At 38.8% G+C, this 72,089-nt stretch overlaps 1 protein-coding gene across 2 annotated transcripts; it reads right to left on the bottom strand.

Moving 5' to 3' along the window:
- Positions 1 to 25,343: 25,343 nt before the first annotated feature.
- ppil3 (peptidylprolyl isomerase (cyclophilin)-like 3) lies at positions 25,344 to 66,964 on the bottom strand. Of its 2 annotated transcripts, none has more exons than XM_035380087.1 (6): positions 66,860 to 66,964; positions 65,312 to 65,386; positions 65,146 to 65,239; positions 45,678 to 45,745; positions 25,824 to 25,942; positions 25,344 to 25,590 (listed from the first exon to the last, which is right to left on the bottom strand). In XM_035380087.1, the coding sequence occupies exons 1-6, from the start codon at positions 66,860 to 66,862 to the stop codon at positions 25,464 to 25,466; spliced, it is 486 nt and encodes a 161-aa protein (XP_035235978.1). In that variant the 5' UTR covers positions 66,863 to 66,964; the 3' UTR covers positions 25,344 to 25,463. The 2 variants fall into 2 exon arrangements, with proteins under 2 accessions (XP_035235978.1, XP_035235977.1); XM_035380086.1 differs by lacking the exon at positions 66,860 to 66,964 and adding an exon at positions 65,711 to 65,827.
- Between the last annotated feature and the right edge of the window lie 5,125 nt (positions 66,965 to 72,089).

Raw genomic sequence — 72,089 nt, 5'->3', positions numbered from 1 at the left:
TTTGACCAAATCCTAAGAATTGAGATTACAGTAGGGCATGATGAGTATTGTTTAAGAGACAGAGGGAGCTTGGCAGTAACTAGTGCAGGGAGTGATGATGATATGCAGGTATTCACTTCTAATTGGCACCAGTTAGCATTTGGGGTCTGAATCCAATAAACTCTTTTTTGTAGGTTTGCCACCCAGTAATAGTACATCAAATTGGGTAGGGCCAATCCCCCCTCTGCCTTATGCCTCTGAAGCCTGGGATTCTTGTTACCCCATAAAAATGAGGATATCAATTTGACAACAAACCTAAAAAAGGATTTTGAGAGGAAAACGGGGATGCTCTGAAACAAATACAAAAATCTAGGTAGTATGTTCATTTTAACACATGCAATTTTGCCTGCAAGGGATAAATTTAGTATACTCCACATCTGGAGGTCAATTTTAAGATTATTAACCCTCTGGGGTCGGGAGCTTCGCTGGCGGAGCTCGACAAGATGAAATCTGAGGATCAACTTCATGAGTAAGTATATTTCTTATGATCATATTGGTAAATATGTGTACTGTATTGCAACGTATCTCTGTGTTTGTAGGAATATCCAGCAATATGCGCGTTTGTAAATTCCCACACTACGAACGATTCAAACTATTGCATCTCAAAATTATAGGCTATAGGCTGTCTGCGTCTGGTTGTGTTACAAGTAGCAGGTAGACTATATTTTTTTTCGATCATATTGGTAATAAATAGCCCATGCCTGGAGTGTAGTGGCGTGGCTAGGATTCTAAAACTGATGTCCTCGCACAATCAATATTAGCATACTCTAAGTAAGTTTGGGAAATAGCAATAAAATAACCACTTAGCTAAACAGATCTAGCCTACTTCAGATTGAGGCATTGATGAGTTGCGTGTAGTTGAGTTGGAATATCAATGTTTATTTAGTTTAGCTAATGTTGTTTCGTTGATAGCTTGTATTATCGTAAATGTGTATTACATTCTCTGTGTGTTTGTAGGAATATTCACTAATATGCGTGCTTGTAAATTCTCACATGACGAACGATTCTAACCATTGCTTCTCAAAATTATAGGCTACCTCTTTGCGTCTGGTTGTGTTTGTTTGGTCGTTTGTTTGTATATGATGTAACCATGTCACATTTCCTAAGTTTTGTTTTCATTAGTTAGTGGTTTGTCCCTTTTTTGTGAAGCACACAATTTTCACCAGTTGAAGGAAATGTGCTATATAAATAAAGTTTGATTTGATGTCACATTTCCTAACAATTTTGTTTTTATTGTATTTACAGAGATGCTGATCAGGAAACACGGCCTAGTTCAGCACTAGCTAAGAGGCCACGCAGGCGTTGAAAGAGTACACCAGTCTCATCTCATCTTCCATGCATATAGTTTACTTCAATAAATGTTCTAAAATCAAAAGATGTCTTTGTTTCTGTCTTCTGAATGGCTCACTGAATCTTTGTCTTAGTGGTGGGGAGGCATGTGGCCAGGTGTGAATAGCCTACTTAGCTGGCAGGTCCTCCTACCCAATGCATATTCATTAGAGAAAGGCCATTGCCCTACCGTTCTCACCTGGTGTTGAAAAATATTAGTCACAACACTAACTTTTAGCAATTTATTTTATATTTCTAATTGGAATTGCTAAAATATTTTGTCATCTTTTGATACCCAAGACCCGGATGAACACATTTTAGTGATCCAAAAACTTTGATACTATTGTTCAGTGTGTTTTATTACAACATTCCTGTGCATGTTCAAAACTACTGTTTACAGTTTGTGTGTTTTTAAGGCAATTTACAATCCACATATGATTATGACCTACTTACTGCTGCCATATTATTGTAGCTGAGTTTGTGCTGAAAACAGAGATATGAAACACTTTGGAATCACTACATACAAAGTTGATGAAATTTACACAAATGTCAGAGCATGGCACAATCACCAGTGTGCCTCATTTTACCCTCAGACCCCAGAGGGTTAATCAAGGGTATATAATTTTTGTCATGAAGACCAGATAGCGTATGGGTAACATTAATTCCCAAATATTTAAATCCTGACCTAGAAAGACCAAAAGGCAAGTCTGTTTCTGCGATTTGAAGAGTTGAGTTGTTAACCGGGAAACATTCACTTTTTGAAAAATGTTATTTACATCCTGAAAAACTGCCAAATCGATGTTACATATTTACAATGTCAAGGGCACACGGCACGGGGTCTGAAATGTATAGCAATAGGTCATCGGCATATAAGGACACTCTGTGCTCTATATTTTTCCTGTAAATTCCATTGAAGTGTTGTGAGGTTTTCAGCATGACAGAGAGTGGTTCGATGGCCAAAGCAAAAAGGAGTGGACTGAGAGGACAACCCTGCCACGTAGCCCTCGACAGTGGAAAGGGCTTGGAACACAGTTTATTAGTTATTATTGATGCTTTAAGTGAGGCATATAATAAGCGAATCCATGATATAAGTTTTGGTCCAAATCCGAATTTTTCCAATACTGCAAACAAATAAGGCCACTCAACTCAGTCGAATGCCTTCTCCGCATCCAAGGAGACCACCACCTCAGGAGCCTCAGAGGATACAGAGGAGTACACGACACTAAGGAGCTTGCGTATATTAGTAAAAGACTGACGACCCCTGATGAAGCCAGTTTGATCTGTGGAAATTATGTCCGTCAAAACAGTGTCTAATCTAGTAGCAAGAAGCTTGGCTAATATATTTACATCTCCATTCAGAAGTTATATCGGCCAATACGAACCACATTCTTTTGCATCCTTGCCAGGTTTTAATAGAAGTATAATAGTAGCTTCTGTGAGTGTTTGTGGCAAGGCCCCCTGATCCAGAGAATGCTTAAACATTTCAAGCAGAAGAGGAGCTAATTCGGATGAGAATTGTTTGTAGAATTCAACTGGGTAGCCATCTGGTCCGGGAGCCTTGCCACTTTGCATTGCTATGATTGAGTTGATGACTTCCTCTAGTGTAAGGGGCTCATCCAAATCTTTCGTTTTATCAGGATCTATGGACGGAGCATCTAAGTTATTTAAAAATTTGATCATATCTGAATCATCCTCTGGGAATTCAGATGTATATAAATTCAAATAGAATGTTTTGAAAGTGTTATTTATTTCAACAGGGTCAATTGTTAGCTCATCAAGGGTCTTCTGTATCTGTGGTATAAATTGAGCAACAGATCTACATTTCAGCTGGTGGGACAAAAGTCAACCCGCCTTTTCACCATGCTCATATATAAAACCTCGGGATCGAAGTAGATGTTGTTCAGTTTTGTCCGTTGATAGTAGGTTATATTGCATTTGTAAACCCAGTCTCTCTTTATACAGTTCAGGGGAAGGTGATATGGAGTATCTATAGTCTAAATCAAGTATTGAATCTATGAGTTGCTCCTGTCTTAGCTTTCTGGTTTTGTTGCGTGTTGCAGTATATGATATCTCACAAAAAAACACATTTTCAATGTACAAAAATGCCAAGTTACTCAAAAGTATTGATATCAAAATGATGCCAAGTTATGGTACTACAAACAATATAGGCTATCTTGCCTCACCGAAATTACATAAGATGTATTTCAAAGCAATGCTACCCAAAATTTCCTCAATTCTTTCAAGTCACTTGGCCCTGTGTTTTGTAATCTTACCATTTTACAATATCATGCAATTTGGCTTGATTGACAATTCATTTATTCCGTAGGTGAGAGTATAAGCTTTCTAACGATGTATAACATGTCTGATTTTGCTTTTGGAATAGCGTTTTATAGGTCAGCGTAACCAAAATTTTTCTTATCTGCCAATGTCTAAATAAATAAAAGGGTAGGCTACTTTGCGCGCAGCACGCAGATCTGCGAGTTGATATTACGTCTTTTTTTCGTTTTTTCTCAATGTCGTATTTATTATCTCATAAAAAACACGTTTTCAACGTACAAAAATGCCAAGTTACTCAAAAGTATTGATATCAAAATGACGCCAAGTTACGGTACTACAAACAATATAGGCTATCTTGCCTCACCGAAATTAAATAAGATGTATTTCAAAGCAATGCTACCCAATATTTCCTCAATTCTTTCAAGTCACTTGGCCCTGTGTGTATAAGCATGCACTACATGGGCAGGCCAAACATATGTGTGGATGGCTTTCTCACAGTCAAGATTGATTGAACAGGCGTGTATATGTCCAATTTGTATTGGTATGTATGTATTTCGCTGCCCAGCCTTTCTGTTGCGTGAATGATAGTATGTTTCTTGGTATAAGTGTGTGTTCGTAAATGTGAATGTAACATGCTGCGAGGGAAATGTCCCCATAGGGATAAAGAAGTTCTCTATGCATGTATGTACAATATGTATTTTGCATGCAGTATTTATTGTACGTAGCAAATATACAATAACTTGTACATGTACTCAAATTCAGTTCAGAAGCAAGTATAAACATGTTTTCTGGAGAAATATGCTTCCTGTAGTTACTCAGCAGCAGTTTTGTACATGAATTTCAATGTGTTCCATGAGGCACTTCGAAATATTTGACTCTTTGATCTGACACAAAGTTTGCATGACATTATAAAATGGTAAGATTACAAAACACAGAAAGAATTGAGGAAATTTTGGGTAGCATTGCTTTGAAATACATCTTATGTAATTTCGGTGAGGCAAGATAGCCTATATTGTTTGTAGTACCATAACTTGGCATCATTTTGATATCAATACTTTTGAGTAACTTGGCATTTTTGTACGTTGAAAATGTGTTTTTTTATGAGATATCATTTCTTTTTGCAAAGCGTTTTATTATGAGAGTGAGAAATGACCCTGTAAGAAACGGTTGTGGATTATGGCTATCCTTGTGTGAATTTGTACAGTCTGATGAGCGTATACTGTTTAGCAGTTTCGGTTTGCTATATATGTAAAACAGTGGCTGTGACAAAAGGTGCGGTGGCGTAAGTGTAAACGCATCAGAAGCGCAGGTGAAATATGGCTAGTGTATGTACTCACGGATTAGACGGCCATCAACGAGCCTTCATTGACAAAATAATCAGCAAGCCCGTAGAATTAGAGCTCCCCAGGTCGCAACTTGTGTACCCTTCTGTCCTGCTCCGTTGTCTGTTATTTCGTGGAGATGCACTTTTAGTGTTTGTAAGGTTTATAAGGCATTTTGATAGGCTTATCTGCAGGTAGGAATCCTCTTCGCTGTTTTGCTAAGCTAGAACCCAAAAACTTGATAGTGGAGAATAAGAGCAGACGCATATGTCCCAGCAGGCTTTGCATATGAGAAAATGACAACAGTATGAGATAAATTAGGAGAAATGATGAAATTGCGTAGTTGAAACAATATGTTTTTAGCAGAATGGGCATATAGGTGAAGGTTGACATGATCACAGACTATAGTATGAAGTAAATGAAGTGACCATGAGCGAGCTTAGTTTCCTTATCGAACGGTATATGTAACAGTCTGTACAATATATTACTAGTTAAAGTGGAGAGTTAAGTAACGTGTGAAATCTATTACACTGATATGCTTTTGTCATGTTCAGTACTAGTAGTTATAATTATGAGTGAGTCATTATTTTAAATGTAATGTTTTAATGGGGAGTTGCAGAACATACATACGTAGTAATTGTTTGTATGTGGCTAGATAGAGAACAGGGCGAGGTAACATGAATGTAGAAACGTGGCGTTTGCTGATAAGAAGGTTTTGTACGGTAGCAAAGTGAAGAAATATAGTTAGTAGAAATGGCACAGTGGTGAACTGGTGTAACTTTTTAATAAAACGAATACATTTGCCGTCATGGAATGCATATGGGTGGCCGTGAGTGAGTTTTGGCAAATATAAGCGAAAGAAAACGTAAGTGTAAAGGAGGAAACTGTCTGCCTAAGGGCGAGGCGGGATTCAATCCTTCAACCGGAGGTTTACCAGTGTGTGACTTTGTTAGTGCAGCACCGTGACATAGCTATGCAATGCGTGAAATATCATTAGCAAACCTGTCCGTGGTTTTAAAGAAGAACACAGGCCAGTAAGCACAGAAGAGCTCCCGTTGAATCCATATGGCTTTGCAATATTGTAGCCGGTTAATAAATGAACGTGCAGACGGTACGTCATAATGCAGTGTATACGTTCTGTGAACAGTGGGTAGATATGGTGCAAAAGCAATAATTGAGAAGTAGTAGACAATTATTAGTGAGGGTAACAGCAGGTGAAAGAAACATGTTCCTAGCTGGGCTTGAACCCAGAACCCCATGTTCCCAAGACTGTAACCTTGCCCACTAGGCCACAGGCAGGCTAGCTGTTTAAACAGGAAATGTTTCAGAGTAAAAAGGTATTTTGCGTGTGTATGCGAGTTTTTGATTGGGTCGTGTAGGTGAAGATTTGGCTGGTGTCGGTAAAATGTCCAATGGGGAGACATGTTAGTGCGATAGGCGGCAGGAAAAATAAAAATGAGAAGAAGAAGAAAGAGAAGAAGAAGAAGGAGAAAACGCAAAATCCCCTTAGTTTGGGGCTTTATTGTGTGGACATGTAAATTTGTTTATGAAATCTGTCTGTTGAAATGGGGTCAGAATGTACAGAATTTAATGTTTTTAAGGGCTGAGTGTCTGTGGCTGTTGTGGTTATTTCTGTGGGGAACCCTGAAAAGTGCCAAACTCTCGGTGCTGTATAGGTATGGGGCATGCCCCCGCCAAGGCGTAACTTGGCGGGATGGCATACCTGCCATACCAATTATTTCTCCCCTAATTACAACCTTGAGCGTCTCCCATAAGATAGATGGTGATGTTGAGTCGGATTTATTTGTTTGTAAGAAATTATCTATAGTGGTGGATATTAATCTACAGAAATCTTCATCTGCCAATAAGGTTGAATCCAATCTCCAATTGGGGCATTCTGTACGGTCAAGGGAAAAACATAAGTTAAATAATACTGGTGAATGGTCCGATTCCACAATGTCTGAATATTCAGTTTTCTTAACAGCGAGTAGCAGGGTTTTATCTATAAAAAAAAAAATCAATTCTTGAATATGAGTGATGTACGTGTGAAAAATATGAAAATTCTTTGTTGTGTGGATAAAGAAAACGCCAAGGATCTATGCAACCCGCTTCGTTCATAAATGTAGACAGAGTACGATCCATTTTGGATGGAAATACTGATTTGGGGCTTGAACGATCTAAGGCCGAATTTATAACACAGTTTAAGTCACCACCAAAAATCAGATGATGCGAATTCCTATTGGGTAATACAGAGATGAGCCTATTTATAAAACTGGCATCATCCCAGTTTGGAGCATATACACAAGCGAAGATAACTTGAGTATTAAAAAGGGAGCCAGTCACTATGATGAATCGGCCTTGTGGATCCGATATTGACTCGTTAAGGGTAAACTGTACTTTTTTATGGATTAATCTCGCTGTTCCCCTTGCCTTAGTATTAAAGTGCGAATGATAAACTTGTCCCACCCATGGTTTTTTAAGTTTGATACGGTCTGCTGTTGTCAGATGCGTTTCTTGTAGAAATGCTATTTCCGTTTTTAATTTTTTAAGGTGAGCAAATATTTTAGCCCGTTTCACTGGTCCCCTCAAGCCTTTTACGTTCCAGCTAGTAAAGCGGACTGCAGATCCTCCTATCCTTGCATTACTATTTGACGCATCAGTCATTATCTTTCAGGATTGTGATGAAATATGCAGTTAGATTAACTCTTATTTTCCAGTAACATAGCTTATTAAATGACAGAATGTTGTTTTATCCACAAGATTAAATACTGTTAAACAAAAAACCAAACATATTATATCATCCCTTATGGCAGTAATCATCCTAAAACCCATTAAAACCCACCCTTTCCATATGTTTGCCTCCCCAGCTGAGGCAAACTGCTGTCTCGTATTCAAATCGCAGGTCTCCCGATAGACCATTCTCTCATTAACAAACCTCCCGATTAACTTTGTATATAGGAATTTTACTAAAAACCCAACAGAATTTAACATTAAGTACAAATGAACAAGTGGCATGTGTGCATATATACTAATATAAAGAGAGAAAAAAAGAAAACATGATAACAATGATACCATCATCATTATTATTATCACCCTTATAATAGTGTCCATTGACCCTAAATCAATTCACGCAGTACCTGGCCTAAGTTTAACCTTACAACCTAATAAATGACCTTTCAAGCTGAAAACTATGTTACTTTATGTCTGAGTATTGAATCAAACAGCAAAAATAAAAGAGTGCAGTGATGATCAAGGCAATATAACATAACATTTTACTTGTTTTCTGTAGCCTAGCCAGGATTGGATGAATATGAACTAATAGCCAAACGGATGTTTATCCCCACCTACCAACTGCTGTATATTAGATCAAACTGAAAAAATTCCATTATAGCCAAACTCTGTTTCAGTAAAGTACTTTTTTTTTTTTTTTGCACGTATTACATGACAGTATTATTAACTCAATATATAGCTTACCCACTATGTCCCGGGAATTGAAACTCAGTCCTCTCCAGAAAACATAATACATTTTTTTTTTAAATCAAACTATTCAGTTGTCCGTCTGGTATTTGGAGATAGTAAGCAATCCATGAACATAAAGAATATTGTCGTCACAGTATATAGACCCCGGCTACTGTACCGTGTGATGATGATCCCTTGTTAAGGCTGTCCGGTTGTAAAGTAAACATCTAAGTAGACAGTATAAACTTTGGGAAGGGGGAAAAATAAAAAGAAAAAAGGCGCACACACATACGCCTATCATGCTCAATCTGGGCTTTGAGCTGTGGCCAGTCAGTCAACAGTTAGCTCTCCCATATGTAAACAAAGTGAAGAGTTTATGAAGAAAAAGGAGAGAGAAAGAAAAAAAAAAGCAATAACAAAGGATAGTAGATTTGTGCGCGTACAGCTACACCTCCAGGCTCTAATGAAAATAACTCCGGTAGGCGACAGTTTACTTCACAACACGGTGATCATAAAAAGCTTGGGCCTCTTCTGGTGTCTCAAATAAGAGACTTTCTCCTCCGAATGTGACTCTGAGACGGGCTGGATAAAGCAGACGGAATTATACTCCCTTTTGGTAGACAGCCTGTTTAACCCCATTAAATGCGGATCGTTTCTTTGAGAGGATGGTACTGAGGTCTGGATATATTCTCAGTGTAGTTCCATTATATTTCACTTCATACTTGTCTGGACCATTTCAAAGCGAGGTCTATCTCCCGGTACCGATGGAAGCATAGGATGAAAGGTCTTGGGGGTCGTCCTTCTGCGGGCTTTGGACCTACTGAGCGGTGTGCTCTGTCGAGTTCTGGGGGGGTCGCAAATACGTCCGGTCCCATTGCTTCTCTCAGCAGCTCGGATACAAACGTAGTGGGATCCCGGCCATCTTCGCTTCCTTCAGGTATATTTAAGATGCACAGGTTAGCTCTGCGAGACCTATTTTCCAGATTTTCAAGACGGCCCGACAGAGACGAGTTCTGGGCCTGAAGGGATTTTATGGTGGCTTCAGCTCTAAAGAGCCTTTGGAAGTTTTCACCCGCTAGGATTTCTGTTGAGGTAAGATGTCCTTGAAAAGAGCTGACTGTATCACGTAGCCCATCCACTGAAGCTTGCAAAGGTTTGATTGATTCTTGGATTAGTATGGCCATGTCTTCCATAAGGCTGGTACTTTGTTTAGCTAGTTCTGTAACCAGTAGAGACATGGAGAGAGAATCACCGGGTGTGCCATCATCAGTTTTGTCTGTGGTAACAGCTGCCGCCATAGTTGCTAGTTTGCCAGCTAAGCTAGTATTACAACGCGTAGCTGGAGGTTGTGTGTTCGTCTGTTTCTGCGGCTTAGAATGGCTCATTTCGTTGTCCCAAGAGTTCAAAAACTCCACTTTCTTCAATTCGACAATCTCTTGGTGAAAAGTTATCAGTTATTCGGGTAATTAAGATAATTATTCGGGAGCCCCTCTGCTCTACGTCTCTCTCCTACATGGCCAAACCGGAAGCCCAACTACAATTCTTGACCAAATGGATTCACCCAACCTAACATGACACTCTTGGATTATAATAAAACAATCTCATTGTAAAGAAATCACAATATCTGACTTACCATTCATCAGCTCATTCAAATACCATAATTGCTTCAAAAACGTATCGATTGCAACAACTCTGACAGCTTGGCGGAAAGCCCAAAAAATCACAAACTGTACACTGACACCATGCAAATACACCCCAATATGGAATAACCTGGACTTTAAACTCAACAAAAAACCACTGCATTTTACTACCTGGACACAAAAAAGCATCACACAACTTCAGCATATCGTCCAAAATTCCTCTTTTATACCTTTCAAAGACTTGGTCCAGAAATAAGGCATTGGGAAGGAATCATTTCTCCAATTCCACCAACCGAAAGCCATTATTACTTCTAAAATTAGTATGACACAAAACAATCTACAACCCCCCAATATAATAGAGGAAGTCCTTAAAATGACAACTAGTAAAAAGATCCTATCTAAACTTTACAAATTACTCAACTACTCCGATTCCTAAATATCCCTTCCTAACATCAAATGGGAAAAAGATCTATCACTCACGCCCAATACTGACTTCTGGACTCAAATCTGAAAGAACACCTTTTCTATGACTAACAACACTAACCTGCAACTTATTCAATACAAGACAATCCACAGGGTACACTTCACACAGAAAAGAATGCACCAAATGGGTCTCACTCAATCAGATACCTGCTCACAATGTACATAAAACACACAAGATGACTACCTTCACGCCACATGGTGCTGCCCACCCGTTCAACGCTTCTGGCAGGAAATAACCAACAAAATGTCCCTCTTTCTCGGCTGCCGAATTCCACTAACCCCGTCTCTGTGTCTACTCGGTGACCTATCAACAGTTTCCCATCCCACCCATATCAACAGAACTATACTCATCCCCATAACTATCGCCAAGAAAACCATCCTCTTAATTGGAAATCAAGGAAAAAACTAAACATTGGACCAACCTGCTCACAGAATACCTATCAATGGAAAAAACGACCGCCTCTGCCAATAATCAAATAGTAAACTTGGAGCAAACATGGACCCCACTCATCAATTCTCAGGGGTGGAAAGAGTACTAAAATATTCTACTCATGTAAAAGTACTGTTACTTTGATGAAATTTTACAAGTACAAGTAAAATTACTGGTCTAAAAATCTACCTAAGTAAAAGTAAAAAGTAGCTCATTTAAAATTTATTTATTTAAAAAGTAAGATATGATCTCCTGTGTAGTGCAAAGGACAAGAGGATAGAAATCTCAAACTAGGTTCTTTTTAATTAAAGGAACACCTTCACAAATTTAAGTGCAATAACAATAAAATGTGGCGATCAACACAACATTTAAAACATTTAGGGAGGTAATAGTAGTCATTTTAGTGCAGACCATCCCATAAAACATTTTCAAACAACACAACCATTCAGGGTGGCATTAATTGTGGTTTCTGTACAGACCATCCTTCTTTTCTTCACCAACAAACTAACAGTGTTTTCCGCTTCCGTGTTGCAACATGGCCATTGAAGGCCTTCAGCTTTGATGGATGTTTCCTCTGTGAACAAAATGTTTTCATCAGTTGTGAATAATCAATGTTGTGTTCATTAACCTCTTAAGGCACAAGCCAAATCTTGCCAATCCTTGCCTATTTAGGGGGTACCCTATTTAAAGCTTTATAACTCCAGATGTGAACACCACAAAGACTTGAAAAATGGCTTAAAAGAAGCAAGACATTTCTTGTACCATTTACAATACTAACTTAGATTAGTTTATATTCATAATTTTTGAAGAAATAAAGTGCCGCAAATGCAACTGTCTAGGCAAAAAATCTAAAATGAATTTGCTCTTTTTTAGTTTTCAGCTCCCAACCCCAGAGGGTTAAATAATAAACACAAGCAAAAGCGTCAAGAATGGGAAAACAATACATGAAGACAGATTTTTCAAAGGTGTTATGGACGGATGAGATGAGAATGACACTGGATGGACCTGAAGGGTGGGCCCGTGGCTGGATTGCTGACCGACATCGCACACCACAAGGTGGGGGAAGGATAATGATATAGGTTGGTATTATCGACAGTGAATTAGTCGGACCATTTCAAGTGGAAGATGGATTGAGAATGAACTCCAAAAACTACTGCCAGTTTCTGGAGGCCACCTTCCTCAAGCAGTGGTACCAGATGAAGCCAGCATCATTCAAAAGGTCCATGATACTGATGCAAGGCAATGCTCCATCCCACGCATCCCAGTACACTAGAGATTTGCTAGCCAGCAAAGGGTTCAAAGATGGTAAAATGATGACTTGGCCCCCTTGCTCACCTGATTTGAACCCAATTTAAAACCTGTGAGCCCTCCTAAAGAGGGAGTTTTACAGCCAAGGAAAGCAGTACACATCTCTGAACAGCCTGTGGGCATCTCTCTTGGCTGCTTCAGCTAAAATTGTGCGCGATCCCATTAAAAAACTGACAGAATCCATGGATATGAGACTAATACAAGTGTTAGAAAAGTGGAAACTTATTTCCAAAAGTAAAAATGTCAGCTGTTAAACTACTGAATTTGTTGCTTTATTTCATAATTATTTTTAATCATTGTAAAAAGACTTTTTTGTTGTTTGTTTATGAAATAAATTGAAAAAACAATTTTTTTCCCAGCTGCATAATAATTGTGCACAAAAATCATTATATTTTCCCCTTGTAACATATAAATCTGTATTTTTCTTTATATAACATTTACTTTTCCGGCAAGGAATGAATTGGGATCACTAATAATGTTGTGTCTATTAATATATTTTAAAAATCTGCCAAAAACACATTCGCATAATAATTAAGTACACAGTGTAGTTCTATCCGCTTCTGTCTTACACCAGAAAACAATGTCAGCTAGGTCTATAAGCAAACATATGGCTTAGCTATGTCCAGAAGTCCTCAATAATAATAGTATTTTCCAAGAAATTACGAAAAATCGTTGACAACGTTTCCTTAGGTGCAGCGTCTTTTACTGCTACCACAGAGTGAATGCGATGATAACAAAACTTTAGATTACGCTGATCTATAAAACGCTATTCCCAAAGCAGAATTAGACATGTTCTACATCGTTAGAAAGCTTATACTCTCACCTACTGAATAAATGAATTGTCAATCAAGCCAGACTGTACTAAAAAGGGCGACGACACCGTAAACAACAGGTGTGGTATTACCCACAGCTATTTTGGAATGTACCCAGGCATCACAAATGTGCGTATATTTCCCAAACGGATTGTCCAAGACAATATATGACCACGTAGTCTCAAAAGGGACATCTCTACACGTAAAACCAACAGTAAAGTTGTATATTTATTCAATATTTAGTCCCAGATATTGACTGTAGAATGACATGGTATCATTTTTAAAAACTTTTTCTCGTTTCGTTCACTCGTTTATTTCGTTATTCAGTGAGCAGCGTTTTCACTGCTGTATAGGCATATCTTAGGGCTATTGTCGGGTTTATCTTGTTGCTATGACGGAATACGATTTTTTAGTGGTGAAATAATATTTTTATGAATGCCAAGATAGACAATATTGTCCATTATGTCATGGGTGGGGGTGTTTTGTAGTTGAGACTGTAGGGAGGGGGTCCGTGTTACATGAACAACCAGAGCGACAATTGTGGCGCTGCGAAACTCCGTTTTCGGCATAGTTGTCGTGTATCGTCTACTAATGAAACTAAAACAACGCATTTCTGTTTTTAACTCTAACTTTAATGTCTGAGTTTAGTAATCTCGGCGCGCCGGCGTGCCGACCACTAGGGGCTTTTGCGTTAATGTAATAAATCAAACTATCCACCTATTAACCTTCTAACTACACCCAACACGCACATGCACGCGCACACACACATACACATCACGCACATATATACATATATTTTTTTTGTTTTGATTGCTTGTTCATTTACTTGTTTATTTATTTTCCATTTCATTATTATCATTATTGTTATTTTCTTTTTAGTTTTTGCCTTTCATTTTGAATTTGCATTGCAATTTGTATTTCCATCAGTCTGAATTTGCCCTCTAACAAATGACACGCATGCTTGCGCACACACGCACACACACACACCCTCCTAATCTCACTACTACTCTACCCACATACACACACACACGATTGATTTTTTAAATTTATTTATTTAAAAAAAAATCTACTTATTTATTACTATTTTTCTCCATTATTATTATTGTTTCTATTGTTATCACCATCAGCAACGGTCAAAACACATCCACAGAAATACTTATACCCCTCAATAACTTGATTTATTTTATCCATCTCCCAACAACTAGTGTCACTACATTACATTACATTACAGGCATTTAGCAGACGCTCTTATCCAGAGCGACTTACACAACTTTTTACATAGCATTTTTTACATTGTATCCATTTATACAGCTGGATATATACTGAAGCAATTTCGGTTAAGTACCTTGCTCAAGGGTACAACGGCAGTGTCCTACCCGGGAATCGAACCTGCAACCTTTCGGTAACAAGCCCAGTTCCTTACCCACTGTGCTACACTACGTCCTTATTATTATTGCTATTGCTATGTGTCATTATTATTATTGCTGTTATTACTATTCTCATTATTATTATGATTACTATTATTATTGTTATTATTTTTGATGTTATTATTATTATTTTGTTTCTGTTCTCTTTTCTTCTCTCCTCTATTGCACTACCTAATTCTCAGTCTATTGATTACCTGTCTGTCTGTCTGTCTGTCTGTCTCTGTGTCAATTTGTTAGTCTGCCTGCCTGCCTGTCTGTCTGTTGGTCGATCCATTGTTTATTATTGTTATTGTTATTGTTATTATTACTTTATTGTTTTTTTTTTTTTTGGGTGTGGGGGGGGGGGGGGGGGGGGGGGTTAGCAGGGGTGGGGAGGAGGGAGGGGAAGCCAGGGGTTTTTATTAAAGGGGGAGGGGATTTGGTGGAGGGATTTGAAGCGGCTTCACCCTGTATTGTAATAACTACAGAATGGAAATTATATATATATATATATATATAAAATTAAAAAAAACATAGTGGTAACTTCTAAAATAAAAGTGAACGTTTTTACAAAAATTAAAAAAAAGAAATAAGGGTAGCCAAAAGGCTTGATGAAAGGCAAATTGCAGAAGATGCTAAAAGTAATCCTAAGCGTTTATTTCAATACTGTAGTAGGAAAAGAACAGTTAAAGAGGAAGTTAAGGGCATTAAAAATAATGACAGAGCACTGCTTTATAAGAGTAAGGATTTTGCTAATGGCTACTTTGTTGAGAGTTTCACCAGAAAAGAGGTTACTAATAGGCTGGATGGCATATTCAATACTCAGAATGTCTTGGCAGATATTGAGGTAGGGGATATAGAAGTATTAGATAAATTACATCAACTAAAGACAAATAAAGCAGCAGGCCCTGATGGCATATACCCAAGGGTACTAAAGGAGTTAAGTGAGATCATTTTTAAACCACTGGCAAGTATTTTTAGACAGTCTTTAGAAAACATATGGCTTAGCTATGCCCAGAAGTCCTCAATAATAATGGTATTTTCCAAGGAATTACAAAAAATCGTTGACAACGTTTCGTTAGGTGCAACGTCTTTTAATGCTACCATATATAGAGCGAATGCCATGGTAAGAAAATGTTCGGCTACGCTAACCTATAAAACGCTATTCCAAAAGCAAAATTAAACATGTTATACATCGTTAGAAAGCTTATACTCTCACCTACTGATTGAGCGTCCGCCATTGTAGGAACCTCACACAGTAAACAAACATAGGCTACTACCACACGGCTTTATTTATGGGCGGTGGCTTGACTGAAACAAAGTGACAATAGCCAACGAAATCAAACATGCTAATTAAACTGCACCCCCATCACGCCTCCAAAACCCGGCTGTAAGAATCACTAAAACAAGCCGACTTTGCTGACAAATTATAAGTATTTAGTGACCCTAAAAATGTTGTTTATTCTATTGAGTGACTTCTTCAACACTTTAACTTTCGTAATATGAAAAAAAGGAAAACGGTAAAAAAAAAAAATTAAAAAACCTTTTTTGCCTCCTAGCGCGATTTCAAGATTTGCGACTTGCGGACATTTTCTCCAGCACCCGTCACATTTTCCCCCTCTACAATTTGTAAAAGAAGTTACAGAGGAGGCCCCCACATTAGGGCATGTACACACACACTGCCCGGCATTTTTTTTTTTAGGGAAGGTGGGTGATGCGCTGCCTTTTTAGAGTGGCTGCTTTTTTTCCACTATGCGGTCGCGTCACATAGGTTTACATGTAAAAAATCACGGAGGCAGCTCAGAAAAAGGCGGATAGTGTGTACACGCCCTTACCCCTCGACGCCTGCTAAACAAGTAAAACTATGAGATTTCAGCACCACCCCATGCATAACCATTGCTGCTGTTCTCTAATGCAGCCATCAAGTTGTAAAAAGGCTTTAACCAACACTCCTGGGCAAAAAAAATGGCAAAATATTAAGCTTTTAAAGGTCTTAACAACAAATCATTGGTCAGAAAATTAGCAAGAATTAAATGCACTCCTGAGACCTCCTGCTCGTTTACTTTTGCTGCAGTGAACTGTTTGGGGAAAAGCTAGAAACAGGGAAATTCACTTATACAGTAGACACATTAACATAATGTCAAATAAAAGAGTCATGTTTTGGATTTGGTTGCATATCATTTGCATGCCATGACTTCCTGATGTCTGTGACCTAGCAACATCATCAGAGTCTGGATATCTTATTTTAAGGTTGAAAGCCTACATGAATATTTGCGTTTGGGTCAGGTCTGTTCACCTTTCAAATAGCCTACGTTCTACATCTCACGGGTTTATACAGCAGCCAGGCTCACGGTGTCCGAATAGCCTATATAACACTAGAACTGCGGCGAAGTTAATCGGCGGATTACCTGGAGAGTGTGTCAAAGTGACACTTTTGTTTTTAAATGGGAAAAAGAAATTTTTTTTTTGTGGATTCAGCAAATGTGGGACATCAGCAGAAGTGGGACACTTAAGCTTTGCATTACTCTGCCATGTAAGAATCAACAGCCGATTAAAAAAAACATAAAAAAAAAAAAAAAACACTGCCGTCTTTACAGTGGGCGTGGTCAGCCATCAAACTAAGACTGATCATTGCGAGTGAGCGGTAAGTGGACCGGCATGTGAAATGACACTTAGGAATGATAAGGTTACTAGGTTAATAAAAACGAGTCAAAAACGTCCTCTTTTGATCTGCAATACAGTGGCTAAGACACTGGTCAAAATACAAATGTTTTTTGTCATATTGTCTTGAGTTTTTATGATTAAGGGGGGGTTTTGCACTATCCCGATTCTGCTGAACATGTTAGGTAAAGTGGGACAGTGTTTTTCAGGTGAAGTGGGACAATGTTGTCCTGTTGTAATAAACATACAATTTACCACAGTTTTATACACTTAAACCATACTGATGATTATTTGGTGTCTGTCAGTAGCCTACTTCATATCTTACTGTTTTTATAGTAACAAGTACATTTTTTTTTACACAAAAAGTATGATAAAATCATAAATCTTATTGATATTTTTTCCTAATTTCAGGAAAACTGTGCCACCCAGTGATAGAACACAGTTGTGTGTAAGTAGTAGTGTAAGTCCAGTAGGAGAGAAGAGACAAATGATGAACTGTTCAGCATTCCTTGCCTCTATGTGATTTTACTTCAGGTTAAATTGTCTGCAATTCAAGTACAGCTTTTCAAACGTTTTTCAAATGCAATCTAAATGCAGTGTAGTTTACAAACTTAACATTAAATATACTACTTTTGTGCTTAAAGCTTTATTTTTAGTTTATACAGAAATTAATTTAAAATGTATCATATGATGATGAGAACATCATAATAAAGACATTGAGGTTACATAAAATTACATGCATCAGAGTTTGTGTGTGTGTGGGAGAGAGAGAGAGAGAGAGAGACAGCAACAAATTTTCAGTGAAAAAGAACTTCTTTAAAATGGAAAGAAATCACTAATGCTACAAGTCCCATAGGAATTCTATATACATGGTTTTGAAGTATGTGCATGCCTGTATATTTTCCTGGCTATACAATGAATAAGTAAAATATTATCATATTTCTTTTTGCACTTTAACAGTAAGAGTCTGGACTCTGTGTACCAAAAATGATAAAGATCTGACACTCCTAACTTATGTTTCTAGAGATTATTTCATGGATAATCAAAAAACTAGAAACCCTTTTGACTAAATACTAAAAATAGTATGTTAAGAAAAACGAGCAATAGTGCCTTATACATTGGCAGATTTAAAAAAACAGATTTGTGATCAGCTCAACTAGCTTGAGAAGTGTACCAAAGGAATTTCAAAACTTCCACTAAGGACATTTATGGGTTAAGTTTGAAATGACTGTCCCACTTCACCATATATGCTGTCCCACTTCACCTGAATACTCCGACTGAGTGAAAGAAGGTGCCATGCTATGTTTAAGGGAGTTTATCTTCTATACAAAAACACATTTTAAAAAAAATTCCACACATAGATGTTAAGAAGACTTAAAACAATTCATAGAAACATCACTGGTACAAGTAAAAAAGTTTTTGATAGTCTCCTACTGAATTTACCAAACAAGTGTCACATTTGCTGAATCCACTCTATAGCCTATATCATGGATGTGTATTTAATTTTGAAAATCGGCATGAGGTTAATTTAAAGCAGGTCTTTATAATCATAGGGATACTTGAACTTTGTGTTTTCATTAGTATAATAATGTGTTTTCAACTTATTTTGCATGACAGTGCCACGAATAGGACGCCCTCACAGGCAAAGTGCTAGGGATGTGTGCGCATGCAGGTGAACACGGCATTTGGGCTCATCTAATTGCAAACTGTCAGGATTCTTAGCTGCTGGAATAAACTTTCCTTGTGGATTATTCTCGGTCAGAAGATGTGGGTGGTTGCAAAAGGATTGCTTTCTTCTCGTTCGTCGGAGTGGTGAGATTGCCTTTTTGAACCGCGGCTTCTTGCTCCTTCTTTGTCACAAACTTTGACTTTGATTGCAATCATGATTAACTTTATTCGTATTTGAACTATTTCTATTGCTTTCTGGACATTAATACTCTCGTAATTTGGGGGTTTTGGGGTATTTTGTCACGTTTATAAATGTATATTTTGGTGTTAATCTAATGTCGGCTTGTGCGCAGACTAAAGTCGAATGTGCGTCTGCCGAGAAGTGATTAATTGATTAGCCTGCTTCAGTACACCGTGGGGCTATATTATCGTCTCCGATTGTTTCGTTATTATACATATTGTTATATTGTCAAGAAAGGAAGTGTATGATTTTCAGTTTGTGGCTTTAATTAGTAGCCTCTGTCCAGTCTTCCAGCAGCGTCAGTAGGCTAGCCCGGTGCTACCAGGTTGTACCTATTAAAGTGGCCGGTGAGTGTATATAATTACCGACATCCAAGTAGATTGTATGCCTATACAAATCAGCTACCTATCACCTGGTAGTGTGATTCCTAAGTTCCGTAACACCCCCTTCCCCTCGCTTTTTTTCCCCCTTCGGATATACAATGATCTCATACATCAGTCCCTTTTCCACCACAGGGCCGAACGGTTCTGAGCACGGAGAGGAATGGTTCCAATGGTGTTTCCACCTGGAAAGGTTTGGCGGGGAACGATTACAAAACGTGCCCAGCACAATATTTTCGGCACGGTTAGACAACCGTGCTTAGTGCAGCAGAACCATTTGGGTGGGCAGGATTAATGACGTATTCACTGATTGGTTTCACATTACGTCAGTTTTGTGACTCCGCATACGGTCTCTTCACATCCTCTTCCGTAAGCTAGGTCGGTGGAGAAGTTAATATAAATAAAAATGCCAATCAAAAATCGTATTCCGTCACAGCAACAAGATAAACCCGACAATACCCCTAAGATATGCCAATGCAGCAGTGAAAACGCTGCTCACTGAATAACGAAATAAATTGAAAATATTGAATAAATATACAACCTTATTATTGGTTTGATGCGTAGAGATGTCCCTTTTGAGACTGTGGTCATATATTGTCTTGGACAATCTGTTTATGAGATATACGCGCATTTGTGATGCTTGGGTACCTTCCAAAATAGCTGTGCATAATACTACACATGTCGTTTACGGCATTGTCGCCCTTTTTAGTACAGTCTGGCTTGATTGACAATTCATTTATTCAGTAGGTGTGAGTATAAGCTTTCTAACGATGTATAACATGTTTAATTTTGCTTTTGGAATAGTGTTTTACAGGTCAGCGTAACCGAAACTTTTCTTATCACATTCACTTACGCATTCACTCTGTGGTAGCAGTAACGAAACGTTAACGATTTTTCATAATTTCTTGGAAAATACTATTATTATTGAGGACTTCTGGGCATAGCTAAGCCATATATTTACTGATAGACCTATCTGACATCATTTTCTGGAGAAAAACAAGCGGATTGAATTGTATCATTGATTTACTGTCTCTGCCTCCATCTACTGAACACAGATAAAATTTCATAATTTCTATGTAAGTATTACTGCTCAAAATATTTCGGTTATACATGTTATTTTTGAATTGAGTGTCTTTAAATAGGTTAGTGGTATCGTATAATGTGGATATTTCACACTGTAATGTAAGTGTTAGTTAGTAGTGTAATAGTTTTTGTGATGCATGCAACAGTGATGGTCAGTGGAGGATACGCTAAAAAGAAAAACCAAAAACAGACCAAAATACACAGAATCCTCATCCATATCATCAGCCAATGAAACTTAACATAACAAAAACAAAACAGAATGGGGAGCGACCTCGACGACAACAACTGGCGCATATTTATTACATACACAACGGGACGCCGTCGCTGATCCACCGCGTCACTTGCTGTCGTCACTAGTTTTTCTTATGCCGCTTCTCCATTGACTAGCACGGCATGGTACAGGACTGCAAGCATTCGTATCCTACCCGTGCCGTGTTGCCTGTTGCGCTTCTCCATTACACAACAGACCCGTGAAGGTAGGAGGAGTCATGGTAGGAGTAAAGCGGAGTAAAGCTTCCTAAATGTGTAATAATTAACTTTTGTATGTATTTCTATACTCTGCACTCTCTTATGTTTTCTTGTACGGGGATGGGACGATATGAAAACAATTTTCACCGTGCACCACATTTTCGCAATGTTCCAACACTCTCGTCATCATTGTTGCATGCATCACAAAAACTATTACACTACTAACACTAACATTACAGTGTGAAATATCCACATTATATTATACCACTAACCTATTTAAAGACACTCAATTTAAAAAATAACGTATATAACTGAAATATTTAAGCAGAAATACTTACATTATGTCTTATGTCTTTTACTGCTATCACAGAGAGAATGCGTAAGTGAATGCGATAAGAAAATGTTCGGTTACGCTGACCTATAAAATGCTATTTTTCCGGCACGGCACGGTGGTGGAGAAGCACCTTTAGATACTTCCTAGTCCTGGTTTTAGCAGCCCGACAGATGGAAACAGAAACGGTAACCATTCCAACAAACTCATTATCAAAATGAGGACAGTAGGAATTACAGGAGGCATTTCAGAGTGGGTTCGGAACTGGTTACGGGATGGGACTCCCTGAAAACTTGGTTTTTCACCCGGGGGCTGTGCCTTACATCCTGCGTCACACGGAGTGTTGTGTGCCTGATGCGCATTCTCGATGGCTCGCATTGGGTCGTCTCATCACTTTTTGGATAAGCTAGCAAAACCGTAACCTAAAAAGTTGTTTATTAACCTAATCTTTGCCTTAACCCCAAGGATAAACCTACATGAGACCTCACGCCTAATTATAACTTCAAACAGAGATGATTTTTTTGTGATCATCGTGATCATCGACTTCCCTGCAGATTTTCAAATGACTTTTACCTGACTGTTGATATATTCTCAAATTGACCATCATAACGTTATACTGGAAAATATGTACAACTAAAACGTTAACCCAAAGAGCAAAGATTACCGTTAGCCTACTGTCCGACTCAGATCACACTGTGATTTTACTTGACTTACTCTCACAATGAGACACACATAACTCAACTCTCATGCACTCACTCGCCAATTGTAAATCAAACAGCTAATGATAAGGTGAGATTTACTTTAAATTTGTTGACAAACTGGTGACGTTAGGGTTATATAATTTAACATTAGGGTTAACCAATTTAATATTAACAATAGACTAGGGTGACTTTATTTTTTATAGCTCCATGGGGCAAACGTTACCAAGCTCCGCACGTGAGGCTTGTTTAACGTACAAAGGAAACCTGCTAGCATGAAGTTAGCTTGTTAACAGTTAGCTAACGTTAGCTAGCCAATATTTTCATGGCACATGAATGAGGCACATGTTATGACATTCTAATGTGCACTCAGAGCACGGGCTGAGATGGTTACGGAGCTCGCCGAAGCGTGCACTGCTACGTCCTGCAAAACCACGCCCATCCGGGTGAAATACCAAGTTTTCAGGGAGTCCTGTTACAGGATAGAACACAAAGGGTAGGAGTAGTATCTTATCTGAGCAGGGTATTGTGGGAAGTGGAGTTCCACAGGGATCGGTGCTGGGTCCACTGCTCTTCCTCATTTACATAAATGACCTTGACACGGACATTGAAAGTACACTAGTTAAATCTGCAGATGATACAAAACTGGGAGGTTTAGCCACCAGTTTGGAATCTACTAAAGTAATCCAAGAAGATTTAAACAGAATCCAGAAGTGGGCAGAAACCTGGCAAATGAAATTCAAGAAACTAAACGTAAAGTTCTAAATGTAGGTAATTAAAACATAGGGCAGGATTGCTTCATGGGTGGTACAAAATTAGAATGTGCACATGTGTACTTGGGAGTAATAGTTGATCAAAGACTATCAGGGTCTGGTCAAAAAAAAAAAAGCCAACAGGATGCTGGGATACATAGCAGGGAGTATTGAGTATAAATCTAAGGAGATCATACTCACCCTATACCCTTGTCAGACCACACTTAGAGTATTGTGTGCAGTTCTGGGGACTGTACTACAAGAAAGATATAGAGGTGCTGGAAAAGGTCCAAAGGCAGGCAACCAGATTGATTCCAGGTATAAAAGATAAGTGTTATGAGGAAAGGCTTGAGATGCTTGGACTTTTCAAGCTTAGTAAAAGGTGACATAGGGGAGATTTGATTGAGGCTTTTAAATTTATTAAAGGGATTAACAAAGTGAACTACAGAAAATTAATCAAGTTAAGTTCGGTTAGCAGAACGAGGAGGCATAAATGGAAACTGGCAAAGGGTAAATTTCACAGACATTCGGAAATATTTTTTCACACAGAGAGTGGTCAATGCATGGAATAGCTTGCCTGGACATGTAGTGGAGGCAGAAACACTGGGGGTACTCAAGGCCCGGCTTGATACAGTGTTAGATACTATCTAGCTTTTAGGTAAACTAAGCATTAAGTACAGTTTAGTGCTAGGAATAGACGAGCAGCATTGGGCTGAATGGCCTGTTCTGGTCTTACGTTATGTTATGTTATGTTATAATGACAATGTGAAAACAGGTTTTTAGAAATTTTTGCTAACTTATTAAAAATTCAAAACTGAAATATCACATTTACATAAGTACTCAACCCCGTTGCTATGACAATCAAAATTCAGCGTAGGTGCATCCTGTTTCCATTGATCATACTTGAGATGTTTCTACAACTTAATTAGAGTCCACCTGTGGTAAATTCAATTGATTGGACATGATTTAAGAAGGCACACACCTGTCTATACAAGGTCCCACAGTTGACAGTGCATGTCAGAGCAAAAACCAAGCTATAAAGTTGAAGGAATTGTCCGTAGATCTCTGAGACAGGATTGTGTTGAGGTACAGATCTGGGGTACAAAAAAATTTCTGCAGCATTGAAAGTCTTGAAGAACACAGAGGCCTCCATCATTCTTAAATGGAAGTGGCCAAACGAAAGCCACTCCTCAGTAAAAAGCACATGACAGCCTGCTTGGAGTTTGCCAAAAGGCACCTAAAGGACTCTCAGACCATGAGAAACAAGATATGTTGTCGCTTTGACATTATGGGGTTTTGTGTGTAGATTGATGAGAATAAAACTTAATTTAATCAATTTTAGAATAAGGCTGTAATGTAACAAAATGTGGAAAAAGGGAAGGGGTCTGAATACTTTCTGAAGACAGTGTGTGTGTATATATATATATTTTTTTTTAAATCAAATTAATTTTTTTTTTTTTGGTGACTCCTGTGGAACAAACACCCAAAAGGGTTACATTTCAGAAGAGACCAGAATTACGCCTATAGACAAAAGAATCGTAACCATTTGATTTTGGGTATGTCATTTTCAGGCTTGAGTTTAAAAAACAGGGTTGAAATACAAATGATTAGACAAGACTGTCTACTATCTAATAGCTTGGGTCAGTAACATTGGCTAATTTTATTGACTACGTTATAAATGTGACTAAAATTTTAAGAATGAAGTGACCACCATTTAACTCGCATTATTAGTCTCCTCAGCACCCCATTTCCTGCAGCTATGCACTTCTCACATGCTGAGAAGTCTCGGTTTTGCATCATGGGAATGACAACTTGGGACCGGTAAAATTAAAGATCACTGATTACTTTAGCATGAGTATCGCTATTGGCTTGCATCGGCGGTCGATCCATCGGAGCATCCCTAACTTCTACCCCACTACATCACCCACCCACTGTCACACACTCCACACCTCACACCTGATGAAATGCACTCTCCTACTCAACTGCTCAATCAGCTGATTGATATTATATTGCAGACTATTGTTTAATGGAAATAACATTTTTATGAAATCAGGTCAATTGTACACCATCATTTAAACACTTTATCGTACCTTCCCACCTTCTTTTTATCACCACCCGTTTATCACCAACTATAGTGCTTGGTTTTTAACTGATGGTGTAAAATATTTGATTGATTACTGCGGTGAATTCGTAGAACAGTATACAAATATCATTGTTGTTCCAAGTGTCCAAGGTGATTAATTACCATACTTAATCCATACTAGATGTTCATAACCTCTGTTCGAGTACATGTAGGGAGCATGTGTTGTACTAAAAAAAAAGCAGGATAATAGAGATGAATGATGCAACCAGTGTGCAGACACACCTTCCCAACACCATCAATTCAATACAAGAACTTCCATGTGACGTGCACCATGTGATTGTGCTGTTAAAATAGCACAGTAAAATACTGCATACATGCCACCTTTTCAAAGTTAGGCACATATTTCCAGGTCTCCCTTGTTAAAGAGATTCTGTCTCAATGGGACTCTACTGGTAAAATAAAGGTTAAATAAATATAATTTTAATCTTTTATTAAAATATGCATTTTTACAAAAATGATTAATTTTTGCATTATATTGTGCCATTTCTTCACTCCCAATGCTGGGCCTTCCTCGCAGAAATATTTCTTCTAGTCTAGCCAGCAAATGGGTTGGCATGGAGGGTCACGTCCTTTATGTGAACATCATTCAAAGGCCGAAACGTCTTCTCGTTAATAGGAAGTTTCTCCAGTTCGTCAAGTGTCTCCAATCCATCTATAATTCTAAAAGGACATATTAATGTCATTTTTCAGATTTACACATATAATATAAGCAATACATATTAACAACTTAAGCAGTCACAAATATGTTTGATTGGACTAAACCAGAGGAGAAAAACAACAGTTACTCTCATTGTAGACATGAGTGCTTTTACACTTGTTTACTGATAGGAAAAGCAAAATATGAAGTTGTAGCTATAATCACATACATTGCACATACAATCTTGATTACTTACTTTCCAAAAACAGTGTATTTCATGTCAAGATGGGGCTGCTTGCCGTAAGTGAAGAAAAATTGGGAAGCATTGGTGTTGGGGCCATTGTTTGCCATGGAAACCACACCTCGAACATTATGCTGTAGTAACACAAAGCATGATAATCAACTGAAGCAATGTAGCTTAATTCCCATTAATAATGTTATGAAACACAACACCGAGGGACAAAAAACTGTTGTTCATACCAAAACAAGTCTTCTGATTTAGCAATATAATTAATCTTCCATCAAGTGTTTCACCAAAGCCACTGCAGACTTAACCACAACGGCTGAAGGTAAAGGAGGCTTATCCTTGCTTTCAATTCAGGAATAGGAACATTTGTATTTTTTTTCTGTCCACACCCACACAGTATTGTGGGCTAAACCCACTATAAACCCAGGTTATTTTAGAATTTATACTGTTAAACCAATGTCCTAATTTGTAAAATAATTGGGAGCACATTTTTTGTTATTTTATCATGCTGAAGTTGAACACATTCATTTTCCCTCGTTGCTACTAGTGCGCAATTCTAATCAACTGATCAGAGGTAGCCACTTCTTGGACACACACATACACAAGTGCCCAGGAGACAGTCGTCTGTATATGCACATACATACAAAATGTGCATGTACATTCATTTAGCTAATGACCTAGCAGTCTAATGGATGTTACCTTAGAAAAATGGATAGTTACTCATCCACCATTTTTATTACTAGTATGTTGTGGCCCAATGTCTTTTTTGGAGTATTTAACTACAGAACTAAAGCTGCAGCATTTTTTACTTATCTGGCATGGAGGTAAGTGACAGTTGCACAAAATACAATGGTACCAGTCAAGGCATGATTAGTACGGCTGGGTGTCTGTCATAGTGGCTAAAGTCACAGAGCAGTCATGGAAATGTTATTGAAAATCAAGAAAAACTGAAAAGCAACAGAAACCAACCTAAAAAAAACATGCATTTACTAGAATAGATAGATCTCATGTGCAGCAATGATCTACAATAGCAGCAGCAACAGTGCTTGAAGTTAAAAAACATTTTTTAAATTTTTTTTTTTTTTTAAGTCAACAGTCGCCGCTAGGAACAATTACGAGTAAAATGTATTGACAGACTGATGCATTTAATCACTTCGATCTATCACCTAAAGAAGGAGCGTGCTTTTTGCCTTCAATAACAGAATTAAACACAGCATGCTCAAATTGCATTACTAAAATTGAAAAATTGGGATACACTGTGTCCGTTTTTGTTTTCTTTCAAGTTTGTTTTTGGTACAATTTTGCACTTCACAAGTTTTGAGTCTTTGAAGGAGCCCTGGTTTTCCCTGACAACATTACCATAATGCAGGGGTTCCCAAACTCGGTCCTGAGGCCCCCTGTGTATGCTGGTTTTCGTTCCAACCAGTCGCAATCCTAGAATTTTAACAAGCTGTTATTTTTCTTAATGAGGTACTTTTCACATTTAGAGGGACTATGTAACCCCTTAAGCCACATAACAGTGGTTTAGGGTTTCATTTTGTGCTGCCACCGTGAGAGATCTTTCCGGCAGAGGCAAATTTGCATATATTGATTTGTTTTTCCACAGGACTACTTGTTTTTCCACAGGACTACTTGTTTTTCACACAGCCATCACCAGGTAAGCACACAAATCCACTCACAAATCTCAAATCTTACTTAACGCTTCAACCACTGGACTCACAAACAAACAGCGGCTTGCAGTCAAATTACCGCTGCTATTATTTTAAAGATAAGGGCAGCGGTAATTTGGGAAAGGACAGGAAAATACATTTTAATGATGAGATGTAAATAGGGGCAACCTATTCTTGTTGCCCATATTTTTCTGTGTGTATTTGGGTGAAATTTACGTTTATAAACAGTTATTCATAGAACTTCATGGTCAGACAGTGAAACTTGAAAATAGTTTTGAGCAGTCTATGGCTAATAGCATGTTAGTTTCACTTAGGACATATAACTTTTTGTACACTGCTGCTACAGTAGCCATTTCAGGACTGTACACATGTTCAATCCGCTACCAAATTATTAATGGAAAAGAAACAGCCACCTGGTCACATTCATTTATATTAAGCACACACCAGACTGGTCTGTATAGGCTATTTACCTTTGCTATTCGTTTTTGTTTGTTTTTAATGCGGCTATGACCAAATTAATTTATCTTTTCATTTATTTCATGCAAGATAGCCTAATCTTGTTGGAAATTAAATAGGCTGAGGATGCAGGCAGCTGCCTCACTGCCTGCATCCTCAGAAGTAAGCTCCCTTTGAAGGCAGAATTCTAACGGTAAAGGAACCTCAAAGACAACAAATTGAAGGCAGAATGATGCCACACAGAGTTTATGAAACCAATACGAGATCAGTGTTTACTTGTTACAGCTGACGGCTTTTACTTGCCAAATGACAGACCCAACGCAAATAAATAAATACGGATTATGATGTTGTAGCCGCAATTGTCCTAATTCGCTATATAAGGGAAAACAAAATTAGTTTTATGTTCAGCTAACTACATAACTAGCCACTAGTTCAGCTATGTTATTTTTGTTGTTGTTTTAATCAGATTATCATGATTTTCACTACATGTAAAGTCAAGTTAAGGCTAGCTACGTAGCCCTATGGGAAGTATCATGATTACTAGCAAGCTGGCTAGTTCAGGGTAAACTGACCAAGGCTTAAAAACATTAGATACATTATTACAGTGTATTAAAGGGCATCTTTTAGGTTAGCATGTCCAGTGAATTAATGTGAGAAAATGATGCAGCAATGGGATTTTAAAATAAAAAATACACATAGAATTACACCTGTGGTTATTTTTGTAACATGATCGGCACCGCCCACCTGGGGAAATCAAATGTGACGTGACATAGGGGAGTCAGAACACAGCGAGATCTACGATCAATGGGAAAGTAAGCAACATTAACAGGAACATGAATCCCAATCTCGACATCATGGAGACCGATGAAGTAGAAAATCCTCTCGCCAATACTTAGGATGGGCCACAGGCTTATAATTGCTAGACGCCAAAGGTACTGGGAACAGGCAAGGATGAGGGAAAAAAAACAACAGGGAACACCAAGAGATTAAGTCGTGGTGTGTGAAGAATCTGTGCCGAATCGGACAGGTGTCTTGGTGAGTACTAGTACTGAGAGCTACTTTACTATGACAAAGTTTCTTTGACTTAACATTATCTGTTAATACATATGAAGCAGTAGTTAAAATGAACAGGTATCAGGTAGAGGCTGCATTTGAAAGTTTGTTTAGCCAGAAATAGCCCAGTTAACTAGCTGGAGAGATAGCTAACATTAGTTAAGGTAACATAGACATGATAATAGGTCAATTACCCCTGGTTTTCACATTAGGCTGTTTGTACAGATTTGGTCCCCACCAGACAATGATTTACCATTAATTTGTAATGAACTCACGTGCCAGTTACCCCGTTGTCTGCGACACGGATTTTGCTAGCTAGCTACTACCAATCAACTGGTTATTCTGCAACGTGATACAGTAAATATATACAGGTTCACTCGGTGGCTATCATCAGGACCGTTTGCTATAAAACAACTAACATTATATGACAAGACAGTTAGGCTACCTGACAAGCGATCTAAAGGCTTCAGGTTACACTGAGAGCCACAATGCAGGACAGACGCTGTGACAGAGGAGTGACAAACTCTTGCCCTGGCTCTGTAACTACAGGGCTGCTAGGCGCATATGTCCCTGAACTGCTCGCATTATCTCCCAGGAAATGACATTGCACAAAAAAAAGTCACTAATCCCAAAAACATTTGTAATTGTGAAATCATAACAATTGCTAGGTCATCTCACTTACAATGCCTTGACTAACGGTAGTTGATGCCTGATCAATCGGTCGGTTGAGATAGCTACTTAGGCTAACAGCAAACTAAACATTATCCACTAAATATTACTCCTTTATTTGATAGTTATCTAGCTAGTACCAATAACTTGCCATACACATTTAACGTTTTCTTCAAGCTGGATGTGTTGGCTCTGCAAGAAATTTTCCCACAGGCGACAGTGGCAGAGGCTGCTGTTGTACATAGAACTGAAAGAGCCAAGCAAACAGATGGGTATCAGTCTCACACTAGTACCAGTTAACTCCTTGCAGTTGATGTTGGATGTGAGTCTTGCGTTCGCTGAGCGCTGGCTGTACTGCTTTAGTGGCCTTGTTTTGTTTTTGAGTTTTACTTTATAGTTTGTTGTGTTCTAGCTGACTGTAGGCTGGGAATAATTCAGGTCCGCCTTCCCATTGTGGGGAGGCCTGAACTTCCCACTTTTATTCTTTTCAAAGGCTATTAAGCAGAACTCCAGCTGTATACTGTAACCCACATTCCAATAAATTCACCTTTACACTATTCCATCAGTGTTATGTTACTTCCCGTTCCCTAGACCCCACCTGGGTCGTAACTAGAGCCCGACTGATGCCAGATTTTTGGGTCCGATGCCGATCCTGATTTTGGAGAGTCCTAGCCCACCGATTACCGATGTTTTGACCGATATTTTGTCAAAAAGTGCAACATTTTCAAATCAATTTGAAAAACTTATATTTTATTAAAGTTTCTATATTTAAGAACATTGAACTTATAAGCAAACAAATAAAAATAAAAATAAACACACAAAGAACTTTTTAGATAAAAAAATTTAAAAGATGATATTAAATTAAATATATATATTAACACCAACTTTAAGTGTGTGAAATCAAAATAACTCCACACCTTGCTTTTACTCCTTTCTTTTCCAGCCATCTATAAAAAAATAATTTAAAAAAATCAGTTTTCCAGTTTCAAACGTATTTTTATGAATATTATTATTGTTGTTGTTGTTATTAATTTGTTATTATTTCTTAGTATCTATTCTCAGTAAATTAATTATATTTTCTTATTTTATTTCTACTACATGATCTCAAAGAGTAAGACATTATCTAGCGGAGCTAATGAGTGAATCAAGTGTAACGTTAGATGAAATTAAATTGACTGGATGAAATACGTGAAAAAAAACTACAATGCGCTTTCGTGCAGGTTACCCACGACAAAGCTAGATAACATGGCTTAAAATGATCCACGTTAGAAGTGTTTTATCAGCGTTTTTACTGTCTGGTTAGCTTGCTACGATGACGCGTGACTAGATGACACTCGCTTGCAATAACGCGTTGGCTATTGACACAGCATCATATAGTAGCTAATATCATCATCTCAGATAAAAAACAAATGTGTGATGCATTCAATTACCATTTTATTTTGGCTGGTTATTTATTTGAGAATACAGCGATGTCCTCTGGAAATGTAGATCCTACGCTGCTTGTGTGCTCACTGCCACTTCATAAAGGCTTGCTAGCCAGCTAGCTTGCTAAAGTGAACCGAATGTTAGCTAGCTTGCTCGCTTGATAATGAGGACTGATAAACATAGTGGTCGTATAAACGCATTTACTTAAAAACTTTCACTAAATATACATACCTCTATTGCGGCAATCGAATCTGTGCAGACAAGTCTTGCAGTGGAGAATATTGGATGAGGCACGAGTGACAAATGTCTTATTACAGAAGTAGCGCGTCAGCTGCTGCAGTTCACACTTGTATTAGAGCTCCCTCTACCGGATAATTCTAGTAAATAGCAATTACAACGTTCGAACAGACAAGTACAGATAAATAATCAATGTTTTTTTTTGTTTATTATACTTATTTAAAAATCGGGACACATCGGCTGCATAACTGCCAATCCCGATGTAGTCAAACTAGTCAAATAATGGCCGATATATCGGCCAAACCGATATATCGGTTGGGCTCTAGTCGTAACAGTGCACAAAGATCTTATTTCTCTCAGATTTTGCCCACAAATTTGTTTATATCACTGTTAGCTAGCATTTCTCCTTTGTCAAGATAATCCATCTCCTGCACAGGTGTGGCATATCAAGATGCTGATTAAAAGCCATGACCACTACACAGGTGTTCCTTATCATGGGGTCAATAAAAGGCATTGTTGTTGCATTTTTTGTTGTTGAACACCATGTCACAGATGCTTCAAGAGTTAAGAGATCATGCAATTGGCATGCTGACTGCAGTAATGTCCTGTTGAGCTGTTGCCAGAGTAATGGGTGTTCATTTCTCCACCATAAGCTACCTCCAGCGTAGTTTCAGAGATTTTGGAAGTTCGTCACAACCGCAGACCATGTGTAACCACGCCAGCCCAGGTCCGCCACATCCGACTGCTTCACCTGCAGGATCACTGAGGCCAGCCACACGGACAGCTGATGAAACAGCTGGTTTACACAACCGTAGATTTTCTGCAGAAACTGTTAGAAATCGCCTCAGGGAAGCTCATCTCCGTGCTCGACGTCCTCATTGGGGTCTTGATTTGTCTGCAGTTCGGTGTCACAATCGAAGTGAGTGGACAAGAGCGCACCTGGTGGCCACTGGCACGCTGGAGAACGGTCCTCTTCACTGATGAATCACGGTTTCAGCTATACAGGGCAGGGCAAATCTCTTTTTTTACTTTTTTATTACTATATTATTTTAACTTGCTGTTGGAGATACGGGGAAGGTGGCGGGGGAGTTGGTGGCAAAGCTGAGGGGATTGGAGGCAGGGCAGTGCATTGATGTGCTGATAGCAGTTCCCTGAGGAAAAAAAAGGCATCAGACACATATTCCAATCCATTACACAGCTTAGCAGATAATGCACATTTCAGAGCGCCTCAGAGACAGATAGAATAAACATATTTCAAATAATAAATACGACATTTATACGAAATATAAAATGAAATATCAACTCGCCATCCCTGCTACCTGCGTGCTGCGCGCAGTGTACCGTATTATTTATTTAGACATTGGCATACTACAGCATAAATTGTGTCTTTTGTTCATATTCAATATTAGTAATTGTAGCGAGAAACTGCAGCTGCAGACACAAGAAAGTTTGTTACATTATGGTAGCGACGGAACGATGCGGACTATATATATATATTTACCGGCATTGTTTTATTATACCAGCACGTTTTCGCGCATTTGCAGAGAAACGCAAATACTATAAATAAAAATAGTTTTAGCAATTTCTCAGCCTAATGAGGGATTCAAAGACTAAACGTACTCACCCGATATTGTCTTCAAATGGATCCATGCCAAAGAGAAGTAATTATTCATTCTCGGTTCTGCAAAATAATTCCACTTTTTTCGCAAAACCGCAATCTTACTCACAGTGTGTAATAATAGCTTCAAGAGCTTTTTTAGCATCCATGTGTCTCTTCAAATGCATCTTTCAAGCCATTTCAAAACAAATTCAAAATGGAAAAAACTCCAAAAGCTTTTACAAACAAACTTTCAGTAGCATGAAGTCTACTGGCGTCCATTGCCTCCCTGACGCAAAATTCTGGGCGTGTTCTGTTGACATAGTTAAAGCACCTGATGGCTAAAGATACATGCCACTCAAAGTTCAGACCCTCCCCTCATTCATAAAGAAAAAAAAATGTAAAAAAAAATTGTAGTGATTTATGATGCCGAAAGGCGTCATCTGGGTTCATGAAGTTAATGAATACATTCTCAGATGTTTAATGAGCGTCTCAAATGCAATTAAAAAACTGTTGTACAAATGTACTTTTTTGATGTAGACTACTGCTAGGTATTAATTTTTTTGGTAAAGTTTTTAAATCAAAGTGTTATTAATGGGGTGTTGTAGACATGACAGACCTACTAATTGATTGTATGTTCATACAGAGAGAGCAGGGATAGCTGACAATAACTTAGAAACGTGGCGTTTAAATGTAATGTTAGCTACAGTAGCCTAGTAAAAAAAGTAGGTAAACAGTAGAAACACCAGAGTGTAAAAATCAATAAATCTGGCGTCATGAAATGCATATGGCTCCCCGTTCATAACTTTTGCTAAATATATGCATTGAACATTCAGATATAACTTGGATGTCAATATTGCATAAGTGAATAGTTATAAACATCTACTTGGTTAAAAGGCCATGAACGGCTTTGCAATAAGAACACATTCATTAATGCCGTCATTTGCTCATGCCTTTAAAGAAGGTAGCCCAGTCAGCACAAGCCTGAATATAGATGGAATGTAGACATCTAAAGAGGTGTAAATCTAGGTTGACATGTTTTGACAAATTATTTTTCCAAAATTTATTGGTTTATTTCCAAAACAGGTAATTTCAAAATAATAGCTAAGAGAGATTTATTTCAGCTTTTATGTACTATATCAGACTATCGGTGGTTCAAAAGTTATACACTTTGTTAGTATTTGGTGACACTGCCTTTTAATTGCTTAACTTGAATCAAACGCTTGGGGTAGCCTTCCCCCTCACAATACTTCACCAGAATTTTTTCACATTCCTCCAGAAAGAACTAGAGTAACTCAGTCAGGTTTGTGGTAGGATTGTGACGGTCATGGAATTTTTGCTGCCGACCATCGTCACCCAGGTAATCGAATCGATCGGCATAATCATCTTGTCTTGGGGGGGGGGGGGGGGCGTTTCGTTCACCAAAAGGCAGCATAAGTTGAATATAATTAATAACATAACTTTATTAACACTTATTTCTATAAACAACAAATATTTAACATTTCCAAACTTTTTGAAACAAATAGAATATTTATTTTTACAGTGCTAAACATTTGTTTAAACGAATTAAATTGCCTAAACATTCTTAGATATTAAAGTTACAATCTCGAAGATTTCTGTTTCGTTCTCTTTGGCGGTACCAATGGCGAGAAGCGGTAATTGCAGGTGTGTTTTTGGACCTCACTTCCCATAGATCCAACCGGATCCAACCAGTGTCGCCTGTGTGACGTCAGTCAGTTGGCACCTGGGACACGCCAACTGTAACACTTAGCCTAGTATTTACTGAATAAAAAATGGTTGTTATAAAAGTAACGTTATGTACATACTCATTCATTGTCTAACATTAGGTGAACTTAAGCTGTCTTTACACTGCTGAGCCGGGTTAAAATGCTGTAGCAGACCTGGGGTAGAATTAGTGATGATCAATTTCCACAAACGTTCTTTATCCACCTTTTGCCCGGTATGAAGCAAAAAGACTCTGTGGTCTTTACACTGCAGAGAAGAATTCCCGGTATTCGCTGTGGTTCGTGCAATTATTTATCTCGTGCACAATAAACAGTCTTTTTTTCGTGAATGATTGTTGCATGATATTTTTGAAACAACTGCCTTGCAAAATGTTACCCTTGGTGTTTCTGGTTTTGCTAGCTAAACTGTTCGAGGATAAAGCTGAGCTGGGTGTTAAATTAGCAATCAGAACAAGAAGAATACAACAAAAACAAAGGAGATTTCATCAAGGCTGAAGGAACATATGAGGAAGCGTAATAAAATAATAACAACGCTAATCCATACTGCCATATTCTTTTATTTAGTTTTCTCCGGCTTGACATCATTACACAGAAATCAGACCCGGCTCTGCTCCACCTATACCCCGGCTTTACTCCGATCATAATGAACTTGATGGCAAGGTAAATAACGGTAACGTTAAGGCCAGTTCAGATCAATGATTCGCAACGAGACTAAACGGTTTCAGAATATTGCAGAGAAAATTGCAGTGGTGTGAACCGGTTAGTTGCAGAGCGTCTGAAGCCGTTGCCTGGGGTCTCAAAAGACCCACCTTGTCAAATCGCCAAGTGCCGTTTTAGAACGTTTACAATCAGACATCTTGGAATTTTGCAAGTTGCATCCAGTCTCGTTGCGAATCATTGATCTGAACTGGCCTTCTTTAGTTAGCTACACTGCAACATTGCACAAGGTAGCATTGCATTCGAGAGACGATTAGCGAGGTCGGTACCGGTCGGTAGCGTTAGCTAACGTTTTTTATAATTGTTAGCTGACATTAGATTGTGTTACATTAGCTAGCTAGCTAACGCAACGTTACCTGATATGAGAGATGGATACTGTGCGCAACGTTATCTAAACTAATGTTGCCTTTCTTGACATGGTCCTGTAGCTAGCGTTAGCTGTGCAAATAGCTATGTAATTTAGTAATGTTACATTATCATCAAATGTAATACAAAATCTACATCAACAAATAATATGACCTCTCATGTTACACAAAAACTTTTTAGGGTTCCATGACCACCACCACCACCCCACAACCCCCCCCCCCCCCCCCCTCTGTTATTGTAACACTGGCAGACACCACAAAAAACAGTACACCGCTCACACACAAGTGAATTGAAGAGCGAGCCTGTTGCGTTAGCTCCGTCTACCCTCTCTGGCGGACCAAATACTGGTAGGTGATGGAAAACGCGTCACTAACTATGCGCCGCTTGTGATTTTTTCCCGGGAATGTCGCCACAGACACCCAGTTCTTTAATCATAAATTATAATAATAATAATATAAATTTATATAATAATATACTTAATATCACCATTGTTTTACCTAATCTGGCGATAGATAGTGACTTAACAAACATTTATTTTAATGAAAATCTTTGAGATTATTACTTTAAGTAGGAAATGAAACAATTCTGCCGTCCAAAGGCTAACCGCAGTAACTACATATTTGGTCGAAATTGAGTTATAACTAAAAATGAACTTCTTGATATCTGTTTTATCTTGCGACAAAGTTTTAGAGTTAAATCTTGCTTTGTTTTAGAGAAAAAACTGTATAAAAATTGCAGTAACTACAAAATCCGACTCAAAACCATGGCAGACCGCAGTAAGTGAAGTTACTGCAGTCTGCTTTGGGATCCTACCAGTCGATTTACCTCTCTACCCATCTAACCTTACACAACAAATCTGTATGAGATGGCACTATCCAGGGGAAAGAGGATGGTGGAACTGGCGTTGAAAAGAAAATACCCAGGTAGGTAACGATGACATTAAGTATTGAGAAACTAGCAATCACATTATAAAATACCTGTCAGTCTCATATGGTGACTGACACGCGATGTTTAGTTAGCTAGCTAGTTAGTTAGCTTGCCTGCTCCCTGAAAGCTGTAACATTATCGTCTGTAACTTCACATTATCGCCGATGCCATGTCATCTACGTTTTGTCGTTCACATCACAAAGATTATCCAGCCAGCGATGGAAAAATATATATAATAAAACCTCGAAAGGTATCATCAAGTTATCCCACAACAATCAAGCAGAGAGTGAATCTCTCTTCGTCTAAGAACATGAACAGCATCTTCATTTTCTTCATAATCATTCACGGCGTTGTCCGGCAGGAAGATATTGTCCATATGTTGCCCATTTCCATGGTATCCCAACGCGTTTACTGACATTTAAATGCCGATAATGTAACAAACTGCCCCGCACAATAACAGCAAAATCACGATCAACAGTGCATGTCACTGTCAGCGTAGCTACTATGTCAACCATGTACCATATTATCGCAGGTCTAAAATATGACTAAATAGAAACAACTCAAAGCCAATGAATAACAAAACATCCAAGCGAGCAAAATAATTAATCAACCTTAGCTCTACCTTTAGATGACAAACTAGAGCTTCCTTCTTGGTTGCTACATACTTTTGAATTACTTTTGATCTTGATCGTATATGGATGCCTTTTCAATCTGAGGGATTGCCAGGTTTGAAACGCGTGTCTGTCATTGTAGTCTGCAGAATCATTGCAGCAAACGTTGGCTGTACTGCTATCCTCTTTGCTTGAAGTATCATCGACGATGGCGTTGTATTGTTGCTAATTCTAAGTTGATGTAACGTTACCCACAACAGCTGCTACTGCATCACCGGCAGGGGTTCCCCGGTTTTACCTTTTGTTTTGTTTTCTTAGTTATAAATAAATGTTCCGCGGATTTTGGGCGTTTTGCCATCATGTATAAGAGTAACTAACGTTAGCTAAACTGCGCACCCATGGATGTATTATTGAAGTTTAGCACAGGTCCACTGTAACAGCAGCAAGCTCGCGCAAGTTTTTTGCGAGAGTTCAAGAGATCAAAAGTTCAACACATTCAACAACACATCCTAGGCACGCTTGTTCTGTCCGATGTAAACAAAGAGTGAGCCATAGCCAATGACCGGAAACAGTCACGCTAGCCACTCGCGATAATAATAAAAATAAAAAAAGATATGTCAGTTGTACAGTTTAAAATATATATTTATTTCTCTTAAATATGCAATATGCAATGTGTTTTTTTCTTGTTTATACTTCCCGCAGCTATGTCTGCTAGAGTAACTTGTGAAGCCTGGCTGTGCGGTTTGTGTGGCCAGAGTCTCTAAACACCATCTATTGGTCATAAATTGCATGCTGCACCTTTCAACAATGTAGTGCATCCCAATACAGGCTGTTATTAGTTATATTGGATGGTTTAGGGTAGATTAAGCTTTCTTGGAGCTGCTAGAAAATAACAATAATGAATTTGATTACTTCAATTATTATTAACAATGCAATTTTCTATTTGTTTGGGCATTAAACATGTCTCAGAAATATCATTTTTTCTTCATTTTTATTAAGGGTGCAAATTTATTTATTATTACTTAGTGTTAGCCTATTCACACATTAGTTTGGCCATGGGCCTAATTGATACAAGTTCTTACCTATAAAATGAAATGTTTTTAATATTTATCAGAGTGAAGATGTTGCCCTGTAGGTCCACTTGTTGTAAAAAAAAAAATGTTTTTAATTATAATAATTTCATATTTCTTCTTTAGTTGCAATACACAGTACTCCAAAGAAAGCTCCTCCAGCCAACCAGACCTTGGATGAATTGTTTGCATTCCTGGAAGCTGAATTTGAGCCTGAGGATGTGCCTGGAGATGTGCCTGATGAGCTTGGGGATGTGTATGAGTTCCGTGAAGACCAGGAGAGTGACACCCATCCCCATAACCAGGTCAGCAGAACCAAAAACCCGAGATGGGGAAACCATGTGGCCCAACATGTCGGAAGAAGTGCTGGGGCAAAATAACTGAAGAAAGGAGGGAGACAGTGCATGCCACATACTGGAAAATGACCTACCAAGGGAAGAAGGCATTCATTTTCACCAGGGTCTCTCAACGCCAGATTGCACGGTTCACATCTGCTGGTCCCAGCAGACGTAGCAAGTCGTTGTCTTACCATCTTACAAATGACCTGGGTCAGTCACAAGAGGTATGCAAGACCTTCTTTCTCGCAACTCTGGGATACCATCCAAAAAATAACAGGCTCATCCAAACAGTCATCGGGAACTGCTCCCCATCAAGCTTGACACCCCCCAAAGAGCGCCGTGGAAGACATGCCCCAGCCAATAAAATAAATTTGACCCCAATTTACAAACACATTGAATCATTTAATCCAACAGTTAGCCATTATAGAAGAGAACACGCCCCCAATCGAAGATACCTCCCGAGTGATGTAACTGTGCAGCTGATGTACAAGGAGTTTGCTGCAAACCACCAATGTTCGTACGAAACGTACCGGAAAGCAGTAAAGAACAGCAACATCAGCTTCACCAAGCTGGGAGAGGAGCAGTGCGAGCAGTGTCTCCAGCGTGAGCTCCATGTGAAGGCCGAACACCAGGTTGCCAACCAGGACGCCACTCCAGACTGCTCCACTTGTAAAAAGTGGGAGGACCACAAGGATAGAGCGGCAAGAGGGAGGCATCACTACAAGCTTGATGCAGAAAAACAACAAAGTGACAACCTGTCCATCCGCAGCGTGGACCTCCAGAAAGTAATCATGCTGCCCCGAATGCCTGGGGTGAAGACAGCAGTCTTCACCAAACGGATCTCTGTTTTCCATGAGACCTTTGCCACAGTTGGCAAGAATACAGGATCAAAGAAAAAGAGCATCTCCGTGATCTGGCATGAGGGGATAGCTGGGAGGAAGGCAGAGGAGGTGGCGTCTGCCTATGTATGTGCTCTGCAAAGGGAGCGCGACGTCCATCATCTTGTCCTGTGGATGGACAATTGCACAGCACAGAACAAGAACTGGTGCCTTCTGACGACGCTCACTAGTATGGTGAACCACAACTCCAACTCCACTGAAGACATCACACTCAAATATTTTGAACCAGGACACACCTTCATGAGTGCTGACAGTTTTCATCATGGGGTGGAGCAAGAGATGAAGAGGCGGCCTGGGGGTGTTGTCCTTGATTTTCAGGACTTCAGAAGCGTAATTGCATCATCTAACTCTGGAAAAGTGGATGTGGTGGAACTGCAAAATGAGGACATCCGGGCATGGAAAGCAGGGCACTCCATGACGAAGCTGAAGAATGCACCTCATCTGGCTGAGATGGCAGAGATCCAATTCAGGAGAGGATCAAGGAGCATGTGGGTGAAACTCTCCCACGATCAGGAGGAATTCACACCACTGGACTTCCTCATGAAGAAGACCACTCTTGACATCCCTGAGCAACTCAGGCCTGCAATAAAGGGGGTTGGGAGGCAGAAGAAGGCAGACATTCTGACAAAACTCTGCCGATGATGCCACCAAACCACCGGGTGTTTTGGCGAAAGTGCTGCAGATGAAGAGTGAGCTGAACGTCAGTCAAACAATCTGACATGAAATGGGACTGTATATATTTCCTTTTTAAATAAATTATTCTGCTTTTCATTAAAGTCAAATATCTTAATCAAACTTTAGTGTTATTGAAATAAAATTTAAAATATGTAATTACAATCTGATATGAAATGTTACTATATTTCCCTTTTTAAGAAATTCATGTTTTTAATTAAAATAAAATATCTAAATTGAATGTAGCTGTTATTGAAATAAGTTAAAAAACATGTAATATAATAAACAAATTTTACTGTGATTCAGTGTAGCCTTGTATTTATTCATTATGTTAAATAGTAAAGACAAGGATAATGGAAATTATTAATGTGATCGTCACGGTGACAACGACGATGAAAATGAAGATGATGATGCAAAGTTTAATTGATAGGAAAATTATTATCTAGATAGGTAATAAGTAAGAATAAGTAAAAAAGTGAAATGAAATGATATTAAGACTAAAATACGACATCTAAAATTATCAATTTATCCAGATTTAATTAAACATGTACAAATCCATAAGTAGAGTTGTTAAATACTGTTAGATACAATTATAACAAAATCATTGTCAAAATAGTTTTTGTTCACTGAAAACACAATATAAAAGCTGAAAGAAAACATCAACATTGTAGTTACTGCACTTTGCTTTTGCATTGCTATTAGAACCATTTAAGGCAATGCAAAGGCAGAGTGCAGTAACTACATTTTTGGGGTCAAAGGTCAAATCAGCCATCATGGTTTTTGGGCATAAAAATTACCTCATGAATACATGTACAATTAGTGCAATATCAATGATATACCTATAACCCATTTGGCTGGCCAGTTAAAAAGCCATTTTTCTCAGTTTTACCCTTTGCGTAGTTACTGCAGTTAGGCTTTGTAGGGCAGAATAGGCCTATAGCATATTTAAGGAGTGACAGTGTTAATAAATGAAATGAAATAAAACTGATCGACATTGCCTGTTAAGAGAGATGAAAATGTGCATTTAATTAGCGACAGTCAAATTAAATCAAATGAATTTATTTTGGTCATTATTTTTGGCCTTTTCGTTTACAAAAAGGCAGCATAAGTAGAATAGAATGAACCCTTTAACAACACTTATTTCTTTAAACAGAACAAAGATTTAACATTCTCAAACGTTTTGGAATAGATCAAATAAGTAAAATGTTTATTTTTACAGTGCTAAACAAAGTAGGCTATGTTAAAATGAAATAAAACAGACCGGCACTGCCTGTCTTTCTGACTGCGACGGTTTAATTAATTTGGTTACGCTGTCGGTCAGAGCTTTCTATTTGTCCCGCTTATATTTCACCCCTCGGGCAAAATGCTTTGGCCACACCCAGCTGCCCCTGGCCAGATGTAGATGGTGTAGTAGCTTCGGATGTAAGTCCAAGTTGAGCAGATTCGCTTGGGTGGTGCGTTCTGAGGTGATTTCTCAGATTTGTTGTGTTAGACTGTTTTATGGGTATTGTTGCATTGCAAATTCGGCAAAATGGTTTATTTGAATTGTCTGGTTCTCTGTCTTCATTCGGTTTAAATCCAAAATGGGTCCAAATTGGCGATGTAACGTTGGTTTTGTCAACAAGCTCCATCTTGATTTTACCTCAAGTCTCTGTTCTTGTCAGTGAAATTGTGAGTGCATTCACTGGATGAGATGATTTCATTCCATCAATCAGAGCGCTGTAAGTTGCTGCAACTATCAGAAATGTTAGGAACCTCGGTTTAGTCAAACTACGTGAAATCTTTATTGATAAGACTATATTAAGCAACATCATTCGCCCATATAAACGTAATTACAACAGTAATACTAATACATTATTATTATTAGTAGTAGTAGTAATAGTAGCCTAGTTGTTGTTTTAATTATTATTATTATTATTATTACTACATAGTATACTGCAAAAGGGAGATTAAAAACAATGCTTTCTTTGCAATGTTGCCCGACCCCCTCCCAGATTAGCGGAGGAGCATGGTAAACTTCAAAGACAGTGTGCAATTTAAAGATTGTTGCAGGGAGAAGTATTGTCGGTTTTGTTTTAGAGGGATCGTGTGGTGTTTAAGCATACATTAAGTTATTTATGTATATTTATAAGGAAAGGTAGATTATTTTGGCAACAGCATTATGAAAAAGTATACATTTTAGAAAAACATTAACAAATGGCGATTATGACGGATTTTTTGCGTGTGTGTCGATGACCGTCGATGACCGTCAATCGCACGATTATGAAATAACCGGCCCAGCCCTAGTTTGTGGGCCTCCTTGCTCGGACATGCTCTTTCAGTTCAGTCCACAAATTTTCTATGGGTTTCAGGTCAGGGCTTTGTGATGTTCACTCCAGTACTTTCACTGTGTTTTCTTTAAGCCATTTTGTTACAACTTTGGAGGTATGCTTAGGATCACTGTCCTGCTGCAAGGCCCAGTTGTGACCATGTTTTAACTTTCTAGCTGATGTCTTGAGGCATTGCTTCAATTTTTCTTGATAATCCTCCTTCCTTATGATGCCATCTATTTTCTTAAGTGCAGTCCCTTTTCCAGCAAAACACCCCAACAACATGATGCTGCCACCCCCATGCTTGGAATGGTGTTCTTCGGATTAAAAGCCTCACCCTTTTTCCTTCATACATAGCACTGATCATTATGGCCAAACAGTGCAATTTTTGTTTCATCTGACCAGAGAACACCCCTCCAAAGAGCTAGGTCTTCCTCATGGTGATCACCCGTAAACTTCATTCTAGCTTTTTTATGCCAGTTTTGGAGTAGGAGTCTCTTCCTTGCACGAAAGCCTTTCAGGTCATGGCGATGTAGGATTCTCTTAAGGGTAGATGTAGATACTTTGGTACCTGATGCCTCAAACTTCTTCACCAGTTCCTTTGTTGTTGTCTTGGGGTTCAGTCCTGGGTGTAAATTTGTGCCTCCTTCCTGAACAATGCAGTGTCTGTGTGGTCCCAACATTTTTATATTTGCATACAACTGTTTGTACAGATGCTCGTGGTACCTTCAGTTGTTTGGAAATTGCACTTGTGGAACCAGACTTGGCCGAGTTGGCTAACTCCTAATTATGACAGATGGGTAAACAGAAGCTTCCAAAAGATCATTACATCAATTTCTGGAATCTTCTAGACTGTTTAAAGAGACAGCCAACTTGGTTTATGTAAACTTTTGACCCACTGGAATTCTGATGTAGTGAATTAAAACTGAAATAAATCTGTTTTACTGTTTTAAAATTAGCCTACCTCTGATGTGAACAAAGTAGATGCCCTAATTGACTCGCCAAAAGAAATGTATGGTAACATGAAAGGAGTTGTGAAAAACTGATTTTAAATATCTTTAGCCTAGGTGTATATAAACTTTTGGCCTCAACTGTACATGCCTACGTACCCATCTCTAACATATATATTTCTCTTTCTTTTCTACACATACAAGCACATTATTGATAGACACTGTTTATGACAGTGGTTCTCAACCGGGGGTACACAAGAAGGTCGCAGGGGGTACGCGAGATGATTTGATAAATTAATAAAATTTTGATTAAAAAAAAAAAATTATATATTTTTTAAAGCAACTGCATTATGGAGGGTAAAATAGACTGCGTTTTTTTCTTTTCAAAAGTTAGAAACTGTGTTAAAACTTTAATTAGTATGCGAAATGATCAATGTAATTTACAGGAGTGAGCAAGAAGGAACGTGCACGCATGCAAGCAGCGTAGCCTACGTCAGTTCACCTGCTACCTAGCTGTGTAGTTGGACAAAATGGACAACTGGCTAAAACGTGTGAGCAGCAGCAAAAATCCTACCGAACCTCCAAAAAAGGCAAGGATCAAGCAAACAGTCAAAACCCAGCAGTTTTGTGAAGAATGTGCTGTTTGGCTTTATGTCTACAGCTGCCGATCCACCACAACCAAAATGTTTCTTTTGCGGGGAGAAGCTGGCTAATAACTGCATGAAGCCCGCGCATCTGCAGCGGCATCTAAACACTAAACACGCATCACATGTCGGTAAGCAACCCAACTTTTTTTAAAGAGAAAGCTCTCAGAATTTAGATCATGTCAGTTGACAATGCAAAAGGCATCGACAACATCAACCAAAGCACTCGAAGCGTCATATGCAGTGTCTTTACTAGGGGCAAAGTCTAAAAAGCCACACTCCATTGCCGAGGAGCTAATATGACCCGCAGCAGTTGTGCTGGCAGAGACCATGCTCGATAAAAACATCAGCAGACGCACTTAAGAATGTACCATTATCAAACTGTCTCTGTGAAGTGTCATTCTGAGCAATGGCCCAGATTAAGACAAAACAAAGGAACAAACTCCTCTTGGAGAAATGTTTGATCACTGCAGTGGCTACACTCCCCCACCGGATAACACAGCTCATCAGTGGAAGACAGGCCCAAGTTTCCCATTGAATTGTATGTAGTATAACAGTTATTATTTTTGAGCAAAATGAGCAATGCACAGTATAACTAATTAGCAACACATTAATATTTGGTCAATATTTATGTTGACAATATGTGTAAACTGGCTTAATTAATGCTCTTATTTGTCATGGAAAAGCCTCTTAATAGAAATATTTCCCTTTTTTTGTCCGGTTGGATAAGGGGGTACTTGGGGTGGGAACTGTTTTTCCAAGGTACAGTGGCCCAAAAAGGCTGAGAACCACATGACAACGGACTCAGGTCTTTCACACCATGTTAGACCTTGAGGACAGAGGATAAAATCTGATGACTGATTTTCCCAGACATTGGGGTGTTGGTATCTTGCTTCACATGAAAAATTCTTAAAGGCAACGGCGGGGTTAAAATTCACCCCAGCTGGCCTGGTAATAAAGCCATTTACCAGAAGGCCATCAGTTATTTGGTTCTGCCTAGCTTTTCTGGCCCCTGGTGTTTCCAAATCCTGACATTTAGGCTGCAGTGAAGCTGAAAAGTGGAGGTATGTCTGGTTTGTTTCCTGGAGAATGGGAATCCCCTTACATGTGTAAAATAAAATAATGCTTTTTGAAGCTTCAAAGACCATATTGCATAATTTTTTGTAGTGCACGACTAATATTACAGATGCAAATAGTTTAAATGGTTAACAACAAATCCACAAACTCTAGGGAAGGGTGTACATGGCCATTTTCACCTTACTGCAGAAGTACACATGAAAACACATGTCATCATCAGCAACTTCTAGCAAACACAATCCACACATTCTGTAATATTTTACTTGATTCTGACTAAACTTGACTTCTTGAATGCTTCAGAACAATATATAGATTCTATTACACAATACATATGTTCTGCTTACCCTGTCTTAAATTGTTATTGCCCACATTTAGCAATTTTTCTTCCAACTGAAGTATTTTTCAACACACTGTCCCACTGTTGCACTTGCCTTAAGATGTTCATTGAATTCATCCTCAAATTTTCGGCCCCAGATACTTGTCCCTCCTTTCCCTGTACCTAAGAGTAGAAGTACATTTTGTTAATAGCAAGAAGCCTATCATAAGAACATACAAATAATAAACTCTACTAAAAAATATTATTATTGTGTACTATAAAGGTTACAAGATTGAATAAGAACCTCACCGTTTCATCAAAATAATAATAATAATAATGACAACCGGGTCCAAGCAGAATGCCGTATTTATGAATTTTAAAGCTGTAAGAAACCATAATGGATGAATGGTACAAACATTCATCCGTTATGGGTTTTGGGACAAGAACAGTGTTGTCCCTAAATTAGCTGTTGGAGGTAGAGGCATTTTATACGTTTTCTTCTCACAGCACCACCTCAGGGCAAAAGGCCAACAAAATGACCTTACTGCATCAGAAGCAACCATTAAAAATCTATGTGTGATGATCAGGCAAAGAATTCACAAGTTACAGTTGTTTTAGTAAAAATGGCCATGCTCACAATAATTGATTTGTATGTGACGGCCATACTGTTTTGAAACTTCCAACATTTTTGAAAAATACAGACTCCACAGATTCTCTCAAGCCTAATTTTGTGACAACGCAGTCTAATGTCTCAGGACTAGTTTTCAAAAGTAGGTTTTGTAAAAAATTCAAAACAGTGAAAAATCTATCTAAATTTTAGCTATAGCACGCCTCCCGACCAACTGATGTCAAAATTTTCCCATGGTAGTAAAGTAAAGTAAAGACATCAACATATTAACCAAATTTCATGATGATTGGTCATTGCTAAGCTTGTTATAGCGCCGTTGATATCGTATTGGTTGATGGCAGCCATGTTTTTAAAGAAATCTTTTGAGCTTTTGACCCCTGTTGGGAACTTAGAGAGATGGAGGATACCAAATTTCAACCAGATTTGTCATTTGTATTACAGTTTGTATTACAGAGCCACTATCAGGCGAATGTGTTATTGCCATAACCTGAGTAGTAGGAGGGCATAGGAGCATGCCTGCCAAATTTCATAGCTCTACGATTTAGTTTTAGCTGCCCATTGTATTTTGTTGAATAATAATAATAATAATAATAATAATTAAAGCCGCAAGCGGCGTTGGGAGGGGTCCAAGCATTGGCACTATCGCGCCCCCTATGGAGCAATTTAAAAATGGCTTTGTCCTCATGATCATATACCTTCACCCAAACATATCTACTGAATATCATGATGATTGTATAAAATATTGATGACTTATGGCCAATTTTGTGCTAAGAGACGCTGGCGGATGACATAGTTGCGTCGCCATGGATGTGTCCTGGCCGCTTCCCATAAAGGCCTTTACTATGTTGTAACACTTAGATGGCATGTCGTAACACTTAGATGGCCTGGCCTGTATGCACAGCTGCAGTGTTTCTGCGCCGCAACTAAAAAAGGCATCACACTAGTGTTGTCACGATACCAAAATTTTGACTTTGATACCAATACCAGGTTTAGTATCACGATAATTGATACTGAAACGATACTGATTCAATACTCTGTACCTAATGATACTGAAATTACCTTAATAGATCAGAAACGTAATGTCCACAAGGGATGACCTCATTTTCGAATTCACGGTTTATTAAAGACCTGGTTTATTAACAACCTTTAAGTTGAAGCCTGTTCAACATATCAATAAGCATAGGACTGTAGTGTTACAACACTAAACCATAGAAAACTATATTAAATATATTTCAAAAATTAAACAATTGTAAAGTAAATTACCTTTAAACGGGTATTTCACTTTAAAATAGATCTAAAAAGAGCATATTTCAATAACAATACAACATCTTCCTATAATAAAATATTTACAAATTAGAACAGCTATTGCTACTGAAGTGAACTGAGTCTAAGCTTGCGCTGTATCAACCACAAAGAATGCACAAGCGCAGGTCACCTCACTTGCCAACCTTAGTTGCTACTGCCATCTAGCGAAGATTCTGACAAATTACACTTTTCATCCTCTCAATCAGTAATGCGGATGACACAGTTCCCTGGCTTTTACATTTGACACAAAACTACCGAACGTCGGAAAATTTTAACAGCGAACCGTTTATTTTTATTTTTTTATATACCGAAAAAGTGCTGAAGTTTTGGTATACCGTGCAACAGTACGTCAGACACATATTCCAATCCATTGCTCAGCTTAGCAGAGAATGCACATTTCAGAGCACCTCAGAGACAGATAGAATAATAACACATAAATACACATTTCAAATAATAAATACAACATTGAGAAAAAACGAAACAAAAGACGAGATATCAAGTCACGACCTACGCGCAGAGCTGCCTACCGTTTTATTTATTTAGACATTGGCAGACGAGAAAATTTTCGGTTACGCTGACCTATAAAACGCTATTCCAAAAGCAAAATCAGACACGTTATACATCGTTAGAAAGCTTATACTCTCACCTACGGAATAAATGAATTGTCAATCAAGCCAAATTGCACTAAAAAGGGCGACAACGCCGTAAGCAACAGGTGTGGTATTACGCACAGCTATTATTGAAGATAGCCAACCCAGGCGTCACAGATGCGCGTATATTTCACAAACGGATTGTCCAAGACAATATATGACCACTCATTCGCAAAAGGGACATCTCTACGCGTAAAACCGATGGTAAGATTGTATATTTATTAAATGCTTAGTCCCAGATATTGACTGTAGAATGACATGGTATAATTTTTAAAAAATTGTCTCGTTTATTTCGTTATTCAGTGAGCAGCGTTGTCACTGCTGTATTGGCATATTTTAGGGCTAATGTCGGGTTTATCTTGTTGCTACGAAATATTACATAACATTACATTACAGGCATTTGGCAGACGCTCGTATCCAGAGCGACATACAACAAAGTGTATAACCATAACCAGGAACAAGTATGTCGAAAACCCTAGAGAGAAGTACCGTTCCAAGTGCAGGGAACAACCGCATAGTTCAACTTGGACCCTGTAGGTTAAACTGATTAACACTAACACAAACAAGAACAGCAACAACGCAGTCTATGCAAAAATACAAGCAATAGTTAAGACGAGTGCATTAACTAAGTCACCCACGAAACAGCTACCTAGTTACAACCCTAAGCTTACAGTCAATTTAGAGATTAAATTGAGAATACGATTTCTCTCAGCATTATGATGGATTTAAAGACTAAACGAACTTACCCGATATTGTCTTCAAATGGATCCATGCCAAAGAAAAGTAATGATTCATTCTCTCAAAGCTTTACCGTAGCGTATTATTTACTTGGACATTGGCAGAGTACAGCATAAATTGCGTCTTTTGTTTATATTCAATATTAGAAATTGCAGCGAGAAACTGCAGCTGTAGACCCAAGATAGTCTGTTATGTTATGGTAGCGACGGAACGAAGCGGACTATATATGTATTACGTCATTGTTTTATTATACCAGCGTGTTTTCGCGCGTGTGCACAGAAACTCAGAACCTATCAATAAAATGGTTTAGCTATTTCTCAGCATAATGACTCAAAGATTCAAAGACTAAACAAACTCACCCGATACTGTCTTCAAATGGATCCATGCCAAAGAAAAGTAATTATTCATCCTCTCAAAAAGCTTTTACTAACAAACTTTTGGTATCCTAGCATGCACTCTGGGTGGCACTGTCTTCCATTGCTTCCCCGACGGTCAGACCCTCCCCTCACTGATAAAAACTAGACCCTACGGTGTCGGATTACTTGCGTCGCCATGGATGTCGCTTGCCGTAAAGAAGTTTACTAGATGTCGTAACGCTTAGATTTGGAGCTCCAGCTCTTCCGCACCCCAACTAATAAAAAAGTCCAAATGGCGGGCAAACAATATGGCGGACATAGGTGCTCCCAAAAGCAAAAGTTGTAGAGCACATTCAGATGCATCGGTCGATGAAGTTTTGTGTTGATCTGACTCATGGTGTAGGAGTTATGGACTTTTAAAGTATGACCCTTTGTTATAGCGCCACCATCTGGCCGACATAGGTGATTTGTAGTGACTGAGTAGTGGGGGGGCCATAGGAACCCACCTACCAAATTTGGTGGGTCTGCAACTTATGGTTGCTGAGCCTCAGACATTTCAGCGGAGAAAAGTTCCACGCCCCAACTAAAAAGTCTAAATGGCAGGCAAACAATATGGTGAACATAGGTGGTGCCAATGGCAAAGTTGTAGAGCACGTTCAGTTGCATAGGCCGATGAAGTTTTGTGTTGATCTAACTTATGGTGTGGGAGTTATGGCCTTTTACGCAGAACCCATTGTTATAGCGCCACCATCTGGCCGACATAGGTGATTTTTAGTGCCTGAGTAGTGGGGGTCCATAGGAACCCACCTGCCAAATTTGGTTGCTCTAGGACTTATGGTTGCTGAGCCTCAGACACTTTTAGCGGAGAAAAAGAATAATAATAATAATAATAATAATAATAATCTGAACAGATATAATAGGGTTCCACCAGCTTCGCTGCTTGGACCCCTAAATATAATTTTAAAAAATTTACAATTGTAAACTAAATAATCTTTAAACAGGTCTTTCACTTTTAAATAGATCTAAAAACAGCATATTTTAATAGCAATGCAGCATCTTCCTATAATAAAATATTTCCAAATTAGAATACCTATTGCTACTGAAGTGAACTGAATCGAAGCTTGCGCTGTATCAATGAGTTGCATGCACAAGCGCACGTCACCTGACTTGGCTACCTTAGTTGCTACTGCCGTCTAGTGAAGATTCTGACAAATTACACATTTCATCCTCTCAATCAGTAATGCGGGAGACACATTTCCCTGGGTTTTACATTTGACCCAAAAGTACCGAACGTCGGAAAATTCTAATACCAAACCGTTTCTTTTTTTTTTTAAGTACTGAAAAAGTGCTGAAGTTTCGGTATATCGTGCAACACTACGTCAGACACATTCCAATCCACTTTTCAGCTTAGCAGAGAATGCACATTTCAGAGCGCCTCAGAGACAGACAGAATAATAATACATAGCCTATTTCAAATAATAAAACTGCAGCTGTAGACACAAGAAAGTTTGTTATATTATGGTAACAACGGAACGAACGGACTATATATACAGGCTATATTTACAGTCATTGTTTTATTATACCAGCGTGTTTTTGCGCATTTGCAGAGAAACTCAAATACTAATAATGAAAATGGTTTAGGTATTTCTCAGCGTGATGACGGACAGGGATGGGATGATATGAAAACAATTTTCAACCGTCCACCAGGTTTTGGCAATGCTCCGAAACTCTTGTCATCACTGCTGCATGCATCACAGAAACTACACTCCTAACGCTTACATTAGTGTGAAATATCCACATTATATAATACCACTAACCTATTCAAAGACACTCAATTTCAAAAATAACGTATATAACCGAAATATTTTGAGCAGTAATACTTACATAGCAATGATGAAATTTTATGTGTTCAGTAGATAGAGACAGAAACAGTAAATCAGTAATACAGTCCGCTTCTGTTTTGCTCCAGAAAACGATGTCAGATAGGTCTATCAGCAAACATATTGCTTAGGTGTGCCCAGAAGTCCTCAATAATAATAGTATTTTCCAAGAAATTATGACAATTACTCTGATATCTACATTATTTTTCAGTTTTTGGTAACCTAAACAATTTTTTTTTTTAAACCTCGGGCAGTTTACCACTTACCTTTGTACCATTTCAGGTCATTCACTGGACTTGAACTGCTTAAATTTCAATAAAACTGAAAAATGGAGGTGTTCTAAAACTTTTGACCGGTAGTATGTGTAATATATATATATATATATATATATGTAAGCATTGTTTCTCCTGATAAATTTTCCTGTTGAACTCAATGAACTCAATGAAAAAAATATTCAGGAGAAACGATGCTTGTAGTATCTACTGCATATCTGGCAGCAGCACGGTGGTTTGAGGCTCATTTGATACCTTGGACCCTTGATGACTTAAAGCCATTTAGCCAACAAATGTGTTCCATACTGTATCAGCATAATTTACAGCTGAATCTAGTCCCACCCCCCAATTCCCATAGAGATCCATTCAAATGCAAAGAGTTTTTGTATCGCTTGTAGGACAACCTGACAATAAGATATCCAGACTCTGATGCTGTTGATAGGTCACAGACATCAGGGAGTCATGGCATGCAAAGGATATGCAAACAAATACAAAACAAGACTCTTTTATTTGACATTATGTTAATTTGTCTAAAACACTAAATGGGGGACTACGTATAAAAAATGCTGTAATTACTACATGGTAGGGCTGCCGCGATTAGTCGACGTAATCGATGAGGTCGACGCTGAAAATGCATCGACATCAATATTTTAAACCGCCGCATCTTTTTTTTATTTTTATGAATTTACTTTTTTGATTTCTGAAACGCTTCAATACATTATAACAAATGTTTTTCTTCAATATCACTAAGTAATTGCTGCATGCATGACGTCAGTCGCTTTTTGGCTCCAGTCATTGGTCGGCTCCAGTCAACGCTACAGTTTTAAAAAAATCATTGGCTATCTGGGCATTCATAAAAATATTCTTTCACCACTCAAAAATCGTATTCCGTCATAGCAACAAGATAAACCCGATATTAGCCCTAAGATATGCCAATACTGCAGTGAAAACGCTGCTCACTGAAGAACGAAATAAACAAGACAAAGTTTTAAATATCTACCATGTCATTCTACAGTCAATATCTGGGACTAAATGAATAAATATCCAACCTTACCATTGGTTTTACGCGTAGAGATGTCCCTTTGAGACTCAGTGGTCATATATTGTCATGGACAATCCGTTTGTGAAATACACGTGCATTTCTTATGCCTGGGTACCTTCCAAAATAGCTGTGCATAATACCACACGTGGTGTTTACGGCTTTTTAGTACAGTCTGGCTTAATTGACAATTCACTTATTCAGTAGGTGAAAGTATAAGCTTTCTAACGATGTATAACATGTCTAATCTTGCTTTTGGAATAGTGTTTTATAGGACAGTGTAACTGAAAATTTTCTTATCATCGCATTCACTTAAGCATTCACTCTGTGGTAGCAGTGAAATACGCTGCACCTAACGAAACGTTGTCAACGATTTTTTGTAATTTCTTGGAAAATACTCTTTTTATTGAGGACTTCTAGGCATAGCTAAGCCATATGTTTGCTGAAAGACCTATCTGTTTTCTGGAGCAAAATAGAAGCGGATTGAACTGTTTCTCTATCTACTGAACACAGATAACATTTCATCATTGCTATGTAAGTATTACTGCTCAAGATATTTCGGTTATATACGTTATTTTTTAAATTGAGTGCCTTTAAATAGGTTAGTGGTATTATATAATGTGGATATTTCACACTGTAATCTAAGCGTTAGTTAATAGTGATAAGTTTCCAAGAAAAGAGCTAGCCTACGTCCAGAACATGTAGACATGTTGACATTCTTACATTACAACACACATGTCTAACAGACATTTGATTCCAATATTTGAGTTGGACTTTGAGCTGGACAACATTGTCTCTTACACTCTAAACATGTTGCACTTTGTTTAATATGCATACCTAATGTTTTTACTTTGATACGAGGTTTAATATAAACTTGGATTTATTTTGTAGTTGCACTACTGACTTAAATAATAAGCCCTCTTTTTTATTTATTTTTATCATGTTGGAGTTGCCAGTTTAAACCTACAGTTAATGTGTAAACCTTTGTTTACATTTTGTTTTGTGGTGCATTATACAATGGCATATACAGTTTGTTGTTGTCAAAATAAAATTTACTTAAATTAAATGGCCAATCTGATTTTTTTGGAGGAAAATTAATCATTCAGATTAACACCAGAAGCGCTGAGATATTTTGAAGATTGGGATTTTTTTTCATTTAGTTACTAGCAAGCTACATCATCCGCATTCACTGACTTTTCCTAAATATTTGTTCTTTACGTACCAGCGTTGTGGGAATGTCAAAGTCACGTTTGGAAAATGTTAAAAACACCTTATTTCACCTCCGTGTGTGTTATAACAGTATTGTTAAATTCCGGCCGTCTTCAGACTAAGGAGTCAGTTTTCCTTCACCACACCAGGAGGCGCAAGAATTCACTTTTCATCGCGGTGGACACGCTGTTGCATTTTTATTTGTACGAATGTTTTATTTATTTTGTTATTAGAAATATTTGTTTATGTTTATTTTGAAGAATAAATTATATAAAGTTTTTTTTGTGATCTTCAAAAATATTTTTATAGGCTATTGCGTTCGTTTTGTGATCATTTGTTTATGCCTATGCCTTTCTCTTATGTTCTGAAATCATAGCCCTACATTTTATTTTTACAGTTATTATGCAACTGGAAATATCTAAATAAGGGTTAAAATAAAATTGATCCGTCTTCAAATGCAAAAAACAAATTTGTTTTTTTCAATTTTATGCATTATCATGCTCGTGCACAATGGCTGCATGCGACACGTTAACGTACAACAACAATGCTGCGTAGGATATTGCAAAAACTAAATCTAAGCTAAAGAATCGACTACAATATAACAAGATAAAAATATATTTGAAGCACTATTTGTTTCGGCTGTTAATTTGTTTATTCATAGAGTGTTACAGTGAATACGTCTTTTTGTAGGCCAACCCTTATGCATTATCCTGCTCGTGCACAATGGCTGCATGCGACACGTTAACGTACAACAACAATGCTGCGTAGGATATTGCAAAAACTAAATCTAAGCTAAAGAATCGACTACAATATAACAAGATAAAAATATATTTGAAGCACTATTTGTTTCGGCTGTTAATTTGTTTATTCATAGAGTGTTACAGTGAATACGTCTTTTTGTAGGCCAACCCGGACGTTTCTTCCGCCATGGGTTCCCTCAGCAGATTGCCAATGTATTTTTCCAATAGGGATTTAGTTTTCTTCCGAAAATAAGGCCTATGGTTAATTTATGCCTAAAACAGTTTTACGTTTTGTTTTACGAGTTCTAGGGGTTCGACGCTCATTCACGCTTAGCGTGAATGCGCGTGAAGTACGCTTAGCGTACTTTTATTATTTTTGAACAGTAAACTAAATAGAAAAAAAAAATAAAAATGTAGAAAAAAAGTATAAGCAAGAGTGAGAGATTGCTGCGTAACTAAAAGTAATACAAGGCATACTTTGTAGAGTAACGAATTACGGCTAAGCAAATTACTTTTATTATTTTTGAAGCGAGTAACATAACATAACAATATTATGTGCCGGACAAATAGAACATTTTATCTCTCCCTGGAGCGATATCAACTCTCAACCATTCACACGTGGCATAAGTGAACCATTCTCAAGTGGGACATTCACATGTCAATCTAAGGGTAAGGGTAAGACCACTGAACTGTATGGGACATTCAACGCTCACCCCTCCCCCACCCGAGAACACAGAAAACTTCAGATGCTTTAGCGAAGCTTAACACAGCATGGTTATGCTGACCGTAATTTTTCACTTACTTAGAAACGAAAGCACATATTCATGCATGCACGTATAAAGATGAGACGGCATCTTGAGCAATGTGCTATCGACCAAACTTGCAATGTCAAATCACATGATAGCAAAGGCAGCTAAGCTTACAAACTCTGCGGCATAGAGGCGACCAGCAGCTCTTCGTGCGTGAATAGCTGGTAGTTTTTTTAGAAGCTATTATCATGATTTAGGTCTACTGAGTAGTAAAACAATAAATGCCCAAAACAAAGATACAAATGTCACATTTTCACTTGTTTTATTTCTAGTCATAATAGGTCCGGACCTTGTTTCATATTTCATATTAGAGCCTTGCACGTTAGGAACTGTGTTAGAAGACTGCTCACGCTGTCTGCGTAGATGCAACAGCACATGCATAAATTATCGGGATGCGTTTCGTGGGAATATAGGTGTCTGTGTGCTTTACCATGTCCACGCAACCATTGATAGAGTTTATGGAGTTTATGAAACTAATTGTCCACATAATTACTATTACTAAGCTTTCACATTTAGGCATCTACATAATTATCAAAGTTTTAATCGAAAAGATTGTAATAATGTAACAAACATAATGTTATGGATGTTACATCCTATCAAGGAATTGGCTTTTCACGAACCACACCACGCCCCTCACACCTGAAACTATAATGGCATGGGCGGGGCTGTTATAATAATTTCTATTCAAATTATTATTGGCTACGAAAATATGGCTATAAAAGAGAAGCATTATTATTTTGGGCGACCAGTTCGGTTTGGTATCGCTTGCCAAGATGAACATACGACCACAGAGATACTCTGCCAAGCAAGCTTTGGACCTGATTCAGAATGCCAGTGAAATGGATTCGGGCGATGAGGAGTTGGAGCTCGATATTGAATTTGATTCAGCTTCTGAATCTGATTCTGAAGTTGAGACTGAGACTGCGACTGCGACTGAGTTTGTCTCAGAGAGAAACGAAAGGGCAAACGATGGGACAGTTTGGGTCGAACAGACTGCTGGTAATGCTCTGGGCAGTGCACCATCCTGCAATGTCTTACGGGAAAAGGCTGGGCCCACACGGTGCGCCAAGGAGAACATTGGAAGTCCGCTGAGCAGTCTGCTATGTCTGCTTGACATTCCGATGTGGGAGCAGATTGTCAAGTATACTGTGGCAGAAGCCCACAGAGATGGCTTTCGTGGGACTGCTGTATTTACGAGGCATCACTGGCGGTAAAAGTATGAATTTAGAAGACTTTTGGTCTTCAGACTTGGGAAATCCATTTTTCAATGAAACTATGTTGCGGCAAAGGTTTCGGCACATCATGCGCTATCTCAGATTTGATGACAAGGACACAAGGGCAACACGTCTTGAGAAAGACAAATTTGCCATTATTTCCGAAATATGGAGCAAATTTGTAAGCAAAAGTACTGCGTGTTACACACCTGGAGAAAACATAACTGCTGATGAGCAGTTGTTCCCAACTAAAACACGGTGCCGCTTCACGCAGTACATTGCTACTAAACCAGATAAATTTGGGATAAAGTTCTGGACAGCAGGCGACGTTGAAACGAAGTACATGCTGGGAAAGATGAGGCGAGGCCTGTCGGTGAACGATTAGCTCACAATGTGGTCATGCGCCTTGTGGAACCCTTCATCGGAAAAGGAAGAAATATAACCTCGGACAATTTCTTCACATCGATTGCCCTGGCGAACAATCTACATGCAAAAAAAACTACATTGGTGGGTACCATAAACAAAAAGAGGAGAGAAGTGCCCCCTTCTGCGAAGGCACAAAATCCACCACGATCTGGAGAGCTGGGCACGCTACACTCACGGTTTATCAGTGCAAGCCCAAGAAAAATGTGTGCATCTTAAGCACTATGCACAAAACCGTATCGATCGACAATGATGCCAAAAAACTGCCAGAAACAATCGCCCATTACAACGCAACAAAAACGGGAGTGGATGTTTTGGATCAGGCTGTATTCGGTCAAGGGGGCAGTCGTCGTTGGCCAGTTGCCGTTTTTTACAACATTTTGGATCTGGCTGCAATCAACGCCCATGTTTTGTACACGCAATGCATGGACAAAACAATTAGTCGAAGAAGATTTATTCTTGAGTTGGCCAAGGAGTTGCGTGCAAATCACATAACCGCAAAGGCAGCTCCGCGGCGTACCTTCCTAGCGCCACTCTGCAGTCCAGAAACCCCCAACACACCGCAGCGAGAGAGGTCACTAAAAAGAAAACGCTGCCAGGTATCCAGATGTGGAGGGAACAAAACTTGTGACATCTGTGACAAGTGTAAACGACTTGTCTGTGGCAAGTGTACAAAAATCCAACCCAAGCTCTCTCTTGAATGCTGACGGCGTTACCGCATTACCAGCAGCTCTATTGCTAATGTTTTATACAGATTTTTTTATTTATTGATTTGAGGGGTGATTCGAAATAATTCAGCTTGCTAGCTATATATTTAACTAACGTTATATTTTCAAAATCGTTTCAACTCGGGGGCGACATAGCTCAGGAGGTAAGACCGATTGTCTGGCAGTCGGAGGGTTGCCGGTTCAAACCCCGCCCTGGGCGTGTCGAAGTGTCCTTGAGCAAGACACCTAACCCCCAACTGCTCTGGCGAATGAGAGGCATCAATTGTAAAGCGCTTTGGATAAAAGCGCTATGTAAATGCAGTCCATTTACCATTTAACTTCCTAACAATGTGCTGTATGCTAGTGCGTTTTGATATAATAAAGCAAATTACTGAAGACACGTGTCTCGTCTTTTTACTTTGTCGCTATCTTTATTATGAACATCAGCCTGCAACTGAGATGTGCTGTTGAGCTGTTGTTATTGGCACTGCTGATTGGATTAGACGCACCCATATCGTTACGATATCATTTGCATATTACTCAAGAAGCTATAGAAGCACGCCCGAAAGCTCGTTTGAACAACAGGATTCTTGCATGTATATATTTGCTAAGGTCTTATGTACAGTGCGGTATTATTCAGTGTTACGAATGGGTGTTTTTTGTAATTACGATGAACAAGAGACATGTGCCGTCTTTGGATTTCGATTCCCCAGTTAAATAGTCACAGCTAGCTATGACCTGCTTGCCAGTGTAGCCTACATGTTTTCTGGTCACCGGAAAAAACTTGTTTGAACAACAATATTTTTTACATGTATTTTTATAAAACAGAAAACCCGACCCTAAAATTTGCACGGGTGATGATGCGTTTCCCTCCAACGACAGTGATCAAATTAGTTTTTTGAAAGATTGCCAAAACAGGTTTGACCTCCCTACTATCTGTTTATTGTTAGCTTTTCATGACTCATTCTCTTCATACAGACATACTGTTTATTATAAATACATTTATATTGCAACAATGTGTTGACTAGAATGCCGAGCCATAACTAAAACATAGCTTACTCTGACAGTCTAAAACCTCGCAAATATTTCATTAGGACAATGGGCTGGTAACCTTTGTCAGCTCGTGTCTAATAAGCGCCATCTAGCGAACAATGCGAACATTTCCTGTTTGAAGGCTAATGTGTCATATGACCCAGGCCACGCAAAAAGTTATTTCAATGCCAGGAAATGGTCCGGCGCTCCTGGTGTTAATCGACTAATCGGTAAAATAGTCGATAGATTAATCAACAGAAAAATAGTCGTTAGTGGCAGCCCTACTACATGGTGAAACCATAATGTGTAAGAATACCCTTTAATAAAAGCTCTGAGTCTGCGCTTTGACCACGTGTGAATTGTTTGATTACAAACAGAAAAAATAAAATATTATAACATTTAACATAAGCGTATCACTTAAGCACTAATGTGGCCATTAGCCATTTTGCTATGCATGGCAAATTGTGGTCGCTCACTCACTCACGGATGACCTGAGAGGGACGTTTGGTGGGACGCATGCGCAGGTGATGCTTCATTTAGTAGGACGCAGGCGCATCTCGCAAAATCACTACTTCAAACGGCACAAGATTTTTTAAGCACAGCTTTATCGCCTAACGTTACTTTAGCTAACCCTAACACGTTAGCGTTTCGCCTACTTTAGTTAACCTACCTAGCTAGCTATAATGTTAAGTCAAGTTTTACTCAATGACACTTTGTACAGGTGTGCCATGGGTCTGCAGTTTCGTGCTTGTTTAACTATTTAACATACTATTTACATGCGCAACTAACGCACCACCGGTTGGAATTGTGCGACGCATGGTGAGGGTGCATTCGTAAATTCACTCCGGTGGTGTCAGTGGCACCCCGAGTGCTCTCTTGTCGTTTAGAAATTAGTGCTGAACCACACCAACCGCTCCAGCTGAACCCCATAATGGCTGACAGTGTGACAAAATGCGAAGGTTGGGTTATTTGGCAATATAGGTATTTTTATTCAACACGCAGCAACTTACAGTAACATCGGTACATCAATGAATTAACATAAACATTAAATAATATTATATGCGTTAATTTGCGTTACTTTTTTAACGCGTTAATTAATTAATCGAAATTGATGCGTTAATTTGACAGCCCTAATATAAATATATATATATATATGTATGTATCCACCCATCCATTATTTATACTCGCTTATTCTGAGCAGGGTCGCGGGGGGTGCTGGAGCCTATGCCAGCGCGCATTGGGCGAGAGGCAGGAATACACCTTGCACAGGCCGCCAATCCATCGCAGGGCACATACACCATTCACTCACACACTCATACCTATGGGCAGGGGTTAAATTGGAATGTGGGAGGTGGGTGGACCCTGAGATCCAGTGGGAGGTGGGTGAAAAAGGTACAAACCAATGAATGTCTCAGCTCAAAATAGTTGTATCTTTAATTTTACATAATATATTTCCAGTTTATGGAGTGTCATTAATGCTGAGAATTTTTTTTACCCACGAAAATAATCGGTCATCCTCCTCTTGTCCTCACTTTCTTCCTTCTTTATCCATCTTTCTTAAACTGGTGAGGCGCAAAACTTTCCTTTAAACTAATCATTGATCTCAAACTGTTTTAATTCATTTTCAGTGATTAACAAGCATGCAAACATCTGACTAATCAATTGGAAAGGGACACAGCTTCTGCGCATTGTGAGATTAAATAAATGCGATTTTTAAAAATCCGTTTTAATCACTAAGCAGTGGCGGAATCTTCCCCTGATTTTCCTTGAGTATCAATACAATTAATCCACAAAATAGGCTACTCAATACTATCATATAGGCTATAGCCAGCTCTCCCCAAACAGGCAGTTTTAGCGAATAGCCAAGCCTTATAGCCTACATTTATTTTCATTACAGTACGAAATTGTGCACATTTTTAATCAACATTATTTGCGGATACATGCACTTCTTTCTCCGCACTCGTATTCATGGCAAATATCTGCAATGCGTAGACTGTAAACAAAATTGAAGTGCAGGTTTTGTTTTTGTTGGTTATTCTGAAAGCTAACACGGTAGATGACTGGTGTATCTTGTTTGTTCTGTGTAGACTACTTGGTGATTAAAACAGATTTTTAACAGATAAATTGAATTTATGACTTAATCCCCCTAACACGGTATGAAGACGCTGTGTGTGAGGCTACTTGCCATGATTAATCCAGCCCCACCAATTTTCAGCTCACCAGTCGCCGCTGAATAAAACGTTATGTATGTGGGAAATATTAAATCCTAGTTTAGCTGCTGACCAGCAACCTGCTGATTTTACTCAAGCAATCAAAGTTGCCGTTAATAATAGCCGGCTTTCGTGGGGGCTGTTTATTCATCTCTCTTTAAAATGTTGCATAGATGAAATTACATGTTAATGAAATTACCTACCGCGTCCACTTCCAAACAATCAAGACAATCAACGATATTTTTCTTTCTGTGCCTGTCTATATAAACGACTGTTCCTCCTGAGTTTTTTTTTTTCTTCGGATGTTTGATTGGTTGAGCTAGTAACTGGCTTGAGGGAACACATGGACTGGAGCCTATATAATTACAACGGGCCAACAAAGAAAATCCGGAAGAAAATATTCAGCAACCGAATTAATCCGTTTGAATGTTTTGGTAGCCTACGTAATATGCTGTCCCAGCACGAATGCTTAGCATTTTATAAAACTAATACTAAAGCAAGAAAAGAACAGAAGAGCACACGTTATAATTCCGAGACGTTGGCAGGCTATAACCAAACCTAGGCTACTGCGCCTCATAACATACAAGTTTGATTTGAAGTTATTATGAAAATAAATTGGTTTGCGGCTGCATATTTTCAAACATGGTGGGTAATGGCGGAAAATAAATACAAAAAAATGCTGCGAGTACTCGACCAATCAGAAATGTTCAGCGCTGCAAGCTCCACCCAAAAGGTTCCTGTACTTTCGGAAAGTACTACCCCCCGAGCAGGTCCCTTTTGGGGGGTAAAATAAAGCCCCAGGAACTACATTTAGACCCTAGTTCCTGCGGTGGAAACGCACTGAGTTCCTCAAAAGGTTCCTAGTTTCGGGGTAAAGTTCCTGCGGTGGAAACGCGGCTTACGAAAAATGGGCTGGATTGTCATAGTTATTTGTAAAACTGCCGGTCAAAATTATTTATTTATTTACCAAAGGTGGATGGACGCCATCCACCTGCATTCACCCCCAATTTAACTCCTGCCTATGGGCAATGTAGAGTCTCCAATTAGCCTACCTGCATGTTTTTGGACTGTGGGAGGAAATCGGAGTATACCCGGAGGAAACCCACGCGGACATGGGAAGAGGGCACCAGTTACACACACCAACAAACTTTGAGCCACTGTGTTGCAAAATGTTTAATAAATACGTTCTATGTGTCAGCCATTATGTTTCTTCGAATCGATTCATATCATTGTGGATGGCCATTAGATAAAAATGCTCAAAAGTTTGGGGTCACCCAGAAAATTTCATGTTTTCCATGAAAACTCACACTTTTGTTCATCAAATGAGTTGCAAAATGAATAGAAAATATAGTAAAGACATTGACAAGGTTATAAATAATGATTTTTACTTGAAATAATAATTTTGTCCTTCAAACTTTGCTTTCGTCAAAGAATCCTCAATTTGAAGCAATAACAGCCTTGCAGACCTTTGGCATTCTAGCTCTCAATTTGTTGAGGTAATCTGAAGAAATTTCACCCCATGCTTCCTGAATCACCTCCCACAAGTTGGATTGGCTTAATGGGCACTTCTTACATACCATACGGTCAAGCTGCTCCCACAACAGCACAATAGGGTTGAGATCTGGTGACTGCGCTGGCCACTCCATTATAGACAGAATACCAGCTGACTGCTTCTTCCCTAAATAGTTCTTGCATAGTTTGTGCTTTGGGTCATTGTCCTGTTGTAGGAGGAAATTGGCTCCAATCAAGCACCGTCCACAGGGTATGGCATGGCGTTGAAAAATGGAGTGATAGCTTTCCTTATTCAAGATCCCTTTTACCCTGTACAGATCTCCCACTTTACCAGAACCAAAGCACCCCCAGACCATCACATTTCCTCCACCATGCTTGACAGATGGTGTCAAGCACTCCTCCTGCATCTTTTCATTTGTTCTGCATCTCACATATGTTCTTCTGTGTGATCCAAACACCTCAAACTTCGATTTGTCTGTCCCGAACACTTCTTTCCAATCTTCCTCTGTCCAATGTCTGTGTTCTTTTGCCCATCTTAATCTTTTCCTTTTATTAGCCAGTCTCAGATATGGCTTTTTCTTTGCTACTCTGCCTAGAAGGCCAGCATCCTGGAGTTGCCTCTTCACTGTTAACGTTGAGACTGGTGTTTTGCGGGTACCATTTAATGAAGCTGCCAGTTGAGGACCTGTGAGGCGTGTTTCTCAAACTAGAGACTCTGATGTATTTGTCCTCTTGCTCAGTTGTGCACCGGGGCCTCCCACTTCTCTTTCTATTCTGGTTAGAGCCAGTTTGCGCTGCTCTGTGAATGAAGTGGTACACAGATCTTCAGTTTCTTGGCAATTTCTCGCATGGAATAGCCTTCATTTCTCAGAACAAGAATAAACTGACGAGTTTCAGAAGAAAGTTCTTTTTTCTGGCCATTTTGAGACTATAATCAAACCCACAAATCCTGATGCTCCAGATACTCAACTAGCATAAGGAAAGCCAATTTTATTGCTTCTCTGATCAGCACAACAGTTTTCAGCTGTGCTAACATAATTGCACAAGGGTTTTCTAATGATCAATTAGCCTTTTAACACGATAAACTTGGATTGGCTAACACAATGTACCATTTTAACACAGGAGTGATGGTTGCTGAAAATGGGCCTCTGTACGCCTATGTAGATACTTCCATTAAAAATCAGCCGTTTCCAGCTATAATAGTCATTTACCACATTAACAATGTCTAGACTGTATTTCTGATCAATTTAATGTTATTTTAATTGAAAAAAATTGTACTATTCTTTAAAAAATAAGGACATTACTAAGTGACCCCAAACTTTTGAGCGGTAGTGTATATATATATATATAGCAAAGTGCCAGTGTTAAACGTTGGTACAGTGGTAAAAGTTGATCAGACTGTAAAAGTTCACATGAGGGTAACTGTAATCCACAATCATTTCGCATTTTTACACTCAGGTCCACTGTGTTATTCATTACGAATTATGTGATAAAGTTGGCCCCCTGAAAATCTGTCTGCCCCCAAATCGCAGCCGTCTAGATCCAAAACTGGCTACTATGTAGGCTATGTGTGTTTGCATTTAAGTATGTGTGTGCATACCTCTCATAGTCTTTTATACATTAGTGTTATCAGTTTCTCATAACAAACACAATGCAAAAAGATATGCTATCTGAAGAAAAACACATTTTCAACATATAAAAATGCCAAGTTACTCACACATACAATGCACTATAAGTAATTTAGATTTTCAAAATCTAGGCCTGTCATAAAAAGTACCAAGTTACAACAAACAATATTGTCTATCTTAGCTAACACAAATTAAACATGTTGTACTCCAAAGTAATGCTGCTATCCAATGTTTTCTAAATTATTTTAAGTAACTTGCCCCTGTGTTTTTTCTTCTTACCATGTAGGCCTACATACATAGAATAATGCATTATCCCCATGACAACATTTTCCTAGCAGCATATAATATTTACATTTACAAACACACATTTATACAAAGAAACATTCAATCATTTACGTGACGGGGATTGGGGGGGGCATAAATACATACATATAAAATTTTAAAATATTTAGGCCTGACAAATAAATATTGAATCTTACAAACCTATCCAGACATATGTTTGCCCCAATAATGTACTATAGGCTTGATCTTCAAATTAACTAGAATTTCTTCTACAATGTAAAAGAAAACAATTCTAATTTCTCAACAGATTTTTCAAAACAAAACTATTTTATTCATGAATTTAATGCAAGATGTGCTTCTCCTACACTAAAAGCACTGCATGCAGGCAATTTTTCAAACAAATTCTGTAGTCATTAGAAAAAAACGTGTACAACAGCTGAAATTATTCAGCAAGATTATTCCAACTATAAATGATTGCCATTTGATACTTTTATGAGTCACATATGCTTTGAACAACCACAATCTCTTCAGATGGTAAGATGAAAAAACACAGGGCCAAGCTACTTGAAATAATTTAGGAAGCACTGGGTAGCAGCATTGCTTTCGAATACAGCCTGTTAAATTTGTGCAAGCTTAGAGCTAAGGCAATTTGGTTTATTGTAACTTGGCCTAATTTTATATCAGTACTTATAATGCCATGCCTAGATTTATAATGCTAATGACTTATAGTACTTCGTATGTGTGAGTAACCTGGCATTTTTGTACGTTGAAAACGTGTTTTTCTTCAGATGAACCTTACCATACAACACCACACACAACAACAGTTATCAAGTATTGTAGTTCTGCGTGAAAGGTGTATTCACATGTAAGGAGAAAATCTGGACGCAAATAGCTTTAAACAGAAAATAAAACGAGTGACAGAGTAAATTAGACCGCGAATTGGCATTACCTGTGGGGTCTCCTGTTTGTACCATGAAGCCTTTAATATTCCGGTGAAAAATGCAGCCATTGTAGAACCCACTGGCACACAAGGCGATGAAATTCTGTAAAATTTGATATTTCAGACACTGTACAATGCAACATTCTCAGAATAATACCCGATTCTTGAACCTCACCTCACATGTCTTTGGTGTCTTTTCGCAGAAAAGCTCAATTTTTACATCTCCGAGATCTGTGTGCAAAGTCACCGCCTGGAAAAAGGAAACCGTGCAAAACTTACTCGCAGATCAAAACGAGGTAGCCGGTTAGCTGGTTGTCCAGCATGTCCGGTGTGTTTTATTTACACCACAGTCATTCAATTCGGGCAACAATGCGGACCAGCATTCTAGTTTTACCTAGCCATGTTAAGCAAAACAGGTAGGCTAAGCAACGTAATTGTGCACTCCAGTCGTTAGAGTGCTAAGATTATATTTCAGGAAATTAAATAGTGATTATACTGGAGCTGTGTAAAAGAAACATAATCCTGATTCCAAAGGTAAATTAAGTATTAACGGCCAGTTGTAGTTCATTTTTACCATTATCGCCAACACAACTGACAAAAACAGTAACACTGAAAGAAAGTCGTCGTCGTCGTCGTCGTCGTCGTCTTCTTTGGTTTAGTTTACCGGTCTTGTAAAAACAGCAAAATGTTTGTTACCGCCACCCACTTATCTGGAGTGCGAACTACACCCATTTATAACAAAACGCGATGCGACAGAGCAATAGAGTGAACGACGCGAAAAAATAGTAGCCTACCGTTAAATGAGCGACCGTGAGCAACAGTAATGAGAGCAAAACTTTCCACACCGCAATCAAAAATAGATTTGACAGCAAAACTATCGACACTGCAATCAAAAAATGTTTTATTGAAAGTAAAATAAATGTGTGATTAAAAATGTATTAATGCGAATCAAAAACCTTTGTTTGCGAATCCAAAACGTTTGTTTTCAAATCCAAGGCTGCGTCCGAATAGTCAAAAAAATTACGTCCCATGTCTTTTCCTAACCACTTTTCCTTGACCTCGATGGAAAACGTCATGAGGTCAAGGAAAGATGTGAAGGAGAATTCATAAGGATTTAGGAATAGACAACCACAGTGCTAAGAGAATTCGACTGCACTTACACTAAGTTATGTAATTATGCGACGCGGCGTGAGTCTGCCGTGGTGAAACTACAATGTTCCGAAGATGGACTACTAAAAGCGCATCGTATTCTCAATTTAATCTCTAAATTGACTGTAAGCTTAGGGTTGTAACTAGGTAGTTGTTTCGTAGGTGACTTAATGCACTCGTCTTAACTATTGCTTGTATGTTTGCATAGACTGCGTTGTTGCTGTTCTTGTTTGTGTTAGTGTTAATCAGTTTAACCTACAAGTTCCAAGTTGAACTATGCGGTTGTTCCTTGCACTTGGAACGGTACTTCTCTCTAGGGTTTTCGACACACTTGTTCCTGATTATGATTATAGTTTGTTGTACGTCGCTCTGGATAAGAGCGTCTGCCAAATGCCTGTAATATAATGTAATATTCCGTAGCAACAAGATAAACCCGACATTAGCCCTAAAATATGCCAATACAGCAGTGACAACGCTGCTCACTGAATATCGAAATAAACGAGAGAATTTTTCTTTAAATTATACCATGTCATTCTACAGTCAATATTTGGGACTAAACATTGAACAATCTTACCATTGGTTTTACGCGTAGAGATGTCCCTTTTGCGACTGAGTGGTCATATATTGTCTTGAACAATCCGTTTGTGAAATACAGGCGCGTTAGTGACGCCTGCCCTACAAATACATTACGTAATGACAACGTTACACTTCGGTCGTCATTTGGTAAGTCGCAACATTACCAACAGGTGACGTTGTGACAACATTGCTGTATGATGGCAAAATTACCAGACCTCGTGGAGACTGTTCTGCAACTTTGCAGTAACGTTATAGAATTACCTAAATACGATGTAATTTAATAACGTAACAATTACGTTATACCACAGTCCTCATCCTTACTTAATTTGAAACGTTACTGGTAGGTTGTCAGAACGTTTGTAAATGACGTATTGGTTTACAGTAAAATATCTATCTGTCTGTCTGCGCGTTTACGCTTGGACCGTTAACACGTTATATCCAATGCAGGGTTTATTAGGGGTCCAAGCAGCGAAGCTGGTGGAACCCTATTGTATCTGTTAGGATTATTAGGGGTCCAAGCAGCGAAGCTGGTGGAACCCTATTGTATTTGTTAGGATTATTATTATTAGGGGTCCAAGCAGCGAAGCTGGTGGAATCAAATCAAATTTATTTAATCAAATTTTATTTATATAGTATGTATGTATTTTACAACAGTTGTCGCAAGACGCTTTACAGACAACCCTAGCCTAAACCCCCACAGGAGCAAGCCTAAGGCAACAGTGGCAAGGAAAAACTCCTTGTGGCAGATGGGGAGAAACCTTGGAAGGAACCAGGCTCAAGGGGGAAACCCATCCTCCTCTGGTCGGCTCAGGGTGCCGACTGGTGACCAGCATGTCAGCCAGTTTATGCAGAAGATATGATATGTGATGTGGCTCAGATGATGGGTGGGGCCGGGTGGCGGTGATGGGGAACAGCAGGTGGCGGCAGATGTGGGCAGAGTGGAGGCAATGACGAAGGAGGGGCTGGACCGCAGAGGTGGGGGAGACCAGACGACTCTCGAAGCACTTTCGAGGGTTGGGGCAAGAGCCCCGCCAGCAGCATGGGGAAGAGGGTGGAAACAGCAGTTAAGGAATTTGCAATATAGCAGACAGTGAGTAAGTGCCAGTGGTATGTATTGGGGGACCCCGCCAGGAGTAGAATATAGCTGCATATCTACTAGGACAGGGATGGAGAGCCCATGCAGTCATGAGGGGTAGACAACCATACCCGCCTATCAAGAACCAGCCCATGTAAAGTTGGGTCACAGCTGATTGACAGGTGACAGTAAGGAAAGGATTGCCACCTATAAAGCTCTATGACTACAGGCTTCTCGCACCCTGTCTCCAGACTACAACTGATTGTAAGCTTGAGCATAGAGGTGCGTTTTTAATCTAGATTTAAATATTGAGACTGTGTCTGACTCCTTTATAAATATTGGAAGCTGGTTCCACAGTAGTGGGGCCCTGTAGGAGAAAGCCCTACCACCTTTTAGGTTCTTGGAAATTCTTGGGACTACCAAGTAGCCTGCGTCTTAAGATCGGAGTGACCTTGTGGGCTTATAAGGTAGGAGCAGGTTCGATATGTACACAGGTGCACGTCCATGCAGAGCTTTAAAAGTCAGGAGCAAAACCTTGAAGTCTATCCTATGCTTAATGGGTAGCCAGTGAAGCGACGCTAGTACTGGTGTAATGTGCTCATACTTCTTAGTTCTGCTCAAGATACGAGCAGCTGCATTCTGCACAAGCTGGAGACTCTTTAACGAGTTATTAGGGCAGCCAGAAAGCAGGGCGTTACAGTAGTCTAACCTAGACGTAACAAACGCATGGATTAATTTTTCAGCATCCTCGACTGGCAGGAAATGTCTAATTTTAGCTATGTTGCGCAGCTGAAAGAAGGCAATTCTGGATATGTTTTTTATATGGGTGTCAAAAGATAGATCAGGATCAATGGTGACACCAAGGTCTTTAACGACCATATTAGGTTCAGCCAAACAACCATCACAGTTTAAGGTGAGAGTAGACAATTTCTCCCTTAATATTTTGGGACCTAAAACCAACATTTCAGTCTTGTCTGAATTTAGGAGCAGAAAATTTGAAAGCATCCAAACCTTGATATCTACAATACAGGCCTCTAACCGTGAAAGCGGCAGTGCTTCGCCAGGTTTCATTGAAATATAAATCTGGGTATCGTCCGCATAACAGTGGAACTCTACGCCATGTGCCCGGATAATATTGCCAAGTGGTAGCATATATAGCGAGAAGAGTACTGGTCCTAGTACTGATCCTTGTGGAATACCGTATTTCATTATTGAGGAGCTGGACTCATCTTCTTTTAATCTGACAAACTGTTTCCTGTCACATAGGTATGATCCAAACCATGCGAGTGCCTGTCCATGAAGTCCAACACAGGCCTGGAGTCTGTCCAGAAGAATTCCATGGTCAATTGTATCAAAAGCTGCACTCAGGTCGAGGAGCACAAGAACCGACACAGAGTTACGGTCGGCTGACAGTAGTAAATCATTTGTAACTTTAGGATTATGTATCTGTTAGGATTATGAGGGGTCCAAGCAGCGAAGCTGGTGGAACCCTATTGTATCTGTTCAGATTATTAGGGGTCCAAGCAGCGAAGCTGGTGGAACCCTATTGTATTTGTTAGGATTATTATTATTAGGGGTCCAAGCAGCGAAGCTGGTGGAATCCTATTGTATTTGTTAGGATTATTATTAGGGGTCCAAGCAGCGAAGCTGGTGGAACCCTATTGTATCTGTTAGGATTATTATTATTAAGGGTCCAAGCAGCGAAGCTGGTGGAACCCTATTGTATCTGTTAGGATTATTAGGGGTCCAAGCAGTGAAGCTGGTGGAACCCTATTGTATCTGTTAGGATTATTAGGGGTCCAAGCAGCAAAGCTGGTGGAACCCTATTGTATCTGTTAGGATTATTATTATTATTAGGGGTCCAAGCAGCGAAGCTGGTGGAACCCTATTGTATCTGATCCGATTATTATTATTAGGGGTCCAAGCAGCGAAGCTGGTGGAACCCTATTGTATCTGTTAGGATTATTAGGGGTCCAAGCAGCGAAGCTGGTGGTGCGCTATAACAAAGGGTTATGCGTAAAAGGCCATAACTCCCACACCATAATTTAGATCAACACAAAACTTCATCGACCTATGCATCTGAACGTGCTCTACAACTTTGCCATTGGCACCACCTATGTCCGCCATATTGTTTTGGCGCCATTTTAACTTTTTCCTTAGGGCGTGGAAGCTTTCTCTGCTAAAATGTCTGAGGCTCAGCAACCATAAGCTGTTGACTAACCAAATTTGGTAGGTGGGTTCCTATGGCCCCCCCACTACTCAGGCACTAAAAATCACCTATGTCGGCCAGATGGTGGCGCTATAACAAAGGGTCATGTTTAAAAGTTCATAACTCCTACGCCATAAGTCAGATCAACACAAAACTTCATCGACCGATGCATCTGAATGTGCTCTACAACTTTGCTTTTGGGAGCACCTATGTCTGCCATATTGTTTGCCGGTCATTTGGACTTTTCTATTAGTTGGGGTGCGGAAATTCTCGCTGCAATTTCTAATATTGAATATAAACAAAAGACGCAATTTATGCTGTAAATCGTATTCTCAATTTAATCTCTAAATTGACTGTAAAGTTAGGGTTGTAACTAGGTAGTTGTTTCGTAGGTGACTTAACTCGTCTTAACTATTGCTTGTATTTTTGCATAGACTGCGTTGTTGCTGTTCTTGTTTGTGTTAGTGTTAATCAATTTAACCTACAGGGTCCAAGTAGAACTATGCGGTTGTTCCCTGCACTTAGAACGGTAGGCTACTGCCCTCTAGGGTTTTTGACACACTTGTTCCTGGTTATGGTTATACATTTTGTTGTACGTCGCTCTGGATAAGAGCGTCTGCCAAATGCCTGTAATGTAATGCAATATTCCGTAGCAACAAGATAAACCCGACATTAGCCCTAAAATATGCCAATACAGCAGTGAAAACGCTGCTCACTGAATAACGAAATAAACGAGACAATTTTTTTTTTCATTATACCATGTCATTCTACAGTCAATATCTGGGACTAAACATTTAATAAATATACAATCTTACCATCGGTTTTACGTGTAGAGATGTCCCTTTTGCGAATGAGTGGTCATATATTGTCTTGGACAATCCGTTTGCGAAATATACGCGCATCTGTCACGACTGGGTCGGCTATCTTCAGAAATAGCTGTGTGTAATACCACACTTGTTGCTTACGGCGTTGTCGCCCTTTTTAGTGCAATTTGGCTTGATTGACAACTCATTTATTCCGTAGGTGAGAGTATAAGCTTTCTAACGATGTATAACATGTCTGATTTTGCTTTTGGAATAGCGTTTTATAGGTCAGCGTAACCGAAAATTTTCTCATCTGCCAATGTCTAAATAAATAAAACGGTAGGCTGCTCTGCGGCCAGCACGCAGGTCGCGAGTTGATATTACGTCTTTTTTTTTCGTTTTTTCTCAATGTCGTCTTTATTATTTGAAATGCGTATTTATGTGTTATTATTCTATCTGTCTCTGCGGCGCTCTGAAATGTGCATTCTCTGCTAAGCTGAGCAATGGTTTGGAATATGTGTCTGACGTAGTGTTGCACGGTATACCAAAACTTCAGCACTTTCTCGGTACTTAAAAAAAAAAAAAAAGCGGTTCGGTATTAGAATATTCCGACGTTCGGTAGTTTTGAGTCAAATGTAAAAGCCAGGGAAAATTGTCTCCCGCATTACTGATTGAGAGGATGAAAAGTGTAATTTGTCAGAATCTTCGCTAGAAGGCAGTAGCAACTAAGGTTGCCAAGTGAGGTGACTTGCGCTTGTGCACTCAACTCCTTGATACAGCGCAAGCTTTGACTCAGTTCACTTCAGTAGCAATAGGTGTTCCAATTTGGAAATATTTTATTATAGATAGATGCTGTATTGTTATTGAAATATGCTGTTTTTAAATCTATTTAAAGGTGAAAGACCTGTTTTAAAGATGATTTAGTTTACAACTGTTTAATTTTTGAAATATATTTAACATATTTTTCTATTGTTCAGTGTTGTAACACTATAGGCCTATGCATATTAATATGTTGAAGAGGCTTCAATTTAAAGGTTGTTAATGAACCAGGTTGTTAATAAACCATGAATTCGAAAATGAGGTCAACCCTTGTGGACATTACGTTTCTGATCTATTAAGGTAATTTCAGTATCGTTAGGTA

Source organism: Anguilla anguilla, chromosome 10 (assembly GCF_013347855.1).
Source record: "Anguilla anguilla isolate fAngAng1 chromosome 10, fAngAng1.pri, whole genome shotgun sequence".
Lineage (NCBI taxonomy): Eukaryota > Metazoa > Chordata > Actinopteri > Anguilliformes > Anguillidae > Anguilla > Anguilla anguilla.
Note: the sequence above shows the minus strand (reverse complement) of the source record. Positions and strands in the feature narration are given on the sequence as shown.

What these genes read in the sequence shown, in the direction of transcription:
- ppil3 (XM_035380087.1), bottom strand. An exon ending in ACAAACAGGAGACCCCACAG is followed by an intron (nt 45,746 to 65,145) that starts GTAATGCCAATT and finishes TTCTACTCTTAG; the next exon opens with GTACAGGGAAAGGAGGGACA. An exon ending in AATTCAATGAACATCTTAAG is followed by an intron (nt 25,943 to 45,677) that starts GCAAGTGCAACA and finishes GTGTTACTACAG; the next exon opens with CATAATGTTCGAGGTGTGGT.